The 72,089-nt window shown below is 36.8% G+C and overlaps 1 protein-coding gene across 2 annotated transcripts; it reads right to left on the reverse strand.

The window, feature by feature from the left end:
* Positions 1-6,126: 6,126 nt before the first annotated feature.
* Positions 6,127-53,113, reverse strand: LOC306884603 (fibroblast growth factor receptor 2-like). Of its 2 annotated transcripts, none has more exons than XM_079440602.1 (18): positions 52,576-53,113; positions 50,060-50,319; positions 42,857-43,123; positions 42,168-42,242; positions 38,427-38,596; positions 36,839-36,962; positions 32,224-32,414; positions 31,036-31,180; positions 28,978-29,174; positions 27,758-27,897; positions 23,716-23,837; positions 20,161-20,271; positions 19,639-19,829; positions 18,612-18,734; positions 16,298-16,368; positions 11,629-11,766; positions 9,921-10,026; positions 6,127-7,918 (listed from the first exon to the last, which is right to left on the reverse strand). In XM_079440602.1, exons 2-18 carry the CDS (start codon positions 50,241-50,243, stop codon positions 7,754-7,756), a joined length of 2,520 nt encoding a protein of 839 aa, XP_079296728.1. In that variant the 5' UTR covers positions 50,244-50,319; positions 52,576-53,113; the 3' UTR covers positions 6,127-7,753. The 2 variants fall into 2 exon arrangements, with proteins under 2 accessions (XP_079296728.1, XP_079296729.1); XM_079440603.1 differs by lacking the exon at positions 31,036-31,180 and adding an exon at positions 31,811-31,949.
* Positions 53,114-72,089: the final 18,976 nt, after the last annotated feature.

The following is a 72,089-nucleotide window of genomic DNA, read 5'->3' on the forward strand; positions in this document are numbered from 1 at the left end:
TTTCTTTCTGTGGAACACACACAAAAAAATTAAATGCAAATCTTAATGCATCTCTTTTCTATACAAAGCTAATTTACAGTGACTACATCTATCAAGTTTTAATTTAACTAACACACATACATTTTCTCAAACTATATTTATTTTATTTTATTATTTAGTTTTATATATATATATATATATATATATATATATATATATATATATATATATATGTATATATATATGTATATATAAATTATATATATAATTTTAGTTCTTTAACTAATTTTATTTCAGTTTGTCATCAAGATCAGTAGAGGATATAGTGGTTTGGAGGAGCCTATATAGTTGCTAAGTGTTTTACGTTTTTTATATATATATATATATATATATATATATATATATATATATATATATATATATATATATATATATATATTTTTTTTTTTTTTTACATTTAATTTAATTTACATTTCAGCTCTAAATTAAATGGGTTTCAACCATTTTAGTTAGTTAACAACACCTATTTGTAGCAGACAAAACGATAGACTTTGTGTGTTTCCTTAGTTTTAAACTTTTTTTTTCCATGAAACTTTTCTTAGCCTATTCCAATTCCTGTGTAAATATTATTTATTTATTTTTTTATTTTATTTTTTTTTTATTATTTTTTTTTTTTTCATGAACTATTCCTTAAATGCCTTTTAGGAGAACTTTTTAAAATGTTTCAATAACAGAACAAACTACTGTAAACAACTTTTTTCTTTCTTTTTTTTCCTTTTTTGGCTATACTCTGTTTTGGGCAAGGGCACTTGAACAATAACAAGCAATAGAAAGATGCAAAGAAAGTTAGGGGGTGATGATAGTTGGAAACTGGAATTAGCGTTTCTTGCCAGGACAAGATGGGAGAAGTACTTGTCCTCACAGGTAGTTGGCATTGAGTCACAGCCAGGAAGAAAACTGATTTAATTACATTCTAACCCAAAACAAGCACAGACATTCCTGAGCGTTTGGAAGGGCAGCTCCTTCAACCTGCAGCCGGCAAGCTAATTATCCACACAATAGACACTGTGTCCAGGTAAATGACTTTGGATATTGAGAATTAGCTGAGGGAAAAATTGCAGGGAACGGGAGCGGGAAGGAGGTCATCCTTCTCTTATATAGTGTTGGATTCACCTTATGTTGTGTGCTTTGGATTCTTTGGCTCCTCTGTTTTCCCGCTCAAATGAGCAGCTGTCTCTGATCCGCGAGCTACAGACTAATTAAGTCATGCTAACACTGCCAGGAAATATCACTCAAAACATTATAAGAAAGATAGAAATCATGTACCAATTTTAATTTAAAACTTATAGAAAGGGATTTTCATGATTTACGGTTTTGGAAAATTGGTACGACAAGAAGACAAGAAATGTTTACAAATTGTTTGTTCAGAGTTAGCAGTTAATGTTCTTTAAACACAAGCACAAAATGATATTATACGATATTTTAGTTCTAAAACATTAGTTGGACGTTTTACATCTTTTAAATGTTACTACTTGTTCGGCGAACATTTCAAAGTTTTGTTCCCATAATGTTCACAAATTTATAAAATGGAATGTGAAAAAAAGTTGCTAAATCTTTTCAAATCTGGATCGTTTTGCATTTCCAGAGAACATTCAGAAATAATGTTTTTATAGCAGTATGTTCTCAGAATTTAGCAGGGTTTGACTCTTTGTATTCATATGTGAATGACTCTTCTGAGTCAGTTATTTTTTATTATTATTGTGAATTATTGGTGCTCGCAGCAGATTTTAAATTGCTGACTGCAGTCATAGCTTTCACGATGTCCGAAATGAGCTAAAAACTGATTAATTTCATGTTTTGTTACAATAAATATGGCACTTTAATTAAACAGCAATTAGACACACACTCTCTCTCTCTCTCACACACACACAAACATTTCTACACTATCTCTAATGTCAAAGAAAATAGTTTAATATAAAACAATTGCTAAGAGAATTGCTCAAGAACCAGAATAACTCACTGGAATCAGAGGCGATAAATTCCTTACTGTTGATGCACTATTCTGGATTATTAATGTTCAAAGCATCACGTTCCACCTCAAGATATGGGGAAAACACCAGCAGGCCAACAGCATCAGAGCTCTGATGAACTGCTCATCTGCTCATTTTCAATTAAACCTCATTTATGAGGCTGCGCTTCTTTATTGCTGTTTTTATTGGCTGACTTTATGACAGTAGCTGCACATCTGCTAACCCTCTTAAACTTCAGAATCTCTATTGACAAGTTAAGCCCTGTGGAGATACACAAGCTTTAGTTTCGAACTTCAACAGTTTTAATAAACCTTTGAGGTGAATCTGAGGATGAGCTTGTACCTACCTCAACCTCAAGCTTTCACGTTTCTCTTGTGTAGACGATCTCTGCACTGAAGAAACTATAAACAAGGTGCAACTTATGAGCAACTGAGACAAGAAACTTCAGTTACTGGCTTGAAAAGTGTATAATTTTTGTCACACCAAACAGAACTGCTAAAACAATCATTGCTTTCAAACCCACTTACTAACCACTTCTCTTATTGGTCAGGAAACTGATAGTCCCGCCCCCAACCTCATACTATTGGCTGAATGTTCTTCTAGCTGCAATATCCACATTTTTCTTCCCGTAAGATCGGACATGGCCATTTGTAAATTCTATGGGTCCAGCTTCAAAACAGCTCGTTTTACTGCTTAATATTGAAAATTGGTGTATCTTACCGTATTATTTTAAAGGGGTCATCGGATGCGACATGCACTTTTACAAGTTGTTTGAACTGAAATATGTCTTGGCAGTGTGTGTACACAACCACCCTATAATGATAAAGATCCACCCAGTGGTTTTTTTTTTAAATCTCGTTAAACCATTTCCCCTTTCTCAAAATGAGCCGATCTCAGATGCCTGTCAGTGTGACATCACACAAGACCCAGACCCAGCCCCCTCCACCCCCTGAGTGAGCTGTCATCAGTCCACAATTGTTTCGACGCTGGAGCAGATGTAGACAAGAATGCCTCCTTAAGCGGTTGAAGTGTTTTGTTGTTGATGTAATAATGAATATAGCAGTCATCTTTTACTCCCGACATCTGAGCTGCTGAAGATGCAGAGGATTACCTTTGTTTTTGAAGGGAATGCATCTGCCTAAATGTGTTTATGTTCGCGCAAATCATTCGTGATCCAGCCTACCTACAGAAGAAGTGAGTATAAGGTTCTTTTATGAATCTTTGCAAGTCGCCTTTCCTAATAACGTGCTAGTTAGCGAGTTCCGAGACAAATGCATCAAAAGTTTACTCTCTCTCAGATAATGGCTTACCATGGAAGAGAGGGGCGGGGTGAGCAGAGCTCATTAGCATTTAAAGGAACATAGACTAAAACGGCTTCCTGAAAACAGCTGGTTTTTGACAGGGTAAAAGGGTGTTGTTTTGCACTACAATTGAGAAATTCTAAACAAAGTATGTTATAGACTTTTCATGAAGACCCTAAAGAATCATATCAACTTGTGGAAAATGGACATCCGATGACCCCTTTAATGTATTATCTTAATTATGAACACACTGGTTTGTAGTGCAAACATTTTTACCGTTTACTGCACGTTGTTATTCTTCTCGTTAATTCCCTATAGTGGCTAATGAACCAGAAGTCTCGCACATAGGTTTACTTTCGCGTTGAAGAAAAAGGTAGATAAAGATATCTGCATTTTTCTGTTGTTTTTTTTTTTTCATAAAATATAATGTTTGCATAAGTCCACAGAGATACGGTAGTAGTAGAATTCGGAAAAATTTATAGATATCACCTGCTTTCCCCAGGTGATTAATGGCAATACATTAAGACAATTGTTTTACAAGTATTCTGAAATGTTATGTTTAAATATGCAAATGTTGCATATATCATATTAAATATGTGACCCTGGACCACAAAACCAGTCATAAGGGTCAGTTTTTTTTAAACTGAGATTTATACATCATCTGAAATCTGAATAAATAGCTTTCCGTTGATGTATGATTTGTTAGGATCGGACAATATTTGGCTGGGATACAATTATTTGAAAATCTGGAATCTGAGGGGGGAAAAAAAAAAACAATATTGAGAAAATCTCCTTTAAAGTTGTCCAAATTAAGTTCTTAGCAATGCATATTACTAATCAAAAATTACGTTTTTATATATTTACGGTAGGAAATTTACAAAATATCTTCATGGAACATGATCTTTGATTAATATCCTAATGATTTTTGGAATAAAAGAAACATTGATCATTTTGACCCATGTATTTTTGACTTTTGCTACAAATGCTACTTTTGTGAGATTGGTTTTGTGGTCCAGGGTCACGTATATGCTAACTTGCATACATTTCCACAACAGAAATGTAAGCTAGTGCTACAGAAGTGGAGATTTCCGTCTCGGTTAATGGGAAATAACTCACGTTGAGAAAATAGCCTTTAAATTTGTAACTGAAATCTACAGATGTAAATAGATAAAGTGCACTAAAATAAACACTTAAATGTGTATTTTGGATGTTTTCTTTCCATTAGTCTTGGAGGTTATGGAAGCAAAACAGCACAAAATCTCAAAATTCATTATAATAATAATTTGTTACATTTATATAGCTCTTTACTGGGTACTCAAAGCGCTTTACATAGATGGACGGAATCTCCTCAACCACCACCAATGTGCAGCATCCACCTGGATGATGCGACGGCAGCCATATTGCGCCAGAACGCCCACCACACACCAGCTTATTGGTGGAGAGGAGACAGAGCGATGAAGCCAATCAGTGTATGGGGATGATTAGGAGGCTATGATGGTCAGAGGCCAATGGGGACATTTAGTGTTTGAATGAACAATTTCCCTTTAAGATTATACTAATGCACCAATTTAGGTTGTGGGAGATGAACCTCAACAGATCACGCTCTGAAAATGACCTCTAGAAATGTCTCTAAAGAAGCTGACTCTTCTTAAAGAGAGTGCAAAACTATGAAAGCGTCTGAAGCACTGGATGTGGTTTATGTTACTGATTAACTCTCTCCCAGTGTCACCCGTGTGTTATCTGCGAGCGTGGGTCTGTCTCGCCCGCTCACGCCCGACTCATGTTGACATTCCAGAGGACTGGACCTTATGCAAACAGCATCTGACAGATGGAGGCTACGAGAACCAGTAGTTTGAGATGGCAGTCAGCGCTCTGATGGGCCTCCTCATGTATTTCAACAGCTCTGAGCTCTTATGTGGTAGATGCTCATGGCAGTCTCTCGTTTAGAGGATCATACAGGATGGTGGAGAGCAGTAATGAGGTCTGAATGCTGCTGTCAGTGAAAGGCATGACAGGTTTCAGTCACCATAGTTTTTGTGATTTTTCCACATGAGGAGAAGGTTTTGCTTTCTTGAGTGGCGCCGTTGAGCTTTCAACTGTCTTACACAGAATAAAGAAGAAAATGACTTGTAACCAACATCATTTTTAGGGAACACTGGTTTTGACAGAAATAAAAAGGGTTTGATTTGTTTGGTTGAAATGGAGATCAAATAGATGTTAGCATCTGCTTCTCAGAAGTAAAACACCCCAGTAATATCACATGTCTACCGTGATGTCTTAAAGATCTCAACAAGGTCTCAGACTGCTCACATATGCATAAACAAAATACCAAATCTTTAAAATCTCAATAATAATTTATCAACTTTTTTATATAAAGACTAAAACTACCATGAAGTCGTGAGTTTACGGGCTTGCAATTTTCATATTAAAACACCCAATTTAATTTTTTCTGCAAAACATAACTATTATCACCCAGCCCAGTATATATAGTTGCATATTTAAATATGTACAACTTTATCTGCATATTGCACAAGGCAAAAGATACTATATAGCAAATCTCAACTGCTTGATTGCTTGTATTATTGCTAAATGTATACTGTATTATCACACAACTCTAATCTGCAAAATGTTACTATAACACATGAAAATATTAAGATATTATAATCATTAACATGATTTTCTGCTTTGAAACTGTATTGCAAAAAGCGCACTATATAAATTTGACTTGAATATGTGCAAAGACACCAGAAAGGGATTTACTTGGAAAAGCGTGAACAGAGTATAAAAACAAAGCACACAAATCCTTTTTTCGACTTTAATTTTACAAATCTGTCAGGAACACTTGTTGAGAACAACTTCAGCTCATTTGTCTGGAAGAAAATTAAACACTTGAACGATTCGTAATACTTTCGAGTTGATGTGGGTAAAACTGCACAAAATATACTGCAACCTTTTTTCCAGTATTTCGTCAAATTCAAATGCAAACTTCAGTGTGAGTAAAACAGCCGGATAAAAACCACATCCTCTACTATAGAAAAGGGATTAGCGGACTATAAAAATGTACGTTATTTTTGCATTTTAACTTACCATTCACATTTGTATATATATATAAAAAAGACGTAAGAAATGCAAATCTTTCGATACCAGCAACAAATAATTCTTTGTACCACTGAAATGTCATTTTAAATTACAAAACAAACATTATGATTCATTATTGTTTCTACAGTCATCATTAATATTATTATCTCTTTATTATTTTGATCTTTTTATCCTTTTGATTATTTTTTAACATAAGTCAATAAATTAACGTACTATCTCTTTCCCTGAAAGCCAATACGTGACTGTGTCAGCAAGTGAGAGTTGCGCAGGACCCGACATTAACCTTTTCGGATTCGAACCAGCACCACAGCTCAACGTGCCTGGAGCATACGCATGAAAACTGAGAGTTTTGTGGCTTTTAATCCATGTTTGTTAGTTTTGAGGTCATCTAAACGCTAGTGCACTCCCAAAAGATGACAAAGAAAAGAGACTTCCTGTTTTAACAGGAAACACAAAAGAGAAAACTGCACTCGTCAAGCCATGTCGTGGAGTTTTGAATGTCGAGTCCTGCTATATATGTGCGAATGTATGTCTGGGAATGTAATAGAAACTAGATGTGTCTACATCGATTTCTCACTCTGTGGGAAAAGGGAGGAATTGTTCCATACAAAAAATAATTCATTGTAAATATATAATATATATATTTTTACATATTTGAATATATTTACAAATATACCCAGCACTATATACCATGTATTATTTAATTTTTTTTACCATTAAGGATAACTGCTTGGGATTTTTGTATGATAACTGTGTTATCATGTTAAAAACGGAGCATTTAAAAAAAAAAAAAATCAACTGGAGGCAGTGTTATGTTTTCTTCTACTTCTTCTTCTTCTGTTAGTTGTGTGTTTCCTTATTGTACTCGTATCCTATTCTCTCCTTTTTGTCTCTTAAGAGTTCTGTCCATGTGCTCCATTCATTTCTCTTGGGAACACAGAATCCTGGAATGATGGCAAGAAAGTAATAGAATTCCAACACAAATGGGAAAAAAATCAAACAAACAAAAAAAGCAAGAGGTGGGTTCTTGGAAACGGTCACTTTTCTTCAATCCTCATCCTCTTTTTAAGAGCTTGGTCATGTGTTTTTGTGCGCGCATGTGTGCGTTTCCACAAAAAGGCAAATGCGCTTCACACACTTCAGTTTCTTTCCGGAAAAGCAGCACTGCTGGCGTCTCAGCCTCCTTTTGGCGTGCTCCGAAAGTCCAGCGGGAGCTTCGCGAGGAGTCTAGAGGCAGCATACGGTTCTGGATGGGGACAAGGGAACTGTGGGTAAAAGCCTCAGTCTTTTTGAGAACTGCAGGCGTTGCTTGGATGTGGTGGGTCTGGAGAAGGCTGAAGAGGCTCATGTTTTTATGCCTCCGTTGATGTGCTGGTACTTGGGAAGGCAGGGCTCGTCGGCCAAGGGGTCGTGGGAGAAGACTGAATCGTCTCCAGAGGAGCAGGAGCTGCGTGTGTCGGGGAAGCTGGGAGAGTACTGCTCCACTGGGGCGCACAGGTCCAGATACTCCTATAGACACAAAGATGAAGCTGTCAGTATAAACATGACCAGAACTAGAGCTGCCACATTTACAAGGGAAAAATTATAGCTCAAATAGTCAACTGAAAGAGAACCTATTCCATGGAGAGAAAAAAAATGCATTTAAACCAGTGTTATTTTAATAAATTGTATAAACTATTATAATTTTTAAATTAAAAATTTGAAATGGATTTTTCCCCAAAATTTAACTTGGTATAGTTATAGAAATGAGTCACTTTTATTAATTTTCTTTTTTATATGTCTATATATATTTTTTTTAGTTTATTTAGTTGAAATTTAGCTGAATTTTGTTGTTGCAGCCTGATACTAGAATTGTTTAAATTCTTTTTTTTCTTATTAATCTACACTCCGTACTTCATAATGGCAAAGTGAAAACAGAATTTTAGAAATGTCTGTAAATTTATTGAAAAGAAAAAAACTGAAATATCACATTTACATAAGTATTCAGACCCTTTGCAACAACACTTGAAATTTAGCTCAGGTGCCTCCCATTTCTCTTGATCATTGCTGAGATGTTTCTACACCTTGATTGGAGTCCACCTGTGGTAAATTAAATTGATTGGACATGATTTGGAAAGGCATACACCATTTATTTGGTGAAAAGTATTTATTTGGAAAAATCTTTTGTAACATTATAAATGGCTTTAAATGCATCCTTGCTGGAGAAAAAAAGGGATTAATTTAATTATTAAAAAAAAAAAATTGGAACGGTAGCATATATAATCAAATAATTATTTATTGGATTATAATGATTATTTTAAACAATACTTTCTGCTGTTGCTTTGGAATAAGTTTATATTTTTGTTATTTTTTTACTTTTTTTTTTTTTTTTAGTTTTAACAATTTTTCTGTTAGTTTTCAGGAGTCTGTGATGAATAGAGAGTTGAAAAGAACAGCATTTATTTTAAACAGAAATTGTGACATTTAAAATGGCTTTACTGTCACTTTTGATCAATTTAATGTGTCCTTGCTGAATAAAAGTAATAATGTCTTTTCTTCAAAAACAAAAAATACTGAACCCAAATGCTTGAATGGTAGTGTATATAATAAAATAATTATTTATAACTCAAATAATACTTTCCGCTGTGGCTCACCAGCAATAACACTGATCTACTAGCTGCTTCCTTAAAAATGAAGTGCGCTCAATCCGAGTTTAACCATGCTGGAAACCACCACGCCAGATTCCACGTCTGAACAATTTCCTTCAGAATGTCAAGTCTAACCAATATTTGCTTATCGAATTTCAGTGACTCAGTAACAGAACAGACCACACCTGAAGACTACTATATATTTCTGAAATGCGTATCTAAACATCCAATGCACATACATATATATGACCAAAAAGGATGTTTTTTTCCTGGTTCATTCCTCAGACAAAATTGGAGCCATTTTATCTTTGTGGCTGGTATTGAACTATTTGATGAGAGGAAGAGGGGGGTTTTAGGTTGCTGAAAATGAGTGTTGGATTGAACTCTCGCTGCTCAACACAAGGCAGCTCACATTACTAAAGACCTTCACATCTGTGAGCAGTTTAAGACGGGGGGAAGAAAGCAGAGGCACTTTATTACATTTCTAAAGTTCAAGACGGCGAGCGAGAGCGGGGCTTTTGGCATCATCTCTCTTCCACGGCTCAATCTCCCCCTTCGACAAGTTCTGACAGATTTCCATCCCTCAGTCCGCCGCACGGATATCACGGATGACAGCTAGGGAACGGAAATAATCGTCTAGTAGGGATCCATCTGACAATTGAGCAACGTTAGCACGAGGGCCACTCTTGAAAACCCAAGCATGGATGAAATCAAGCGACCTGTACGCTGACCATAAAAACCGTTTCCTTTCCCTCGTGGATCTTGCGAAATCTTGTGAGCTGGAGCCAGAGTTGGCACGGGTTTGATGGATCCCAGAACTATAGAGAAAGCGTGAATGGTTTCGAGTGTGTTTATGCATGCGTGTAAACATGTGCACGCCTCACCTCGTTGGTTGCCAAAGTAAGAATGCGGTCCAAGTCTTCGACCAACTGTTTGAATGTGGGCCTGTGGGAGGAGATCGCATGCCAACAGTCCTTCATCATCATGTACCTGAGAAAAGACAACGTGACATCATTTATTTATTTCTAAGCTCGGTTTTGGAAATCAACCATTTGTGTAATCAAGACATGCTCAGGCAAGTACACGTGCGCTAAATAGCAGGTTCAATGAAAGGGTAACCATAATTTTGCTGCCCACGTACCATCTCAAAACTAATGCAAAAGTCTTGTTTTGGCAGCAAGTCAACTTGAAAGTCTGTTAGGTCATCGACACATTGGCTTATAGGTACATTTTTTGTAAATTTAGGATGGGAAGGAGCTCATTAGTCACTGCGAAGGCCATGAGAGCACGATTAAAAACTTCCACAGTGAAATTACAATCTGTTGGATTCTATGAGAAAATCAAAAGCGTCTTGGTAGAGCTATTATTCTCGCTGTAGTATTGTTGCTGCCGCCGGCGCCATGTCCTGGAGACACTGTGCTTCATTGTGAAAGCGAAAGTACTTGTGTTTGGGATTCCAAAATAGCACACAACTAGAAATCAGTGGTTAAGTTGTATTTACAACAGTTGTATTCCAGAACAGTTCAGCCCAAATATTCAAGTGTGTGTAGCGCATTTTACAGAGGACTATTTCCTGAACCTGGGAGTAGCCTGCTGTTTCTATAAAGTTGGGCAATTCCAACTTTGCAAGGACAGTCTGGCGCTTCTGACTCACAGCCTGTAAGTACGTTTTCTTATTTAAAGATTTGCCACTAACGATTCAAACGCGAGTTTTGAGCAGTGTAGAGTAGTACTTGTTGTTTGTCGTTTCTTTGATCACAAATGCAGACATGATAATGCTTAAAGACAGTATAAGTCATTATAATCAGTAATTATGTCCCCACTGGATGCAACAAATGCCTCGTTTATGAGTTTTATTGTTTTTGTGTCATCGCGCCAGAACACGGCATCACAATACGGTAAGGGGCGTAACATTTCCATCTCACGCTTGAGGTATTCAGCCAATCACAAAGCACCGGATAGCTGGCCAATCAGAGCACGACTTGTTTCTCAGAACGATGAGCTTTGTAAAAATCAACGCATTTCAGAAAGGCGGAGCATAGAGGAGCAACAATAATGTACAGTATGTGGAAAATAATGTGTTTTTTAACCTTAAACTGCATAAACGCATTGCATTACACCAAATACACAAAATAATGTTCTTTTTAGCAACGTCATATGACCCCTTTAATTAGCTTAACATGTACAGAATACCTGCAAGTGAAAAATATGATTAAAACTGTCACTGTAAATACAACACGGTAAAAATTGGTAGAAAAAAAATGTGTGCAACATCTGAACTAATACAAGGACATACTATATGCAAGCTACAATACGGCAAAAAAAAGGGGGCGCTAGCTTGACATAATAAATTTAAGTGAAAAAAATAGTAGAAAACATTTTTAGTGGAGCTCACTGACTGTGAAACAATTATAGAAAATGGTAGCAGCAGGAACTAGTCCTGAAATGCAACTGAAATGACACAAAAAAAAATTAGGATGCCACCTTAATGAACACTAAATTATGTCAAATGCAAAGAGATTTTATTGATCAGAAAAAGATTCCTATTACAAACAATGCAACAGAAACCTTTGAGAAAACATCAACACTTACAATTCGTTGGTACAGTTAGCAGGCATGTCCATGCGATGACCCTCTTTTAGTAGCTTAAAGAGCTCCTCGACAGGTATTCCTGGATACGGAGAACCGCCGAGCGTGAAGATCTCCCACATTAAAACCCCGAACGACCAGCTGGAAGAGACAGACACACATTCATCAGATCACTTTACCAGTACAACACACAACAAACACGGTCCTCTCGTGGTTCATATTACACTTTCAATCAGTGTTTTGACTATAAATACAGTGAGAGTATATTGGCATTCGACAATCAGCATTTTGTTCAGATATTCTCGATTATTATCAACAATTCCAGCCTTTTCTGTGGTACCATTACTTCACTATCCCCAAAATTTGGATGAGGAACGCTCTGTGAAATGAAGCCTTTCCAAAAATCCCAATTTGATCCATTTACAGTAGTGATATTTGTTGGCGCTAACAACGCAGTAGCTGTTGAGGTCTCAATGCAGTCTTTCTGCCAGCGTCCCAGACTGTGGGACCACTTTTACACGACTCAAATGGCTCTGGGCTCAAAGCTGGCTTTTGTCCTCTATGGAACGCCACAATGACACATATTGTCCATCCAAACTAAACATTAGTGAGACCCACAGGAAACAAACGTCCAGAGGGCGGAAGATTGTAGCGGGGAATGATTTTTCAACACGTGCCAATTACGTGTTGCTTCATCTAAGACGAGGAGGGAAAATAAAATACACAAAAGATAAGAGTTTCCACAGAGGGTTTCTGACCTTTGACTCATATGTGAGCTTTCATAAGAGTCTCATAAGCTTCCCAAAATAGGCCAGCGACCATGCAGAGCCAGAAACCCTTATCATCTGCATAAGCTTTTATTTATCCTGCTGAGATAACAAAGGCATTTCACAATCACAAGATATAATGGTTTGAAATCAATGCGTTACACAACGTGCTTGAGAAATCTCTACAACTATACACACAGGTAAGTAGAAAAGAGGTGAGGTTTCTTTAACATCTCAACTGCTTCTCATAAATAGCAATGAGAATCAGTGGAGAGAATATTTGGGACTTTGGTGTAATCTCCTGCTTCTCAGATGTTTCTCCTGAGAAAAAGACTCTAAAATGGTCTCAGATACCAACATTTGCACTCAATGAGATCTCGATATGAACTCCAACATTTCTCAAAGATTACGTGGAGGGCAAATTCGAAACTTTGCTTTGGTCTCCTCCTCAGATGTTTCTCCTGAGACAAAGACTCAAAACGTGCTCAGATACCAAAATTCGCAATCAATGAGATCTCGATATGAACTCCAATATGTCTCGCAAAGATTCAGTAGAGAGAAAATTAGAAATTTGTCTTAAATGTCTCAAAATGTGATCAGATATCAAAGTTTGTGATCAAAATATCAATATGAATTCCAATATTTCTTATAAATTCAGAGGAGAGCAAATTTGAGACTTTTCTTTGGTCTCATGCCTATTTAGATGATTCTCCTGAGGAAAAAGACTCATGCCTCAAAACGATCTCAGACACAAACGTTTGCGATCAATGAGATCTCAAAATGAACTGTTTCTCAAAGATTGAGTGGAGAGAAAATTTAGACTTCACCGTAGTCTCCTGCTTCTCGAATGGTTCTCCTGAGAAAAAGTATGTGCTCAGATACCAATGTTTTCAATCAGAATTCATTACGAACTCTAATGTTTCTCATAAAGATCACAGTCATTTTAATACCTCTAGTGTAAACAACTATTGTCTCATTTATGTCTATTTCTATTTCTCCTAAGGTATTTTAGTGTCATCAAGTCTCATTAGCTATAAACACAATTTTCCTCTGGTTGTACTCTTTTCTGTTGACCCACAGCAGTCACAACACTCAAAGCAAAGCACAAAGGCTCTCTGCTTTCGTTTACTCCTGCGGTTATCAGTCCATGTGTTTGTTTATTCAATCAGTTACCCTGTTTGTTGTCTTCTCGTTTTTATCTGGCGCTGCATCTTCTCTGACATGTTTGCCAAATTCATCATCTCTATTCAGTCACCCCATGTAACCGTGGCTTACCTCCCCATGATCAATCACTCACACTGAGAGAACAAAAAGGGTCACTGCAATGTCCTCTTGAACCCTTGAGCTTCAATGCAATAGGCTACAAATGGCTTGTGTGCAAAGGATACAGCTGTATGCTAGACCTTGCTTGCTAATTAGCAATGAATGAAAGACACATTTCACTTGAAAATTAAGTAAAATTTAATTTTGCATAAAGAAAATGTTCATGGAAATAATTCCATAATGCATAAAATCTTAGTCTATTTAAAAAAAAATAATAATAATGAAACAATTAATTAGTTGTTTTTTTATTTGATTTGATTTATTTTTTAGGGTGAAATTTAAACCCAGACAAATTTCTTAAGAAGAACTTTAAATGCTAACCAGGCAATAAAGGCAAAAAGTAACCCAATTTTATGGGTTTTTTCACCTTTCTTTAATTCTAATTTAGCTGACCTTGCATGAGGCCGGGTGAACCTCAACCATAAAAGCCATCAATTTAACATCCTGAACAAACAGGAAATTCACGCACATGCATCCATATTTCCATTTTTGCAAGCTCTGCAGCTTACATCCCATTCCCCAGGGGTCTTGTTTGTCAAAACATGCCAATTTTTATTATAATTTATGTATTAATTTAATATGATGTCATGTATGGATCGTGTCTGCCTCTGAGCCAATCAGAAAGCTCAGGACCTTAGCGACTGATGATGCATAATTAGCGTTGAGCCCCGAGACAAAAGATTCAAGCGTTTGCCATCAATAAGGGTCTCTTTGCTATTGATTTGATTTTACTGCACAGACCACACAAAGAGCAGACAAAGATAATGAGCTGCAAGAGATTACACAACATATATCATTAAGGGTGGACAGTATGATATCTGTTTTTGTACATTCCAATGCCATTCCATTAAATATTTCACAAATTAGTAATTTGGAGCTTGATGGATGCAAACCAAAAGATCAGAATATTAATAACAAATGAATGTAGAAATGACTTCAGCCTGTGCATGCAGCCAAAACTTCAAAACATCCCACAGAGGTTGCATGAAAAATCCAACATGCACCAAAGCGTAACTTCCATTTCGTTTCATCTCTTTAAGAGATGAAAAAAAAATATGTGAGCTTAAAATGAAAGGGAACAAGCATGCACTAGCGGATGAACGCAAACACAAATGACAGGATTATTTCACTCAATGGAAAATAAAAAGAAGGAAAGAGACTTTCAAGTGTTCAAAAAAAAAAAAAAAAAAGCTGGATGGAGGAGTGTGATGGGACGGAGTGAAGGGAAGATAGAGGGCATTTCCATCCGGGCTCGGGGAGGTGAGAGTCTGGCCCGTCTGAAGGGCTTTGAAGCTGTGCAGATTAGTAACACGGCACTGGTCGCAAGTCGAGCATGAAATCTCTCGCTTTTCGGTGTAGCGCTGGCCGCGAACAACCCTTCTTCTTTCTCTGCCTGACAAAAACACTTCCTTAACTTTCCATCACTCGTGCTCCTTTTTTTCACAAGGGAAACAATTCTTGTACCCCTGAACTCACCTGCCAGCAGTTCCTATTCTTTCTCAAACTTTACACAGCCACTCCAATCACAGTAGAACGGTTTTCCAGCGCTCTCCAAACCACTTCAGACAACTTTTTCAATTTGTAGAAAGAAAAACAGCCCTAACAGTATCATTTAGACTTGGATCCATAACAGCTTGTGCAGAACCAACCAGAACCATCCAAAATCAATGAGCAGAAATAACAAGCTATCAACACTATATGCAAATTATCTGTTATAATTGGCCACACAGTTACACTGATGTGTAAATATGTATTCAGAAGGTTTAATGTATTTGTTATTGCTTAGATTGCTTAGAATAATAATCTTGTCTGGACAGCTTGAATCCCAGACAATATTCAAGAAATGGCCAAAATCTCTTCTCTTTTACGTATCTCTGTTCTTCTCTTTCACTGCATTGTGTGGAAGCCTGTTTCCGCCACTGAATAAAAAGTAAAAAAAAAAAAAAAAACGGTAACTGCGACTATTTATCTCATAATTCTGACTTTTTTCTCACAATCGTGAGTTTACATCTTGCAACTTTTTTTTCTCAGAATACTGATATAGACTTGTAATTAAGACTTCTTTTCTCAGAATTGTGAGACACTCACAATTACGAGTTATAAAGTCAGCATTACATGATATAAAGTCACAACTGCATGGTATAAAGGCATAATTGCAAGACATAAAATCACAATTGCAAGAAAAAAGTTGCAATAACTTTTTTACTCAGTGGCAGAAAGACTTCCATAACATCTTGCTGCAATTTTTTCTTTTTCTATTCTTTCACTCTTAATCCCTCTCTGTTCAACTTTTTACTATTTTAGACAACGTTTGAAACTTTATGCTGCAAGCACTTCTATAATTCTATAATGCTTTTGCATCATTGCGATGAATTGCTTGTGTATTCCTCATTTGTGAGTCACTTTGGATAAAAACGTTTGATAAATGAATAAATGTAAATGTGCATGGACTAGGGAGGGAGATTAGGTTGTAAACATCAGCGAAAGAGCAATAAAATCTTGTTTTTCACGACATGTCCCCTATAAAATAAATTTAAAAAAACAATCAAACAAACAATGAAGAACATAAACGTCTGACTTACACATCGCTCTGGTGCGTATAGACTCGGTCGAACAGCGCCTCTGGAGCCATCCATTTCACCGGCAGACGACCCTACAGACATCAATAGGAGAAAAGGTCAAAGACTGGCAACACAACATCCAGACACTGCGACACTCACATCTTCATCTGTACCAGACCCTTGTTAGCCTGGAATTTCATTAAGCCCCAAGCAGCCAATAATGTTTGGCAATTAAATCTTGTTGGGACGTATCGCCAAACTCTAATTTCCCTCAGGAGTCATTGTGGGGTTATAAATTGAAGCTAGTGGAGAAGATACAAGAGTCAATGGCATTTGGAGTGCTAGATCCAATAAGAAGGGCCCCCGAGTTCACAATCTCCTGGCTCACAGTGTTTTATTTATACGGCGTTGAACTAGTGTAATTGAATCTAACCCCAGCCATTAATCAGTCATCAGTATCTCTCAATCTGGGCTTTGCTCATTGTTTTAATAATGGCAAACTATGTTTAAAATATTCATTGCCAGATCTTGGTGACCTTGATAAGAACAGAGAAATAAATCAGCCGTACTGATGAATAACGTATGGAAAAGTCGAAGCTTACATTTATTTAGCCCTGTTGTAAAATCCAGGTTCTACCAGTTAAAGGTTGGCAAGCTGGGGTTTTTTTGGACATGGTTGCTGATTTACTGGTCCAACTAACTCTAACCAGCATGACCTAGAAGACTGATGGGTCTGAAGGTCTGGAACTCCAACTGATCAACCTTCTAAGCCAACTAACACCCATAAATATGCAACTAGAATCATGTGCAATAAGACAAGGTATGTTTATTAAGTAATAAAATAGGATTGATTTTGATTTCAATCCAACTAATCAACCATAAATGGCCAACTAGAATGATGCACAACAAGACTACCAATGTTTATTATAGGGCCAATTTTGATTTAAATCCAATGGATCAACCATGTATGCCATCTACAAAACCATAAACAACCAACTAGAATCATGGACAATAAGATAAGGGATGTTTATTAAATAATAAAATTGGATCAATTTTAATTTCAATCCAACTAATCAACCATAAATGACCAACTAAAATCATGCACATTAAGACTGGAAATGTTTAATAATTAAATAGGACCAATTTTGATTTAAATCCAACTCATCAACCATGTATGCCATCTAACAACCATAAACTCCAACTAAAATCATGCACTATAAGACTATAATGTTCAAGGAATTAAATAGGGTCAATTTTGATTTCATGTTGATGTTTCGTGAACATTGACCCAAACATAATGATAATAATGATGGTATCAATATTCACACACTCTGTCTCTGCCACGTCTGATGACCTAAACTCTCAGATGAGTGAATTACAGCCTAAACAAGCATCTGAGACGGGCTAGACACTGGTATAATGGTGGGAATGCGAGTTAAAGCTATGCTAATGTGTTTAGGTTTGTCACTAACATTTCATTCTCATGAGCTTGAACAACAAGCTTTGGAATAAGAGAAGAGGGCAGGTCCAAATAAGCAAAGAGCTGAAATCACTTTACACGCCGACTGCCTGGGAATCTGCAAATCATGCCAAGACTGGCAAGAGGAGGGGGGGGGTATGTGGCAGATAAACAGACGAGGAAAAAAGAGAAATGAAAGAGAGAAAAGGTAAGAACAAAGAAAGTGATGGCAGGAGGCTAAAAGGAGTCGAGCGTGAATATGTCCAAAAGTAATGAGGACTTACTATTCAAACTAGTGTCCAATCAATTTTTTAAAAAAATTAATATTTTATTCAACAAGGACACATTAAATTGATCAAAAATTACATTTATAATGTTGCAAAACATTTCTAGTTCAAATAAATCGTTCTTTTGTACTTTCTATTAATCAAAAATCTTGAAAAAAAGTATCTCGGTTTCCTTAAAAATAATAAACAGCACAGCTGTTTTTATCATTAATAATAAGAAGAAATGGAGCATATCAAAAAGATTTCTGAAGGATAATGTGATAGTGTAGACTGGAGTAACGGCTAGAAATTCAGGTTTGCATCCCAGAAACAAATTATATTTTCAAACTGAAAACATTTTAAACTGGAATAATATTTCATAATTTTACGGTTTTTACTGTATTTTTAGATCAAATAAACACAGCCTTGGTGAGCTGAAGAGACTTCTTTCAAAAACACGTGTATGTCTTGTTTCAACTGAAACATCAACTAATGAAGTGCCATTACGTGCATCTATAAATATCGACAAATGAATGCACAGCGAGATGAAAATCAACAAGAAATGTGTGTTACGGTAAAGAGGAGTGTCTCCTGACGAAATGAAACTCACATTTGTGGTCTTTTTATAGTAATCTATGTTGTGGACGTCTCTGGCCAGGCCAAAGTCTGCAATCTTCATAACGTTGCTTTCCGTGACCAACACATTCCTGGCAGCCAGATCCCTGTGTATACACTGCAATAGAGATGAAGAAAGATAGAACAAACATAAATCACCACGACTTCATCTTGGAAACACAGACAAAAATCACACACGCAGACACAAACAACACAAAGGTTTTAGGTGCTTTGGGGATAAACCGCAGGGCGGATCCGCATGTGAGAGCGTCTGAGGCACGATAAGGCTCTCTGTGCATTCCAGACGGGAAGAGGAGCGTGATGACAGTGTTTAGTTAGCATGCTCGCAGTGAGAGCGAAGTGACCGGCTAACAGATATCGTGCACATCTGCCGTGATTCATTCAATGACTGCCTGAAAAATGCTGCATGAATCTAATTGGACGGCTGAATGCTCTTTAAAAAAATGTGCATGTCAGAATAAACTGCCTTAAAAATGCTTGTTAGATTTAATTGAATTCAATTGATATTCTTTAAATAGCTTAGCAAAGCCATCAGCATGAAATCTGGTCCATTTCTGTTTATAACAGCCAAGATTTAGCCGCTTGTTAACTTTTTAGGGACGATGTGAAATCAGATACTCTGAGAATGAAACAGAATATACAGGTGTGCGCAAACAAAACCCTTGAATAGATTTCATGGCGTGAACCTTGCAAACTATGCAACAACTTGTTTCTTTTTGCTACTGCTTATTTTAGATCATCGACACAGTTACTGAACTAAATTAAATCAACACTGAACTGAATTGAGCTGTCTTATGTATACTTTGCTTGATAATTGATTTTTTTTATTCTTCCTGTTTATTACATGAAGCTTCTTTGAAACAATCTGCGCTGTATAAATAAACGTGACTTGATTAGAAAAATCAGATCTGAGCCCAGCACCATTTAAAGTCTATTTAAGTGACATTTATAAAGCATTAAGTGCGGTAAATGATATTTATATGGAGTGCATGTCCAGATACCTTCTGTGAGGCTAAATACTCCATGCCACGGGCTACTTGATAAGTGCAGGACACCAGGTCTTTGAAGGTGAGAGGCTCATCTGATACTCGGGCTATATCGTATGAGTACTCCATTCCCGGGGGCCGGCGGGCCCTCAAATACTCCCGAAGGTTTCCCTTAGATGCATACTCTACTATGACATATAACGGACCTGTGAAAGAGAGAGAGACAGACTGTCATCCCACTGCCATTTATACAGATGAAAGCTTATCTTATTCCAAACCTGTATGCACTTCTTTCTTAGGTGCAGCACAAAAGAATATATTTTGAAGAATGTTGGTAACCAAATGGTTTCTGGTAGCCATGGACTTCCATAGTATTTTTTTTCTCCATACTATGGAAGTCAATGGCTGCCAGCAACTTTTTGCTCACCAACTTTCTTTAAAATATATTTTGTGTTCAACGGAAAAAACATACAGGTTTGGAACAACTTGAACGATGACGGAATTGTATTCTTTGAAATGAATGAGATTTCCACTTACCGTCCTGTGTGCACGCTCCCAACAGATTGATGATGTTCTTGTGCCGGCCAATCATCTTCATCATCTCCATCTCTGACACCAGGTCAGAAAGATCTTTCTCTGTTGCATCATCTAGAAAGGTTAAAAATAACAGTGTTTATTCATAAAATTTCAGCTTTTTTAGGAAAACTCCTAAATAAATCCTGTAGAGTCCTGCTCACTACATTGTAAAAAATGCTTTTTTTGGATATAACAAAAACTACTGGAGTACAAATCCTACATCAGTCTTTCTACTCTGTAATTTCACGTTTAATTCATTGTGTTTTTTGACATTTCTTTGTAATTATTTGTGAAATTTGTTAACAGACGAGACTGTCTGGCTGTGTTCCGATCGCAATACTTAAAAGTTAATACTGTATTCTGCATACTATATTTAAATAAATAGTATGCAAAGCAGAGAAATTATAAATGTTTTCAAATGTTTCTTAATATTGGGCAGTTCACATTGGGACACATTGGAAATGAAAGGTCAAGGTGTATTGTGGGATACACTTCTTCTCAGTGTTTTGTTTATATACGTACTGTAGATTTTGTAGCATAGTTTTCATATATATTCTATGTAATGCAATAGTAGTATGAGTAGTACGTTAGTACGCCATACATGCCAACGCATCCTATATGAGTCGATTGGCTGGATTGGCCGGACTGTCTGTCTGTGTCCCAGTGTAACTGTCTGTGTGGTTTAGTGTTACACTGAAGAGCCGCCACACAGCTCTCCTTTCATTGCCTCACAATTAAATAGCGTTTCTTCCATTTAGAGTAATTACCTTAGAGACAGTCGCCTTTTCATTATCTGCCTGCTGATCACTGGAGCGAACCTGACACAATCCACTGACCGCCATTCCTGTCTTATCTTACTCTGGTTTCTTCTGCTAAGAATGCTGTGCACTCTTCCTTCCATACCAGATTCATCAACGTTTCAAGACCGTCTCTAAAAATGGGGTTTTTGTAAACTAAGATTGTGTTCGATACTTTACAGTGGCCTAAAAATGTGTTAATTTAGTATGATATATATATGCTTTTATATCATTTTTTCATATTTTAGACTAGCTAATATTTTAAACTATTTTATTCTCATTTTTCTTTTTTAATTTTAGTTTATATTTTAGTCGTTTGGTTATGTGCTTTTGTCATTTTTATTAATTTATTATATTTCTATAAATCTCTACTTTTTTATTATAAACTTCAGATTTAATTTTAATTTCAGTTTGAGCCTTAGTTGTTTTGTTATGCGCTGCTGTAATTTACATATATATATATATATATAATGTCTTTCATATATAATTTCAGTTTCCAAAAAAGATTTTTCATAGTTTTCCAACACTGTCGCTTAAAAGGATATTCCATCTAAAAATAACAATTCGGAGATTTATGAAAATATTCTGAACAACCACACAACTGTCCACACAATGAAAATCAGTAGGGTCCAAAACAACACCGGACCTGATTTACTTTCACTGTATGGACAAAAAAACACCGTTATATTCTTAAAATTATCTTCATGTTCCACAGAAAGAAATTCAAATGGATTTGGAACAGCATCGGTAAATAATGTCAAAGCGTTCATTTTTGGGTGAACTTAAATGCTTTTTTGTCTTGGGCCAGTAATTAAGCCAGGTGTAAGCGGTGAACGTGCTCTTGTTTCAAGTGTTTTCTCCGCTGCAGCCCTGCCCCCTCGGCCCTCTCAACATCCTTTAAAACTTCTTTTGAGCTGCAGGCTCCCTCCCCCACTCTCTTCTCTTTCTTTCAGTGTGAGGGTCTTTCTTTGTGCAGGTGAAGAGCGAAAGCCATGCAGCTGGTGAGCACCGGGTCAGCTATGCGGCCTCTTGACCCGAGCTCTACCAACTTCACTCAGCACCAACAAATAACCCCGCGCAGGCCTCTACAGTCAAGACCTCCTCTCCTACTTTCTCCCTTTCTAAACATATGCACATTCTCAGATCATAACAATACCTTCACTAAAATTTGCACCCAACTGAAACACTCTTAGCTTATGTGAAGTTTTTTTTGTTTTTGCAACTGGGCTGATTAGGGAGAGGCCATTATATTATAATATTATATTATTATTATTATTATTATTTATATATTATATTTACTTTATATTTATATTATATATATATATATATATATATATATATATATATATATATATATATATATATATATGCATATATATATATATATATATATATATATATATATATATATAATATAATATTATAATATATATGAAGAGTTTATTTGCAAAAACAGATAACTCAGATAAAAACAGATCATGTTTTTTATTATGTTATCATGTTTTTATTGTGTTTTATTGTGTTAATTAGCTGTATTTTTTTGTTATATTTTTACCTAACCAAAATAACCCGACTGCAGTTTGATTGAGATTAATTGGACACAATGAAAAAATATTATTTTTGAAAATTGTTAAAAACAGAGTTATCTGCTTTTGCAAATGAACTCATCATTTACACACACACACACACACACACACACACACACACACACACACACACACACAAGATAAATAAATAACTGTAAAATTGTCAAATAAAATTATTTATAATACAGATAAAAATTCATATAAATAACAATCCATATAAATTAAATTTATGCAATACAAATGTAAAGTAATACATTTATGCAAATTAATATATTGATGTATGTGCATAAATTATAGATATAAATATTGATATATTATTTTAATTAATTAATTATATTATATTATATTATATTATATTATATTATATTATATTATATTATATTATATTATATTATATTAGTGTGGTGAGGTGAGGTGTCAGTGTATTGCTGGGATCATAACACTGCTGTTTTTGTTGAAAATGTTCCATCTTTTCACAGATATTATAGCCTCATAGGGTCCATATCACAATATTATTCTGTCTACATTATGCTTTGCCTGTCCGTCTGTTGTTTTTGCAAGATTTTTTTTGCTGTTTTAGCAACTGCCTTGTCTGGGAAGGTAGACATTATTAGAGCTTTCTTGACATGTTTGATCCCTTCATCTCGAACTCTGCTTTTCTTCAAACACTCCACTCTGTCTTCTGCATAAAACCTCCAATCTGTATTTCTGTAGAATATCGCGTGTGAATTGTATCTGTCTGCTGAGCTGGTGTGATTTGTAGCTTGTATCTGCCAGGCTTTGATCTTTCACTCGAGTACCATCCGTATATGAACCAGTAGTTTTGTGATTCACTACATCAGAGAAGTAAAAAGCAATTCGAACCATTTGAAAGGTGACGCCCACAACAATTTATGAGCTGATGAGGTTAAATGTCAAGTAATTCCCACCATCCTACATCTGATGAAGCCATTAGTGGTGAAATGTTTCAAATAAATGCAAAAATGGACCAGTTACATAGAGCTGCAAAGACCTACATGATTAAAACCCTTCAGATCCTGTTAACATGTAAGTAAACTAAGGCTAAATGTTGATTTAGGACATGCACCAGAGTACAGTTTGACTCACATGGAAACTAATCCATAAATATTTACCTTTCAGCATCTTGACAGCCACCGTCACGGCCTCTTTAGGTTTGTCCTTGTCGATGCCCAGCGCTTCAGCCATCACAACCTGCCCAAAGCAGCCCTCGCCAAGCGGTTTACCCAGAGTTAACCTGCACCAACAAACACCAAAAAACACAAACATTACAGAGAAACCCAAAGCTCTTGACTGAAGTTATCTATGCACATTTGCATGAGCATTTTAATCCATCCAGATGGACTTTTTCAGTCTCCAGATGCGATTATGATGCCAAAAAATGCTGTCTAGTTTGGAAACTTGTTGTATTAGCGACATTTAACCGAGTATATCAGAGTTGCAAGTGCGTGTGTTGTGTTTACTTAACTCGTAGGTGTTAAGTGGATGCCCTTTGCCTTCCATTGCAAAGCTTACATTAGACATTAGAGAGTGTGACAGCCGAATGTCTGGCTGGGAGATCTAGAGTTACGGTCCTCTGGGGTGAGCAACAATATGCCTTTGGGGATTTAGAGACGTTCTTAAAGTGTGCAAGAGAAGGCCAGATACCAGGGTTAACGCTTGACTAGCGTGCTCTGGTCAAGTGCAAAAAAGATTAGAGCATGTTTCAGGAGAGTGTTGTAACGTATACATCAGTTAAGAGACTCCCACCTTTTTTGAAGGGGTAAAGTGTGTTATTTCTGTGCAGAATGATGAAATGATAATGATAAAGCCTATGTTGAGTGACTAAAAACACTGCAATTCGTTCTGGTGTCAAGTCAAACACATTTGCCTAGCAAATTTTGACTTAACACTCCCTACAGAAATGCAATATATGACATATTGCCCTATGTGTGTGTGTGCGTGTATATATATATATGTATGTATGTATGTGTGTGTGTGTGTGTGTGTGTATTATATATATATATATATGTATATATATATATATATATATACACACACACACACACACACACACACATATATATATATATATATATAAGCAATATATAATTTTCACATATGTTTATTCTCTGGGTAGATGAAGATATAAATTTATAACATGTATATAATTTCCACAGTATTATATTACAGAGCATACAACAAAATTAAAATAATTTATTTTTATTTATGAACCAACTCTCCTTTTGAGAACAGTTCAAAAATTATCTTAATTTCATCAAATGAACTTTTGGGGACATTTTTCATCTAATTTGCCACTTAATTAGCTCTAGTTTGGAAACAAACACACCCTCACACATTAAAACACAATCACACACGCTTCATCTTCATCCCTCACGGTAACTGTGACATTTGACCTCTTGCCCTGCCAGTGGCCTTAAGTCAGCCTTTGATTGGCAGGAGCTGGGGTCTGTCCCCGGCCCCCTGCAGCACTGGGCTATGTAAACATTGACACCCGCACCGGGACCCGGGGCCGATCTGAGGCTGTGATAACACAATCCCCCTCTGTGCCGTACGGTCAATGGCGGCCTCTGTCTACTCCAGCCCACCACAGATAATCAATGTTATGTTTATCCTCCATGCCGACCACAAACGTTAACATTCCACAGTTTTCAGCCCGACATGCGCCCTGGGGCACGTCATGCGGGGATGAAGACAGCAGTCCCCAAAAAAAAAATAATAATTAAAAAAAAAACTTTATAGCTTAAACTTTGTGCTAATAGTGTATTGTAGGAATGCACAAAATAGAAAGTTTTATTAAATAATTTTAATAAAATTATATATATATATAATCATTTTATTTTATAATAACATTTTTAACTGTACATGACAGCACTGTTAAAAAAATTGTTAGAAATTTATTTTGAAAAAACTAGAATTTATATTTTTCCAGTAAAACTCAAAATAGTATGTACAGTAAAAAGACATTATTATTATTATTATTATTATTATTATATTTTATACAATGTATCATAAAAATAATTAAAAAAATGTACAAATTAATTAAAAAAATTCACAAATGTATATACTTCCAGTAAAATCAGTTATCAAAATATTGTGTACAGTAAAAATACAGTTATGTATAATATATAACATTTTATATATATAATAAAAAATATTTTAAAATGTTCATAAAGGACGTTACAAATTTCAAAACATCTTTAATTAGAATTAATATGCTTCCAGTTAAATCAGTTATGATTTAGCATTGTGCATGGTAAAAAAAAAAAATAACTATAGTATTTTTGAAACAATAACAATTTACTGTTTACTGCTATGAATTGAAAAATGTAGGCCCTGAATATTATCTACTTTCAATATTAGAAATAAAAAAAGAGAGAGAGACAATATCGGGCAATATTGATATGGTTACTGATTGAATACATGGCTTCTAACAAAATCTTTCCTTCCATAAGTCTTGCGTTCCTCACAAAAACACGTCTTAACTTGTCTGCCCAAAGGCAACAATTCCTTTAGTGGGTGTGAAGTCAAAAAATAAAATGGTTCACCATTCACCTATAGAATGAACATTACTGGCCATTAGTGGTGAACATGTAAGGACTGTTATCCACTAAATCACGAACAGCTTAATCCTGCAAAAACTGAGCAACTCCACCTGCACTTGTTGGGTTTCCACCATTAATTTAATAAATAACACTTACTTAGAGTTTGGAGTTGAATAATAGCATGTTAAACTGCTTACAAATCATCCTTGAGACAATCAAAGTATAAACAGACTCCTATTTAACCACCATTTTTGTTACAGATTGCTTAAACAGGCCTACTTAGTAATTAATTAGGAATCTGTACGGTTTTGGCAACACCACGATAGTGGATCCATTGTAAACCTCCAAATGATACCAGAAGCATTCTGTAAATATTAAGCAAGACAATTAAACATTAATCTGAGAGTCTGAGTTTCTCTCATTAGTCACATGATCAATAGAGGTCACAGTGTCAGAAGAGAACATGTGATCCTAACAGAAAGTTATCTGGTAGCCACTTGTATATTCCATTATATAATAAGAAAAATGTGTGTTTGGTAGAATAATAATGGCTAACGAACAGAGGCCTGTGTTGTGTTATGAATGATTGATTGTACATTGCACCTGCATAAGTCACAGGTTAATAATTAGACATAATGGGATTGTAAGCGTATAAGAAGATTAGCTTCACATCACAATGATTTACAAGCGAAAAAGATGCAAGATTATGCTTTGAAATGACAAACGCGAAACACGACTCACTCTAGAAACTGCGATGATCGACACCATGGTAACAATAGCAGCGTTTTACCGTCTCGCATGTTTAGTATCCACTATTTATAACCAATGAAATATTACAGCAACCAAAGACTAGTTATGTTCAGTGATTTTAACTAAACCATCTTATATTTGGAAGGTTGAAGGGTTGCCATGTCCACATATTATTAAGCATCTATGGGCTTGTTGTTTGGGCTCGGCTCATTAAGCAATCCAGTTTATGGAGTTAATAAAGTAGTCAAATCACTATTTTACACGTATGTGGCTTATTCCTAATATAACGCATTTGGATTTTAGTTAATATGGGCTTGTTTTTATTTGCCGCTTTTTTCTAGTAAGATCTGGCAACACTAATGAATCAAAACATACACTGTATTTATTTCACCTCAAATACTGAAAAAACACAACTCTGAAACGCATTTAAATACAATATTAAACAACCAGTTGTTTGGTTTGGTTTCATACACACTGTAGAATTTCCATAAATTCAGCTGTCACTACCTAAATTTTCTTCGGGAGTCAATTCGGTTGGAGAATGCGGTTGTCACTCCCGTAAAATGGTTAAGGCCAGATGGTATACAGATTTTTCTTCCAGGTATGCACACATCAATATAGCGTAATTTTTTTCACTCATAATTACTGTTTTTGCATTATTGTAAGGGGTAGGTTTAGGGTTAGGGTAGGTGTAGACGTTAATAAAACACAATCTAATAGGTAGAAAATTCAATTTATTGTTAGCTTCCAGTTTTAGCTGTATCCCTTCTAGGTATACAGCTAAATTCAGTTGGTCTGACCAGTTCAGTTGGTCAGTGTCTTCTTGTGAATGTTTAAAGAAGTGAAACACAAGGATGCTCACTTGTCTCTGGAGAACTCCCATCGAGGGTCCTCAGGGAGGTCGTACTCTGGGATGGGGTCGTCGTGGGCGGAGCTACGGCGAGTGGTGATCCTGACCAATGGTGTGCTAGAGCTCATGGAGGAGCTGGAGTCAGACGACACCTGTAAGGGGAAAGACGGATGGCTGATCACCGGAGTCTTGAAGACAGCACCGAACACTATTAACACCTACATGTGTGTTTGTGATTGTGTGCATTTAACAGCTCAACATTATCAATATAGTAAGCTGTGACTTATATGATACAAATAATAGCACAAAATCTAGGGTAAGGTATCAGGCTTAATTGAAGTTACCTAAACCTATAAGCCGTGCATTTTCATTATTTATTTATTTTTTATAATGCGTCATACATTTGCTCAAAATTTAATGGTTTGAAAGAATGTTTCCAACTTACCACCATATAGCATACCTCCAACTTCTCAACAAAAAACTTGACATGTTATTCAAAAATTTACAACAAAGGCACTGCTGTACAAAACTTTTAAAATATTTGATCTAGAATAATATATTCACTTTTTATAAACATTCATAAAAATGTAGATTATGTAAAAATATATTTTTATATATAAAATTATAATAAAAAATATATATAAATCATATTCATATAAATCATAAATTATAAATATAAATTAAATAATTATCTTCTCCATTATCTAAGTCTCAATTATCTTTATATAATACATGATAAACATCTTAATCATCTAAAAGTCAACATGTTCTACCAATAATTGAGATTATATTTAAAGATATATTTATATACAACATAAAATCACTAAAAATCATTAGAAATAAAATGTATACAATAAAAGATGTCATCATATATAAAATATAAATATAAAAGGTCACATTATATTATGTAATTATCTTCTCAATTATCTCAGGTTCAATTATCTTCATACAAAAAAATTACATTAAAATATTATGATTTATTACATCTAAAAAGACATTTAAATATTACATTAAAAAAAACATGATTGCATGATTTGAAGAATTATTTATATCTGTAGCACAAATGTCCAAAACATGTTAGATGCCTAAATGCTATACTTCAAAATAAGACGCTGGTTTGAATAAATTTGCCCCACTAATTGCATAATTCAAAGACAAATCATTCTTATATTAGTGTGTGTGTGTGTAGGTGTGTATAAGATCTCTAGAACTCTTTATCTACTTTCTGTTACCTGGCGGCGCAGAGGGATCTGTTTGGTCAGCTTGTGCACTGCCGGCTGACTCCCGAAATCAGGCTTCTTAGCCGACGTCCTCATTCGACAAACCACCACGATCACCACCATGCAGGCGATGAGAAAGACACCTATGCAGTATATGGCGATCTCCACATAGTCCGGAGGATAGTCTGTCTCGATGGCATCTGGCTCGACTGTAGAGCAGCGAGAAGGATCGCAAAGAAGTGAGGCAAACAAGTAGGATTTAAAACACTCCTCAAGTCATACAGCCAAGGAACACTGCACCAGAAACCTTAAGATGGTTATGAAGGACATTAAGGTTTCAGAGCAAGATGTTCTGCCAGTGATAACAAAACAGGAGAGGAAAAGATGAAGGTGACTAAAGAATAACAAGATGAACCAACACACACACACCTGACATACTGATCAATATCAAACTAAATGTTCTACAAAGTACTTTTCTTGACCTGTAGCTCAGGAAACTTTTCATTTAAGTCATCAGCTTAAGTAAGAGCTATAAAATGAATTTGAAGAGCAGTTCAACATTTAGAGTTCATATTAAGACACATGAGATTTCTGGTGTCTTAGAAGAAAAATCTGAGACGTAAGCCTCAATTTGATCTCCATTTAATAACAAGATATTGAAGAGACCTCCTTGGTGATCTGTCTTTCCCATCATAGCATATTTCCTGATATTCAATGGCCCCTGCAAACATACACACGCTCACAAAATGGTTTACATATGACCACAGTATTGAAGTACTTCCTGACACTTGAGGTCCTTCAGAAATGCACACTTCATGGATACGATCGCACACACACACACACACACAGTGACTTCCATCTGTCTGACCGCAGAGCAGTAAGTGGTGCCATTTGTGGTCAAAGATTTGGTCTGTTTCCTGATCAGGAAATGGACTCTTATTAAAATGCAGTGAGGTGCACGCTGTTGCATTATGCATGTTAGCATGCACACAGGATGCTGTCTTGTGTTCGTAAAACTATGTTGAACTCACTAATATTCAGTTAAACCTGTCCAGAATTAAAAAAATGTACAAAAAGGTCTAAATCTAGTCCTAAATCCCACTCAAAAACACACACAGGAACAGACACAGGTTGTGAAGTGGCTCTAATAACTAAGAAAGTCCAGCATGTGAGAGGGTGAGCAAACCTTGAGACTTTCTTTAGAGAACAAAGCCGTTATTAGAGCTGAAATGGAAAAAGACTTTGAAACATATAGGAAAAGTTCAGCAAAAAAAAACATTTTATCATCATTAATACCCTCATGTCATTTTAAACCCATCTGACTTTTGTTCATCAGCAAAACATTGTTCGTTTTTGTAGAATAGGACCATACTGTGACCAGCGTCAAACTTCAAAACCAATATGAAGTAATGAATCTCTCTCATTCGCAATTTCACAAATTCTTTGATATATCTGGACATTTTTTCATTTGGTGTTATACAGAAAGTCAGTCAAACTTTAAAACAACATGAAGGTGAGTAAATAATGACAGAATTGCAATTTTAGACTAACTATTCCATCAAAACACATCTTTCCAAACATGCAACCACTAAAATGTTAGTTGGGAAGAGAAAATCGAAAATAAAAGGGATCTCGAGACACTTGGGTGCAGTTTTAGAAAATGTCATAACACTTACATTTAAGGAACAAAATCAAAGGATTTAATATATATTTAAACTGCGTAGACATTTCAAAATGACAAAAACACAATAAAATACTAAATAATAAAATTACTAAAACAAACTAAAAATAAATGGAAAACAGAAAATATAAAAATTAAATGTAATTCAAAATATTAAATATATTATTAAATAAATGATTAATGTGCAGTGAACTCTATGTGCAGTTTTCTTTTTTAAATATTGCCAACTATAATAGCATATCTAGTATAATGCTACTAAAACAAGCACTGTTGAGCACCGTCCCAAGTGCCTCTTGTTCCCACTCAAAGACCAGTGGTGCGATATCAACCAACATGGCTTCAACATAAAGGAGGTGTAGGTACAGAAGCAGTAGAGGACAAGTGTATACCTGGAAGCACCGTCAACCAAGCAGTGTGATAGGAGATCCCAATAGAGTTACCCGCCAAGCACGTATACTCGCCCGCATCCTCGAAAGTTACATTAGGCAGGTAGAGCAACTCGATCTCTTTGTCCGTAGTGTTCACACCTGCCGTCTGAGAGAAACAAAGGAGGAAAAGCAGGAGAAGAGGAAGATGGAAGGGAGGTACAAGAATGGATGGAAGAAAGAAAAGAAAAGAAACAAATCAGACCCATAATACCAAGAAGAGAAAAGGAGATGTTCAATATTGTACTTCCCATCTACGCATTACAGAGATGGTAGATGTTCCACTTCGGGAGAGAAGAAGATCGTCACATAGGAAGGGCAGGATAAAATCACCATAAACGTAGATCTAAATGAAGGCTGAAACCTCTGTACCCAACACAGGTGAACCCACCGCATCCTCAAGGGTTCATGCAAACACAAGTGAAGAAACATGGAAAACAAGCCGCTGTCTTTTTGCCAAGAAAGTACTGAAGAAAAGCGATAACTCAAAGGGGGAAAAGTAGGAGGGAAACTTGACACAGAACAGAACAGGAAGGCAGTGGCAATGACAGACCAAAGGCTTGTTTCCATGGCTGATTGGGCACCAGGAAAGATCCACCAAAAATAAGAAAAACACCAGACCACACCACAACGGCTCAGCGAAAATCCCAGGATCACCACGAGGACAAAAAAAACAACCCAAAACACCAGCAGGGGGGAAGGAGACGCCGGGGGGTTGACATCTCGTTCTTGTTTTTACCTGGTAGGACAATGAGCCAACCGGACTGGCTGACCTGACCGATATAATTGGACACTTGGCACGTATATTCACCAGAGTCCTCTTCTGTGACGTTGGTGAGCATGAGCACTTCCACGTCCGAGCTGTTTATGCCCGAACGCTAGGGGGCGCCGCAACGAGGGACAAAAACACACACATGGGAACCTGTTATAATCTCACTTATTCTTTAGGAGAGCAGAAAAGGAAGGAGCACCACCCGTTACATGGAATAAGATATACGAGAAAATCTCCTGCAAGAATAAAGTGATTTTTGCATCTTCTCATTCTTTCCAAAAGAAATCAGCTGCATCAAAACATTCATGTTCCCCAAAATGCAAGGATAAAATGCATGGAAAAAAAGAGGCCTATACAGCCAAAATGAAAACCAAGCCTACCTTCAACACCCGGACGTAAGGGAGTCCATCAGGACCGTAACGGCTGCCGTTCTTCACAATGTGCTGCAGCCACTGGATGTGAGGTTGAGCGTCACTGTATACTTTGCAGACGAACTTAGCGTCCTCTCCGACTTGCACAGTGACGTTGGCTGGAAGGCCTGCCTGAAGAATGGGCCGGTGAGGAGAGCGTTCTGATAGAAAGGAAGTAATTAACATTATCATATTAATATTTACCAAGGACACTACAGTTTTGGTTGGTAAGGTTTTTTTGAATGAAGTTTTATGCTCACCAAAGCTGCATTTATGTGCTCAAAATGACAGAAAAATCAAGAATATTATGAAATATTATTGCAATTTAAAATAACTGTTTTATATTTTAAAATGCTATTTATTTCTGCGATGCAAAGCTGAATTTTCAGCATCATTACTCCAGTTCATTGACACATGATCCTTCGGAAATCACTCTAATATGTTGATTCGCTGCTCGTTTCTTATTATTATCAATGTTGAAAATGCTTAATATTTTTTGTAATTTGTGGAAACTAGCCCAATCTGCATAGTAAGACAGTGAAACTATACGTGAACATACGGTGTTCAGATCACCACACCTACCATCCTGCTGTTAAGACTTCACAAAACAGAGGCTGTTGCATTATCTCTGCTGATAAGGACTGAACAAACACAGATGAAGGAAGCCAAAGTAGGGGGAAAAATAAGACAGATGTACAGTGTCCACCATATATCAGCTGCGGTTCCTGCAGCGTTGGCGTATCAGAAACCTTCATTTCATTTCCTTTTTCCCCTTAGAAATGATCGTACAAAATAAGAATGCTGTGATTTTTGGTTTCCAAAAGCCACAATAATGAGTAAACTCGTTTTGTTTAGTTAGTGAGCAGCTAAGTTTCCTATTATTTGAAAAAACTGTTTATAAGGACACAATTTTCAGTGTTATTTTAGTGTCATTTTATTTTTTTATGAAGAGTTAGATTTTTATGATAATATTTCATTTTTAATTTTAGTACAAATTTGAGTAATTTTTATTAGTTTTTGTTTTTAAAATATGCCTATATAATTTTTTTACAGTATTTTTTATTACAGTTTTAGCTTTTGATATTTTGGTACATTAAGTTAAACCTGGCAACTAAATAAAATAAATTATAAATTATAAAAATAATAAATAAATAAATAAATAATAAAAAAAAAATTATATATATTTTTTTAATTCAGGAAATTATTTTATTTACATACAACAAATTTATTTATATACAACAAATATTTCGTTTTATTCATTTTTTTTTAATGGTTGTAGTTCTAAGTTAACTATAATAACCCTGCTTTGGATACAGTTAGAACTACTGCATCAAGTTTTCCAAAGAGGGGGGGGGGGGGGTCACAAACTAAACAGACTAAACCACGCTACAAACACACACCTCATTGTCTTCACAACACAACATTACTCTTGCCCTGTAATTGTGACACGTCTCCTGGTTACCCCGAAATACATAGACACACAGGCATGATGTCACACAGGAGATTTGGAGAGGTCAACCTTCACAGACATGCAGCAAAGGTTTGTGGGGGAAGTAAGAGGATTTAGGACTGAGGGGCACAAGAGGGGGCACAAGAAAAGCTCAAAACAATGGTGCAAAGCAGAAACAGAGAGCAAAAGAAAGAGGGGTTGGGGTCAAGGGATGCAGAGGATAAAGGATGCCCAACAGATGGGCAGTGAAAAGAAAAGACAGACAGATGAAGAAACAAAAAGGTGTAGAGACAAACTTTGCTGACACCTTACAAAATCTTCAAGTCTGGCAGAAAGTCTTCCTTTGGAGATGCTATCAAGTATTTTAAATTGATTGTGTTAAGGGTTGGCTATCGAGAACTGGTTCCAAATTTCCAAGACTGGAGGATTTGATAGGACAAGCAATTACAATTCTGCTTATCGATTCATGTGTGTGCAATTTATTGGGATTTTTAACCATTTAAGCACAAGACGATGCAAAAGGAAAACTCAATTTGACACAATTTTCTCCAAAGTAACAAAAAGCAGCTTCATATAGTGTGTGAATTCTGAACTGAGCTTTAGGCAAATACACAGAATTACATTAAAATATCCTTGTAAACACAGTAGGTTTTGTCTTAAGTGAACGCAAGCAGCATTTAAACTGAAAATTCATGTGTAGAAATATATTGGATCTGTGCATTAGGTCTTAAAGTGACAGCAGCCTAATATTCCTGCAGTTGTTTGTGCCATTAATGTTTCTCAAAGAACAAAAGAAAAAGAACTCACTGATCTTGACTGAATAACCGTTATAACTTCAATAGGGATAAATCTAGATTTCATTCATAAAAAAAAACTATGCAGTGTTATTTTAAATTTGATTTGTATACTTCTGTACCTGAACTTTGTTCAGTAGCATTTATTTGTGCTGTTGCTAATTTGTTTATTTGCTCTTATTTTGTTGCTGCCTGTTTACTTGTATTTAATGATGTTTAAAATCTATATTAGTTAGTCTAGTTGTTTTTGGTAAAACAATAGGCAAAAGTTAATTGTGTATGTATTCTTTAGGCTGTTGATTTTTGTTCATGGTATTCAGCTGCAACAGAATGTTTTGCAAAACAAAAAAGACAGACTAAATATGTTTGATATCTAAATGTTTAACTTCATTTTCTATACCTGGTGAAGAATCAGAATCGCTAAAATACAAACCCAACCATAAGTGTGTCACGTAATCGCTTAATATTGCTTACTCACATTTGCTAGACACTACCCTTACCAAACAACTTTCCAAAAACCCAACTAAAACCAGGTTGAAGGTCAGATCCTTCTCTAAAAAAATCCATCAAGTCAGCCATAAGTTAAGCCAAGTGCCAGTCGCTCTCCCGCATTCTCCACCAAATCACAATCGATCAATTACATCATTAGCCAGGCATTCAGAGGCTGATCTGGCATCCCGAAGCAAGACTGTTGAACTCTGGATAACCTGCTGACTTAGCATACGTGGACCAAAAACAGTCAGGGGGGGCTTGTTTGGGCTGTAGCACGAGAAATCAGGGTGGAGATGAACTAAGTTACTGTTCCAATAGGTCTGGGTGGTTTGAAGTGTCGATCAGTAGAGATATTGCTGTATGGTTTATTATGCAGAAGATGTGTTTATATGGCTATCAGTGCAGAGAACTAATTTAAATTATTTACACATGAACAAGATTGAGGTAAAAGCATGAAGTAATGCAAGTCAAGATTAGGAAGAATTTATTAACTTCATAATTTGTCATTGCAATTTCAGCTAAAACAACTATATTGTTATAAGTATACACTTAGTATGACTTAAATTATTGTGATTTATCTCCAAACTCTTGTGCCAGTGGTAGTGGATGGTGAACGGGCGTCCTAAACTCAAATATGTATATAATGTGTGCACAAATTGGTAGAAGAGGCTATTGTTGGAAGAGAACTACAGTAGAAGTTTCTGGAATCTGGCCAACGTCCACAATAAACAGCGATAATTAGAGTCTTTTTGGCTCTTTTAAGTGTCAGCGCTTTGTACTTTGTCCAGCTCAGAAATGCAGGCCAGTTCAGACTGGCGCAACTTTCATTGACCTGTTTGAAGGGTCAGCGAGACTCCCATTCCGGCACAGGGAAAATGTTTTCTCTCTCCCGACCTTCTTTTTCTCATTTTGTCATTTACATAGACTTCCCAGGTAGGTTAGTCTGACATTAAAGTGAAAAACAACAGCATTATCCTCTGCCTCTTTTCTCTCCTGCTTTCTCTGTAATGAGAGTATTAGACTGAGCCAGACACAAAAGGGCTTTACAGCCATGCAATAAAACAGAAAAGAAAAACAGAGACCTTCTGAAAGACTGCTTTTACTTAACCCAGAACAGGGGCCCTAAATAGGGAGCATGTACATGTGAGCGTGAGCCTGGCGTGTCTGCGTTTTGTACGTGTGTGCATGTTCTTGGGCATGTGGATGCAAAAATATAGCTTGTTTCTGAGGTTTAGATGGGGCAGTTCTACTCAAACAATAAACTAGTGCAGACAGCTGCGAGTTAAAAGGGCACTTCACCCCAAAAAATTAAAATTAAGCTTTCCAAGCTGCATTTGCACAATACATATAAGAACACCGTGTATGGCTTTAGAAGACTAGATATATATAAGCGCAACTACTTTCAACATTGACAATAATTAGAAATGTTTCTTGAGCAGCATATTAGAATGATTTCTAAAGGATCATGTGACACTGGAGACTGGAGTAATGATGCGGAAAATTCAGCTTTTCGTCACAGGAATAATTAATATTTTAAAATATATTCAAATAGAAAATTAATCATAATATTTCATATTATTCCATGCATAATTTCCATGTTAACGCTTAAGCCAGTCTGCAAATCAGGTATGGCAAGCAAATCAGCTGATATATATTGGCAAAATATCATCTGTCTAATCAGCCTGACCAACATATAGATCTACCACCTCATTTTTGGGAGGACTATCCCTGCTCCTTCTTCTTTTTTTAATACAAACTCACACTTTATTTGCTCTGATGTCCTCTCAAATGTCCTGTTTACCAGTGTCCGAATCAAACAAGTATCTAAACACATGTAAACAGCACTCACCTACTACATCCAGCGTGTAGGTGTGATTGATGGATCCGTAAGCGTTCTCCACCACGCAGGTGTAGTTTCCTTTATCAGAGGGAACGACGCTCTCCATGATTAGAGTCCAGTGCTGGAGTCGGAGCTGAACAGGACAAATAAAAACAAGCTTACTACAACAGAACACATTCAGAATAGTTTAGTCACTTGTTTGTGCAATGTTCCCAGTTAACATAACCAAACACAGGTGGTTGTTTTTGTTATTCTCGATTTCATCTCAAACAAAACTCCAGATTTAGTCAAGCATCTATTATCCTCAATTTCACACCGGTGTGTGACGTCTTACTAAATGAAGGGCAAATCTGACAGCAGCACTGACAGAACAAACAAGAGAGAGAGAAATTGGCCGAAGACGAGGGTTTTTCGAGCAAGAGCACCATGGGAAAAGTAATATCGCCGTGCCGACAGACGAGCGAGCTCCCGCCCCCACCCCAGGAATGCAGCTCTCGTGACTGCAGGCCACAAAATCCAGCGTCTCTTCCATGGAGACTTTCACTCCACAAGCTTTGGCCTTCCGAGACCCTTCAAATGACGACAACATAAGGGTTCATCCACCTGAGGCACATGTTATCCATAAACCATAATCTCACTTATTTTATTAAACATTTTTGACTTATTCTGACTAAATGCTGCAGTCTTGGTAAGGGGTGGAGGTTTGTATTGTATATTCTAAAATGGAACAATAATCAGGGTTATTATAGTTAGGCTTAACTAAAACTAAAATCATAAAAATACACTTTCGTTAAAATATAAAACAGGAAATACGTGTTAATTGAAATAAAATAAAACAAAACTAGTTTTCAAGGCAACAATTATAATTTTCGATATGTTTATCTTCAAACTAAAACTGAAATAAAATGAATAAAACTATATAGATAAATTTATAAGCTAAAACTAATAAAATGATTGAAAACAATGATGAAAGCAGAAACTATAAAAATCAAATCTAATTCAAAATATTAACATAAACTATAAAAGTACCTCAATAAATCTAAAATAACAGGTCATATCTTTCATGACATATTCATTTTTTATGTTTAAAAGGCATATATTTTAAAAGTTATTATTGTTACTATTAAAATATAATCAAAATTAAATCAAGTTTTATCATTAAGTTGTCATTAGTTTTATTAATGACAATTAAGGTTCTTCAGAAAACATTAATAATAATAAATGGCCATTTAAACCAGTTCATGGTCCTATAGTCAGACACTGACTCATATGTGAGTCTTCAGATCAATCGAGCGTGAGCAGCTCAATCATTAGTGACCTTCTGTGTGGATCAGCTGTGTTTTCAGAGAAGGAAGTGCAAACAGACACTGATCGGGGTACATCGACCATTCGCCCCGCACATCTATTACACTTTAACCAAGAGCCAGTGCTTCACCAGCTGTTTCATGCCTACAATTCTGACTCGTGTAAAAAAAACAATACTTAAATGTAACCATTTTGCTTTCTAAAAAGCTTGCTTTCGCTCTAGTTTTGAAGCATTAATACATTTACCACGATGAGTTCCATATCTTATACAGCACTAGTGAAGATCCCTTACCTTGTAACCACCCATGCGATCCTCCTGTTTGAAGGTTTTTCCGTTTTTTTGCCAGCGCATTTCAGGCTTGGGATTTCCCCCCGCCGCGCACCGAAACTTCACAGTGTTGGCCGCGGGGACGGCGTGCAGCTTCTTCTCCATCTTCTCCGGCGAAGTCCAATATGGTGCCACTGCAGGAAAGAAGAAGCAATTACAAACATTTGCATCATCCACATATCACTTGCAGTGCACTATATATATTTGATGTGTCGAAGCCTTTAAGGTTACATGCAGCTTTGATATGCATCACATAAAACCTCCATGCAAACTGGAGATTTTTTTTTATCTACGCCTCCTCTCTTATCTGCTTTCAGCCGTTCATAGATCAGCCCCCTGACATCTACAGTGTGTATTCTATATCTATGTTTATGGAAAAACTTACGATCAAAGCCAGAAACAGTAGCTTTTGGATTGTACAGTAGATGAATCAGCTTGGATTGTAGATTACTCTGAAGATGAATCACTAAACGTGTTTTAATCAAAGTTGCAATATGACCTTGAGCGACAGCTAAATGAAACAGCGATTAAAAAAAAATTGCAATTTATTTAAATAAATATTACAACTATTGCATTATAAAAAGTTCATTTTGGCCTTGTGTGCCTGTGCAGTAAATGCAGTGCTGTTATTGTTATTGTAAAACTATTAAAATTTGTTTTTATTAATTAAAATGGCATTCAATTAAAACTTTTAATTAAATAACTGGATGAAAAACTCTGAAATTCAAAAAAGGCTTGAAACAAAAATCGAATTAAAAAATATAATATATACTTGTCAAGTAAAAGAGGTACTAAAATTAAAACTGAAAAAAAACATTAACGCTATATAGAAATATTTATAGAAATACTTCAATTAAAATTAAAACTGAATACACACATAAAAAATGTCAAAGGACACTGATTCAATGACACAAAGAAATTCAACAAATGGCAAATCTATCTGAGGTCCATTTTGATTCTATCCCAAAAGAAATGCTTTATTGCCAAGAAGGAAAGCAGGAGCCCGTCTGAAACTCAGCAAGGGGAAACAGGAAGGCATGACCACGGATGCAAATCGAAACAGTTATTCACACTCGCAGCACTGCATGACTGCACCGCCCATCTGCTTAATGGAACCCTGCAACTCACAGTGAGCGGCTTAAATAAAAACATATTCCCATTTGCTCTGAAACACACAAGAGAAAAGGAGGATAAAACAAGTCGGTCCAAAAGCACAGCGGCTTGCCAAGAAGGAACTGGACCATCACATCCAATTTCTTTTGTTCGAAAGACATGCTAACCGGAAGGTTGCAAACGACTTGATATCAGACGTGTAAACAGACGTCTTCCCTTCAGCGTGAAGGCATGATAATTGGTTTTCAACTCAACCCTTTTCTTCGACGTCTATCTGTCTGTCTGTTTTCTTTCCTCACCACCCAACTTTTTCATCTCACCTCGTGGGAATTCTTTCGTAACGGTCGTTCTCTTTGACCTCAGCGCCCTGATGGACAGCAGACTACATGTCTGTAAGCCCGACTCCTTTTAACTTTGTTAACGGTTCAGGTTTTCATTGAGAAAACGAAGATGTGAATGACCCTCAGATGTTGGGGCAGTAGAGTCAGATGTCCTGGGAAACCCCAAAACAGGTGACCTCCAGTGAAAGATGGACTGACCATTGAACCTTTATTGACATTTTTCTTCAAAAACTCTGGGACTATCAACAAATACCACCGGTATCTGCAAAAATCTTTCAGTAAACAGAAACACTGACATATCCCAGCAGCCAATTCCATCAAATTATACAGAGATAAAAAAAAAAAACATGCAAACCAGACCTTTAGACTTTAAACAATCCCAGTGTTGTCTACTCCAGCACACCTCATACAAGGCAAAACATCTCACAAATAAATGAAACTTTCTTGTGAGAGGGGGGAAAAAAAATTTGTGTTTTTGAGACTGCTGTTGTTGAGGCCCCTTTGCACAGAAATATCAAAGAGTTCTGAGTGGTTCAGCTGGGCAGAAATCCAACCCACTGAGCCCGAAACCGCCCCAAGCACAATGCTAAACACCCCTCCATCCCAACCCCAATCCCCCCACACCCGCCTCAGCTCCACTCGAACGCGGCCAAAGGCCAGACCTCCAAAGCATACACAGAAAAGTGTTGGTGCAGATCCAAACCAGAGCCCATTAGCTGGAAGACCTCGCTCCACCCCTCTTTCCAACAACTCTCTTTAATATTTAGTTTTGCACAACTCAAAACAGATTCTGGTGGGTATGGCGCTCGTTTCAACAGAGGAAATGCAGTCAATATCCTTTCCTCACCTGTCACGGCTTCTCTTTCGCATAAAGTTCTCAAAAATGTGAAGAGATTAAAGGGAAGGGAAGTGGTATGTGGCGACCCATACTCAGAATTTGTGCTCTGCATTTAACCCATCCAAGTGTACACACAGTAGTGAACATACACCTAGAGCAGTGGGCAGCCATTTATGCTGTGGCACCCAGGGAGCAGTTGGGGGTTCGGTGCCTTGCTCAAGGGTCTCACCTCAGTCGTATTGAGGGTGGAGAGAGTCTTGGTTATTCACTCCCCCACCTACAATCCCTGCCAGACCTAAGACTCGAACCCACGACTTTCAGGTTACAAGTCCAACTCTCTATCCATTAGGCCACGACTGCCCATGATTAGTGTTAACCATGACAAAATAAAAACATAGATTGCTCGGCATTTTTGTCCCAAAGTCAATGGGTTTTTGGCCTGAAATAAGGTCTGTGGTTAATACAAGCTCGAGATATTGTCCTATGACAAAAAAATATATACATCGGTAATACCCCAATCACGATTTTTTTATGTTTTTATGCGTCTTGAAAAAGGTGAACAAGTGGCTACATGGGACTACAGAAGTTACTGGATACATTATTATGTTGAACAGGAAAACTCATGGACTCACTAGTCGCTTTTACAGCTTTGTTGTGTTTATAATCACGCTCTTGCAAACCCTTCTAATTCAAACTTCCCAACTAGTAGATTTTAAAGGACTACTGGTGTAGTTTGTTTATAGAGTAACTTTAGCTTTTTACTTCTGGCCATTGTATTTAGGCTTCAAAATTCATATGAGTTGTGTTCATTTGTGACGGAAAAACATGGAAGAATTATAAACTTTTGTTGGTCACAGTTTATTTTCTGCAATAATCCAAAAGCTACTGGAAAACTCCTTGGCTTTTTGTGGAGGGACCAGTTTACTTCCAGGTTTGCCTACAAAAATATGTCACCATTGCAGTACTCTGTTTATTAACAAGATTATTAATGCCCTTGGAATTTCTCCTTTTTCTGTTTCGTTAATATTTTCACCTCAGGTCTTTCCATTCTCAGAGCGAAGCCCAATTCAAAACACATCTTTTAGCAGGTGAATTACAAACAGGCCCCTCATGGACCAGAGAAATGGAGAGCACAAAGGGCTCAAAAGAAGAAGGAAAGAGAAGGCCTGGAATTCTGGGAATGTGTCTGTGCTGGAATTGCTTGGTGACATAGTTAACATCAGACTCTGCTGCAGGCTTGTCCTGTCACCAGAATGTGGTGTCAGTAGCAAAAACTGCAAAAAAACAATACCTATGCTAATATAAAAACAGTATGCTAACCGTGTTGCATCTCAATTCAACATCAGAAATACAAGTGCATTTCACATGGTCCTCTGTGGCAACTGGTGTTCGGCCCCCGGTCCCGCTACTCACGCATTTGCTCGCCGTCCACCCCGACATCGTCCAATCGCTCCGTGTCGTCCTCATCGTCACCGGATGAGATGGCATCTGCAGAGAGTACCGGGAATACTGTAACCGTTTCTCCTGCCGTCACAACACCCACACGTCTATCACTAATCAACTATTTGCTCTTTTTAACACATTAATATAGCAATAACAGTGCTATAAATATATATGTGTATATTTTTAAATAAATGTATATTTCGGAAAAATAACTGTAATGTGTCATTTAATGTTACTGTAAGATAAGATTGCGTCCAATAGCCCAGAGCAACTATGAATGCTAGCTATAAAAGTTGTCAAAAAGATGATGTGACGTGTTAAATCAGACAAAATGTCTGTATAACACAATGACAAAAATTGTAAAACATAAGCTAACAACAGGCATATGAACTAGCCTAAACTAATCTTAATACTCAATTTACAGAGCCAACGACAAATACAAACAAATCTCAAACTCAGGACGTAAATCCGAATGCTGCATGCAAAGTCATTTTAAAGACCACATCTTCCATTTCATTGCATTGCAAACTGTAAAAATGCAATGAGAACAGACAAACAGAACCATTCAGTTCAGGCAGATACGGCGTGCGAAGGCTCATCTACGAATATCAAAGTCTCGTTCAGTAGATGGAGCCACCTGTGGTAGACAAGAGTCTCACCTGTAACGTTTACGATGAAGCAAAGCGTGTCGCCGGCCCGGGAGCCCGCGACACTGCATGCATACAGGCCCGAGTCCTTAGGGGTGGCGTCGCGGATCTGTAGCCACTCCTGATCTATGAGCGTGCGGTTGTCAGGGCCCAGCGAGGAGCCGTCTTTGGTCCAGACGATGGCGGCCGCCTCAGGCAGCGGGCAGTTGAGCTTGAGCAGTTCACCCGGGTGCACCGAGCACAGAGTGGGCTTAGAGTTTTGGTTTTTGGTTGGAGGCTCTGCAGAGCGGAGGGGAAAAGAGAGGAGGGCAGGAGGAAAGGGGTGACAGGGTGCACAGAGAAAGAGAAAGAGTGTAAGACGAAAAACACTGCACCAAAATAACATCCCTAGAGTGACTAGTGTGGAGAAGAGGCTTCAATTAAATGAATAGTTCACCCAAAAGTAAAAAAAAAATCCCAAATACAGACACCTCAGAGCGTCCCATTAGCTGTGAATTGTGTATACAGAGCATTTCTGGAAGCATGCAGCTGTACCAGCGGGAAAAACGTGCGTTAGAAGTGCGTTGACATGAAAGAGGTGCCAGTCGAGAAACAGAGCTCAATATTTGTTCATTTCATAAACAGAGCCTTCGGTTTTCCTTGTCATTTCAACCTCGACCTCACGCATTAGAATTAAGCCCGTTATTGCCGGTTTATTCCATTATCTTTAATTATACTCTACAATGACTATATTGGCTAGCCAAACGTTCATAAGGAATGCCAACAGGCCTCAAAATGAGGCACCTAAAAAAGAAAAATCAAAGGCTTGATTACAGATTGAAATAAGGTTGTATGAGCATTAAGGAGGGGAAAAATCCAGTGTAACATGCAGGAGTGCACAACAATGACGCTTTCCATATAGTGTCAGTACAAATATTTAGTTAATTTTGCATAATATTCTATAAAATCATGTTTTATATATTCAATTATACATATAACATATATGTAATTGAAAACATTGTTTACATATGGATATACTTAGCTGACTACTAGTCATGTGACGCAAAACATACCAACTATATCCATTTCAATTCACCTGAGATTGCATTGAGCAAAGCCAAGATGAACAGGAATCAAACACCCCAATCAGGTCAGAATGAGAAGTAGAGAGACAGGAATTCAAGTTATTCTATCCGTTTAATTCACTTAATCTTATGGGTAGAATGATAAACAACAACTAACACAGCACTGCATAGAAACCACATCGGTGCCTTGACGCTGACACACAATGAGTCAAATGAGGTCGAAACTGCCTTCAGAAAAAAAGCCATCAACACTTGCTAATACAGATGGAAACTGTACAATCTGTATGATACAGTCTGAGCAACGCCAGCACAGATATTACATTTCTGTGCAATTAACATAGCTGGATGATTAAACCCAGACCACAGAAATGCAGCCCAAACCACAACAACGTTCAGCAAAACCCCGGACTAATTGTTCAGTAATTTGGCCGGAACACCGTAATCCACTTCTGTGATAACAAAAAGCGAATGCAAAATGCAAATGCGTGAAGTTTAAGGACCACTAATAAACTTCCGGCACTGTAGAAGATCCCATGATTCTACAGTACTAACAATAACCTACTGCATCTAGACGGAAACTATGAATTAAGGCAGACTAAACAGCTTTCTAAGCATACAAAAAGACATAAACTTTAAAAGCGAGAGGTATGGAAAAACATGGTCGGACTTGTCAGAAATAATCAGCGGCGCAGAGACACTCCCAACCTTTCTCGTAGTAACAAACCTATCTTTCTGCACATTCATGTCCTTTTGTGAATGCGTATGGCAGATTGAACTACACACCACAGGAAGGGAAAGTCATATGACTTGCGTTCAGTCCTCAAGGGGTTTTGGAGTGTGCTTGAAGGTCTAAACTCTCTCCCCAGGCACGTTGCCCTACACACGTTTAGTTCCCGTATTGTTCCTTTTTTCGCTACTCCGGAAACAATTACCTTTTCCTTTATGCCTTTCACGACGGTGCAGCCTTAGAACAAACTCTGCTGTTGATTGGCTTGCTCTTCCGGAGGCCTCTGTTTGTCCAACTGTTATTTAACTGTAATTGGTTGCGTATTTCCCTCTATTGTACGATTAAAGACGAACTTTAAAAAAACAGACCTGCTCCCACTCAAGTCCTGTTAGAAAGCCAACACGTGGATAATTTTTTAATTTTTTTTTTACATACACATTTAGGAAACTCTATAGCAGTGGACGATCGAGTCTCACTAAACTTGTAGTATATAAATAACAAAGAGATAAAATGCTAAGGGGAACTGAAATAAGCAGAGCAAAAGATTAAGCTGTGCATGCTGAAAGCAGGAAGAGCCATGCAAAAAATGCAGAAAAAAGGAGTCAGAAGAGCTCTCCAACTAAATAATCCAAATTAGTATGGTTTTTATACATGTATGCATTTGGAAGACAATTGTATTTAGAGTAACTTCCAGTGCATTCAAGCTCATTTTGATTATCCTTTTGTCCTTTTAATTAATTTTTTAATCTACCGTCATGTTTTACCAGCAGTGCTACGAAGAAAAGACAAACCAGCCAGTTTCAATCATTTTTAGCTGATCGAATGACTTTGTCGACATTTAAAATCAGCTTCATGATTCAAAGGTTAAGAAAGCTTTTCTCACGGCACTATGATCAATTTTGTCTGTTCTGGCAGTGAGGAACTTGATGCAAGCTCAACCCTCTTTAAACATTTAGCATGCTTTCATTCTCTTTTCTCTTCAGGTCCAATACATCTGTTCTTTACCATCAACACCACCTCCTGCTCCTCTGATTTGCTCTTTGACCTTTCACCCCTCACCCTGCCAACCGGCCCCCTGCCATCCACAAGTCATCGACCCTCCACAAATCCACAACCTGTTGACATCCTGCAAATTCCAGATTTTTCGTCTTGGGAAAGGTCAGAGCAGCATCCTACTCTGGCACAATAAACGTAGTCTTTTCCTCATGTGCTTAAAGTAGAATAATATATGAAACACATGCAGGGGAAAAAAAACCCTCAAACTCCATTTCTCGAGGTGTGACTGTATCTGTTCTCCTGTGTTTTGATGGGAAGGCTATTGAAAAGCGTGCTGTGAGTGGCGGTTATTATCAAACGTCCTGTCAGGAGTGACGGATACGGACTGTCTCGCACTTCCCGTCCGCTCCACCAAGTCTCATTTGCGCCTCCGCTAGAACAGATAATTAGGCTCTCGACCAAACTGTGACAGGATCCAGTCTGTCCAATTCTCACACTATCATCCTTCTGTCTCCGCCCGCTTGGCGACATGGAATCGAGACCGCTGTGCGCTTCACTGAGTGCTCGGGGTCAGTCGGATGAGATGTGTCTGCGACGACGAGACAATGATGAAATGGCTCTCTGATAACAGACATATACACCCTATTTCCACTTGTCCAGCATTTCCCAACCAGGGAGTTGTAAACCCCCAAGTGTTCATAAAGGTACTAGTATATTTGTTAATGCCAAATGCAGTTTCATAAAAATTAAATGATTATCAAAAATCTCATCTAATTTTCTTAAGAAGAGTTTTTGCTCACGCACACGTTGTAGTTGATGCCAAATCTTGAAAAATTACATAAATCACTTTTAGGCATTTTTGCTTTTTTTCAGTTTTTCCTCATGTTAAAGTCTTCATTGATACCAAATGTAATAAATAATAAATAAAAATGCAAAATTACTCATTTTATTAAATTAAAATTTAAAACATTACTTGAAATCACAGAACATGATTCATTTAAAAAATGCATTTTTGCATCTCACGCAAAATTTAGCATGGATGCCAAATGTAATTTTATAAAAGTATCAAATTGTAATTCTGCAAGCTTTATTGTCATGACAATGGCATGCCCAGCCAAAAGCACGGGCCTCTCAGGGGCGCCCACGGCAACACAAGCATCCGGGCAAATCTCATTGGCCAACTTTCCCTCCAAAACCTCTGGAGTCACATATAAACACAGGAATTTGGTAGGGGATTTGAGCAAATTGCGAACTTTAAAATTTAGCACGTAACCTGCTCTGTGCCATTTGTGCTACAGGCATGAATTATGCATCAAATCATGCGCCTTCTTGAGGAGAGGTGTGCTAGTTAGTTTCTAAGTGATTTAAGTGAAAAAAATGGGGAGGAAAAAAATTTTACTGACTTAAAAGTAGCCTTTTATGACTTGAAACCACCTAGCAAGCACCCAAAATACTCAGGCAACCACCTAATACTGTTCTAAAAAAAAATATATATATATATATACACACACACACACACATACTTTTATATATTTTACATATATAGAGAATTCAAATAATTACACATCAAATCCATTTGTGTTTCCTAATATACAGCATATACAGCACTAACAAAGAACACTGCAAAGCTTGACAACAGCAACATAAACATTTTCTGGAGGAAAAAAAAAATTTTGTTTGTTTAGTGGGAGAATGAGGCTTTATTCACCCGAGAAAACACAATAAACAAAGGGTGTGAGCTGACACTTTTATTACAGGGACTTACTATCATGATTTAGGACGTTTGGTATAAACAGAAAATGGTTCGCCCAGGAAACCCCCTACTGTATGCAGGTGGTCACTTTAAGGCACGCTTATCAAGAGGCTGAGCATCTCTCACAGTTCTGCTGTTTCTGCTTCGGGTATTGTCACTGTCATGAACAGGAACGTCTGGGTTGTGAGAACAAAGCCCTCGGGCTAAAAAGGCAGAGAGCAAAGAATTGGGGACGATTCCGATTCCGGAAAAAAAAGTGATGGCAGGAAAGACAGCGAGAGATTCGCTTGGATCTCCAGCCAATGTTTTAAACATCATCAAAGCTCTGTTTGACTGTGTCTAATTCTGTCCAAACCAACAGGGCACACACGCACACTAAAACACCAGCAGAACCACTCCAATGACAATAAATAAATCACACAATCCAAATAATAAAGATCCGAACAAGCTTGTGCGATTCCACATTTTCCACCATTGGGTCAGCCTGGCCATACCTCTGGTTCCAACCACAAACCTTATGGGGCGGCAGGGAATGAGAGAATAAAGGGCGAAGATCTTCAACTCTATTGTGCTCTAAGCCCTGTCAGATTACATTTGATCCAAGTTTGCTTTCCCACACTTTCACAATGTGTTGTTTTCCAACCTCTGAGAAGATTTCGACCGCTCTCCCAGCCTTTATCACGTCTACAGAGAAGCCTGTTCCAAATAAAACTCATTTAAGTTAGCAACGCTGCTGATTCAGGAAGGTAATGGAATATTTCTATCATATAACTCTCACAGACAAACCATCTCACGTGAAACTCTGTAGGAATTCTAAACTGATATGCTATCTTAAACAATTACCCCTCCCAGAAACACAACCGAGCCCTTGGTGGGCTTTGCATGCATCAGGTGGGGGGTTTTGTAGTTTCCCTCCAGGGGTGGGCGTTTTTTGTTGAACTGATACATATAGTGTTCTTTGGTACAAAAAGTAAACAAGTTTAGCACAACCATTCAACTATTTGAGTTGCATCTGTACCACAAGAAACTGGTGTGGTTAGTGCTCTCCACCTTTCACCAAAACCTCCCAACCTATCTGCATCACATGACACCACTTCAGCCACTTAATCCTCCGTCACATGACCTCTCGTAATCTTCAATCATATGATAGGAGAGAAAAGCGCAAATCGTCTTACAAAGTTCCACAACATACACCACTTAGCATTAGAAGATGAAAAGTTAAGCATCTGACTTTGGACAAAAGATAACCAGTAGAACAATGCAACGCGATATTGCACAATCTTTTGTATTTGAGACGTTAAGCGAGGCTTTGCTCTTAAAGAAACAGTTCATCACGAAAAGCAGAATCTTTCATTTACTCACACTTGTGTCGTTCTAAACAAGTGTAAATATCTTTATTTTGCGGAGAGTAAGATATTTTAAAATATTTTTCAGAATTTTATTTTAGTTTGAACTTTCCCTTTAACCCTACTATGGACCTCCTTTAACCCTGAGGTCAAAGGGCATCTGGAAAGTGTTGGTTGGGGGTGGGGTAGCCGCTTCCAGTGATTGTGTTTGACAACCCTTTAATTAACATAATGATTAAAGCCAGAGGAACAAAAGCAGACTTATCCAACACAACAGTTCTCATTACCTGCTGCCCCAAACGAAATGGAAAAATCACATCAATAATCGCACTACTAATGGTAGAATGTGGCAAAACTGGGCCAGGACACGCCACTGGGAATTTACCACTTCAGAAAGTGCCAAAGAAGCAAATAAAATGAATGTTTTTACTTAGAGTTGGAAATGAAGACAATGACAAACCACATCCCATTAAAAGGAAGTCAGGAAACCTCCGAACAGAGCGGAGAATCTCTTGTTTCATTTTAGTTCAAATCTGAAAGCATATAGGGTTTATTTTCTTCCCAAACAAACTAATACGGGTTGGTTTGCATCTACATGCCAAGCTGGCAGGTATGTGTGTGGTCCTCAACTCTGAACAACATTAAACTCAGACAGATGGAGAGGGAGAAAATATGGGGGGAGAAAGGAAAAGAGACGTTAGGAGTGGAACCACAAAAATCCTAAAAGCGACTCTTTTGAAACAAGCTGCTGTGAGTATATAGCATACGAAAAATAATTCCATACATTATAAAACCTCAGGGTTCGCAGTTCAAAGATGCCAGATATACGCTTAAACCGCTTTCTCCACATAATTATCGGAGTTTCAAAGACGTGCTCCATGCAGAAGAAGTACTTCCTAGGGTTTGCATACAGCAACTCATAAAACCTCCAAACCACACATCATTGCAAACCAGCACCTCCTCAGAACTTTCCTGGCTGTCTTGAAGGGCTGAACACAACCGTTTATGAAAAGTTTAATCCCATAAATCTGCACTAACTAATGATGTATGAAGCCATGAGAAATCCTACCTACACCACGAGAAATTCCGTGCAGCAATGTTTTGTTTCACCCAAATTCCTTATTTTCCCCAAGACTTCCCCCAATAAAAACGAAATATTTTCACACATAGGTGCAGCTGCGTAGGAGAAGGTTGTTTTTATAGCGAATTAAGCAGTAAAGAAGCATCTGTTTTCTTGTCACCACTGAAGAATCAAGAATTCCTAACAAGATCCTGCTGTAAATACTAGGAATGTTCCTTGAACGATATTCCATCGCTCTTATTCCTTACCTTCACGTTCACTCGCAGTCTCCACCTTTTCAGCAATCTTTGACGACGGCCTTGCCACGGACGCCGTTGCCAGGGTCAAAAGCAGGAGCGCACCCAGAAGCCACCCTCGGGCGGACATCCCGTCAGCAGCGGCCGTGTCTCCCCATCCCCCCCTCCTCGGCCTCCCCCTGGACATAGATCCCATCTGAGGGGCTCCACCCAACCATGAACTGCAGGCTGGACGGTCGATCACTCACTGGAATTCCCACCGATCACCTGGGCTGAGGAGGGCAGCAGAGAGGACAGTGATTGGGCAGGGGATCCCCAAAATAAAAACAAGAGGAGAAACAATTAGAAAAAAGTATTTTTGCCATACACAATCCATAAAACACTCCCTAGCATGGGCCCTACATATCTAGTGTGAATATTTTAAATCAGTTAGTTGACACTAAAGCACAACTATCTTGCAGAGAGTGCATGGGTTATGAAAGAGACAGATAGAAACTAAAGGCCCACTTGTCAAAATGCTGCTAAACGAGACTTGCCGCTTTAGACCTACATACTGTCTGACACCTACACAAAACACCTTCATCAGCCACTGCCTCAAAAGCTACCTGCAACTTTGGCTAACTTTCTACAGACCTGACAGACTAATAATGTAGAAGACAATTTTCCAACATCACTATTAAACAGCAGTGATTTATTTTATCAGGACTGTAATTCATCTAGCAATCAAACTATGTATGTTCCCATGCATTCGTTTAAATGCATTGAGACACTTTTATCCCACGCATTAAGACATAGGCATTGATTTATCGTGCTTTACATTTATTTTATCACTTCTATCACATGACTTGCATTTCATTGTTATTCTAAACTCTAACTCATTTGCACAAACAAAAATGTGATTTCAAACATTCAAAACAAGACCACTGGAAATGAATTGAAAACGAGATCTGGCGCGTAAATGCGGTATTGATCTGTGCATTTATAGCAGGCTTTAATGCTTGTGAGATGATTGACAGCTGGTGGGGTTCCTCCTCTGCAGAGGGTTTTTTTTATTCCGTGAGACGTGAGCAATGCAGGATTTTGATGCTGTAACACGAGTTCAAACACAGTTTATTCTCATCTCTAATCACGCGCTATTCAATTAACTTCATAGGTTTGATACCTAATGCACTGCCTAATGCAAGATGCATTATTGCTCATGGGGTGCTGGATAGAAAGAGCGAGCAAACCACCGTCAGTGGCAGTGCTTCCCGGGTTTGCTGCATGAGCAGGATTTTGAAAAAGATTTCCTATTGCAATACATGACGTCACCTTTCGAGACCTTTTCTCGCGAACGCGTTGTTTTAGTAGACCTCTGTCTGCCTCGTGCACAAGCAATCCGAAGGCGTTATTCACTTTCAAATCAGAATACACAAAGGATTTAATGCCAGTGCAAAGAAAAACACTCATGTTCCACTGTTTTTGATTACATTTGAACCTAATGGTCGTTCTTTATCGAGGCCTATTATAAAAAAGCAACCCTACTGAGTTTATCATGATTTGATTACTGAAGACTAACTCAATCACTTTGTGAATGGACAGATTTTATCATTAGGTAAACTCTAATTAGTATCTAAATTATGATTAGAGCTAATTATTGGTTGATTTTTGCAAATAACACAGAGGCTATTGACTAAGGAAATCCAAAACCCAATCATTAATAATAATGGCAAAGTAAACTTTCTAAAGCAAACTCATGTCAGTCTGTTTCATTTTTATAAGATCAGTGTCCACAGATTTCAGGGCAGGAAGCCTGAGGATACTTTAATTGCCACTATAATGATTAAAGGGCACTTTTAAAAAAGAAGGGAAAAAGGAAAAAGAAACAACAGGTAGGCCAGACTGTTCCAGAAAAACACACAAAAAGGTAGCTTTTTATAAATCTGAATCCAGATTGGATGATTGCCCTATTTAATGCATTACTTTTCAAAATCATGACGCTTGAGGAGGAAATTGACTTCTTTTTGACTTTATGCAATACTTCGCAACAACAAAAAACGTTCATATAACAGATTTTTATGAAAGTTGACTTTTATGATTTTTATATCACGTAAGGCATTAGCATTGGCTTGCAGCTTTCATTTAAGACGACATTTTTTTCATACAGTGTTTTGATGTTTCATCAAAAAATCATACATTCATAATTTTACACTTTGCAAGCGGTCTTTATCTTTAAAACTAAAGCAAGCAAGAAAGTGCGCATGCATTTAGATAAACTAAATAAAAATATTTTGCAAGATAACCTCTGACAAGGCCATCGCTGATCATAAGTTATGACATTTTCAGTGAACTCCACGTAACTTTAGATATATCCAAATTTGTGCGCATTTAATGTAATATAACCATATTTTATAGTTAAGATACATTCGCGTATTTAAAAACCGAAGGTAGTGCGTGCGTAAAGCCGCAACAAATGACAAAAAGTTGCATTTCCATAAAAGACAAGCAAACCTCCGCTTAAAATATAACCAGAAACACTGAGAACTTACAGAGAAGGAGCTGATAGTGAAGTTCAGGATCCGCATATAAACAGGGAGCTCATGGGCCGAATCCAGTCAGGAATGCGACCAAAACTATTCCCAAATCCAACGGGGCACCAACGACAGGATCGCATGCCACTAGCGACCCATCGATAGTATCCGTGCGTGTTTGTGTAAATCCTTCCAGAAGAGGACAAAAAAAAAGAAATTACGCGTCCCAGAAACTTTTTTTCGTCCGTAAACCAAGTAGTTGTTGCTTCACCAGACGGCTCGTGCAAAACGCGCATCAGCCTTCAGCTACAAGAGATGCAACACTGCAACAAACACCGAATAAAACATCCATCCCAAAATACACATCCAGTGACATGAGCGCAGTCTCTGAGGATACTGGCTGTTCTCAGAGGCTTTGTCAGGTTTACACAGATTTTTTTCTCTCTCCTTCCAACCCCCTGAAGAAGTGTTACTCCCCCCTGAAACCCGAGACGTTTCCTGGCTGATAGTTTTTGGACTCGGTCTTTCTCCTCCAATCACAGACCTGGGAGCTGGAGCTCCCTCCGAGCAGTTCTGCGCAATCCTGCAAAGTTTGTCGGGAACTGGGGGTCTCCCTCCTCCCCTGCACGAGCTCCAGTGCTGCAGAATGCTATTCATTCACTGCAACAGCGCCACCTTGTGGCAGATCTGTCGGATTATCAACCCTTTGGGGGCCCCCAGAGACCCCAGGGCCTTTTAAATTGCATACATACTTGGGTCATGACACTTTCCATTTCATGGATTTGACATTTTAAAACATTCTGTCAGACAAAATGTCTGTAAAATAAATTGCATTGTGACGTCTTAAAGATTCATTACATGTCGAGATTATAAATCTCAGATGTATATATTGAGATTATTTAATGCAATAACAGGTCGAGAATTTAATGTTGATATTTTCACAAACATCCCGTTTTTAAAATCAGCGTAATCTGACCATTTAAGATCATCCACTGTGGACAAATCTAGCAAAACAGACATTAAAAATGTAGTCAAAAACAAATAATTCAGATTTTTAAAAAATGTTTTTGAAATAATTGTTACCAAGGCTGCATTTATTTGATCACAAATGCAGTAAAAAAAAAAAAAGTAAATATTATTTGAAATATAATCAGCGTATTAGAATGATTTCTGAAGGATCATGTGACACTGAAGACTGGAGTAATTATGCTGAAAATTCAGCTTTGATCACAGGAATAAATTACATTTATATTAAACAAATATTCAAATATAAAACAGTTATTTTAAACTGTAATAATATTTCACAATATTATTGTGTTATGAATTTTTAAAAAAATAAATGTCGCTTTTGTGAGCATAAGAGACTTCATTCAAAAACATTTTAAAAAAAATCTTAATTATCCCAAACTTTTGACCAGTAGTGTATACTTTTTACATTATCAGAAAAAAAAGTCTAAATGCCTCTAAACAAAGTCTAAAAAACTTCTGCGTGAAAAATAATTAAGTGGTTATTTTTTAAGTGGAATATTTGTACGATATTGTTAAAAAAAATGTCATATTTTTGTCTTGCTTTAAGCAGTGTAGCTATTTTTATTTTACTTAATTTTTTTATTTTATTGGATCCTGAAAGAAATAGGCACTATAAACTGTCTTTCATATGCAAAAGAGCAGTGTAAAGTTTGGTAAAAGGTGTGGAAAGACACGAGGGTGAGTAAATAATGACGGATTTGTAATTTCCTTTCATTTCTGTGTAAACTGCACTACATATCATCCATACTGTTGCATACGGAGCCCGTCATTTTCCCAGCATTACTAGCTGTGCCTGATAGACTCCCTCACGCAGCTCCCCCGTGGAGCCCTCTCTGTCCCAGCGCTCACACAGGGAGGCTCCCTAATCAATGACCCCTACATGTCAGAGACTGAGGGGCCCCCCTGCCGCGCTCCATACTCCCCTTCCAAACTGTCTTCTCCATTGGACAGGCTCTTTCACCGATCCGAAGGAGAAAGCTAAAGAGTTGCGGAGGAGAGCGGGATTAGGAGAGGAGGAGGGAACTGTGGCGAATATGCCTTTCCCTCTTGTTTTTCCTCTCTCCTCTCCACAAGGCTGCCCGAGCCTCCTGCTTTTTTTCCCCCTTCCTCATAAAAGAAACGTTCCCATTCACTCCGAACGAGCCAACTAATAAGGTTGTTAAAGAAAGCGGTGAATGGGGCCTTCGATCACGGCTTTTCTTTCTTTAGCCCAGATTCTCTCGCTCACTCATACACAGTGAAGCCATCACACACTCCCATAAAAGGTGACAGTTTGGATCGCAATGAGAGGGAAGCGGGGAAAGGAGGGGACAGGCCACAGGTTTAGGGGTGTGAAATAAAAGATGGACTATACAGTCTTTCACGCGCTTCCCCATCGCCTGTCCCGGCCAGATTTACATTGTTTTTATGGCTGTCTTACAGGCCTGCCACATTTAGCAAACACAATAGGACAGCTAGTGAGAGTCAGAGAGAAAAAGGCAGAACTGAAAGAGGTGGGTCACGTCACGCTGTTCTTCACTTTTCCTCCTCGTCCAGCTGAAGATGTCAGGATCTAACCAATGGTATAAATCACAAACAATATCCGATGAATTAAAATCTTAATAACTGGACTAACTCGTCTGCAAAAAGAGAAAAGATGCAAACAGTGTGGAAAAATATAGAGTAAGAACATGGCTGCATCCCAGAATTGAATACTAGTTTGCTACACATTAATGCAGCATGTTGTCACAAATCACCACATCATGTCGCACGCTACTGGAATCCTGTCATAAAACTATATTTGCATACTATGTACTGCTAATCCAAACACAGCCAATGTGTCTCAAATCGAAGAACATTTTAAATGCTATGCTATCGATGCAAACACACATGCTTTTTCAGCTTATAGGCTATTGGCCACAACCCTTGAACCAGGGTTATTATAATTAACTGAAATTAAAATTAAAACCATAAAAAATAATTTTTGTCATTTGAAATAAACATTAACTGAAATAAAATACAAAAACCTTTTTCTGCTAGTTGCCAAAGAAATATTTGTCATTTTCATTTAACTTGATTTCATTAAACTAAAACTGAAATAAAATAGTAAAAAAAAAGCTAGTAAAAAAAAAAAAAAAAATTTACTAAAACTTTAAACATGGCAAATACAAGAATTAAAAACTAATTCAAATTTTTAAATGTTTGAAACCTGTTCACAAACTGACATCTATCTCAGCAATTAAAGGGATAGTTCACCCAAAACTGAAAATTCTGTCATCAATTACTCACCCTCATGTCGTTCCAAACCCGTAACACCTTTGTTCATCTTCGGAATTTTTGATAAAATCCGAGAGCTCTCTGCCCTTCCATAGACAACAAGGTCCTACCATGATCTATGATCATAATGGTGGAGGACTGTCCCCAAAGAGAAGAAATCATTGAATAAAGTTGTTATTTTTGTTTTCTTTGTGCACAAAAAGTATTCTCGTAGCTTCGTAAAATTACGGTTGATGTCACATGGACCATTTTAACGATGTCCTTACTACGTTTCTGTGCATTGAACGTTGTAGGACCCTTGCTGTGTATGGAGGGGCAGAGAGCTCTCGGATTTCATCAAAAATATCTTAATTTGTGTTCTGAAGATGAAAGAAGGACTTACGGGTTTGGAACGACATGAGGGTGAGTAATTAATTTTCTGAGAAATTAATATATGCAGATTTGACAGAATTTTCAGAGTTTGGAGAGATATTTGATGACATAAAATCATAATATTTGTACACTGTAAAAAAAAAAAAATTGTTACCCCCGCTGGCTTAAAATTTTTAGTTTAGTCAACTAAAATATTCCAGTTGTCCCTTAAATTAACACTGAGTAACTTAAAATTTCAAGTTGACTAAACTAAAAATTTTAAGTCAGCGGGGGTAACAAATTATTTTAAGTTGAAATAACTATTTGAAATTTTTTTTTTTACAGTGTTAATAAAGAAGGTAATTGCAACTTCAAACTTTTTTCCAAATTTTCAGAATTGCGAGATGTAAACTCTAATTGATAGTGTTACGTCCGAGGACGTATTTAATGTGTTTTGTAATTGTGTATATGTGTGTGTTGATGTGGTTGTGTTTACTTTCTTTCTATCTATCCCGGACGAGCCCCCAGGAGGAGTTGAGAAAGAGACCAGGACCACTCTTCCTCTTCCTCCTGGTTGCCCAGACTCATTTGCTGTTCGATTTTGGTTGATTTAATTCTGAGTATGTGAACTCAGGACTTTGTTGTATTCTTAAGCAGAAAGAGAACTAAGGTTGTTTAAAACTATTTGATTATTATTGCTTTATGTTAACTGGGTTTAATAGTTTCTTCTTATGTTTTGCTTTATTTAAGGGAACATAAGGGGAGGGTGCCATTTTTGTTTGTACTTCTCTTTTCTCCTGGTTATGGGTAGATAGGAAGAATGTTTTATGTATTTTATTTTTGGTTTATCTCTTTCTAGGAAACTTATAAATATCTTCGGGTTAGTTAGTTTGGTTTTGTTTGTTATTTTGGCCTAGCTCTCCCCTGAAGTTTTAGAAGATAACGTTTTCTGTGAGATTATTTCTGTTTATTTTTTCTTTAAAGATATTAATTTGAATTGGTGTTTGTGTTGATTTGATTCTGGGACAGGAGGTTGGATGCCCTGGTTCTCTCTCCAAGGTTTTTTTTTTAATACAAGTTGATATCTCACAATTCTGAAAACTTGGGGAAAAACTGTGAGATATAAATTCCGAATTGTGGCAAAAAAGTCCAACTTGTGAGATAAAATGTTGCAACTGCCTTTTTTCTTTTTTATTCCCAAGCGGAAACAGGCTTCCAAACAATACTGACTACACGAATAGAATGAATTTCAGTGTGAATCATCCTTAAAACCCTATGATGTCAATTGTTCAATTGAATACAACTATTTACAAAGAACTGTTTAACAAACAGTTCTGTTCATGATCCATGAATACAGTTAGTACAAGTATGCAATTTGGAAAGCAGCTCATGACGTAGCAGTGTAAACACACAGTCACAAACACTGGTCATTTATTTAGTCAATCAGAACACAGCTAATGGACTTGAGTATGAGAACAGCCTCCTAACGGATGCTTAACGTTCATTACAGCTCAGTCCTGCTGTTATGCTAATGTTGAGTGATTTCAGCGAGGCCGTCGACACTACGCTGTTATTTTACCTCCAAAGGGAGTCACGTGACCAGCCTGCTGTGTGCTGCCCTTCTGTCTATTGACAGCAAGTTATGATTTATGCCAGACAATTGTTTGGTCAGCTTTTGGTTTATAAACAATCTTACCAAAATGCAGAGTTTGTTTTACTCGGAGAGGAGACGAAAAGAAAAACTATTCACATGGGGAACAAACACTCACTCCCCACGTCACTAATGGCAAGAATAGGGCAAGAATTCTTAGAAAAACATGATGTCACGTATCATCTCCCTGGCAACCTGCATGAGAATAAATATTCATTATGAACATTAAGAAAACACTTTAAACAGCGTTTAGTGCAATTTGACTTCAGGTGTGCCAAATACTTTAACTACTCCTAAATTATAGAGAACTAAATAATTGTAGGATAATGTCTGCGTAGGTGTTCTTTGCCATGCATTAACATGTTTGTGTAATAATCCACTTGTAATGACACATACGAAAGTCAACCATGCACAAGTACTATAGTTAGTCCTGATCCTTACTTAGTATAGAAGACCTCAATAAGAACAGAAAAGCTTTTAAACTAGATAAAGGTAATGTGAGTGATTCTTACACATGCAAAACTCACTGCCATGATGCTATTTACTATGTGGTTGTTTACTGGCCCACAAGCAGATAGTGTCATTATTACTTGGTAACAAACCTGCAAGTAATTTTTGGAAGAATACCAAAAAATGTATGATTATGACAGGTTGTAAAAAATATTAATTATAAAAAATTTAGGGATGCTTCTCACAATAAGTAAAATAAAATAAACAAACATAAAAAATCCTTTTGATTGGATTTTATTTATTTTATTTTATTGCAATGTGTGGAATTTAATTTAATTTAATTTAATTTAATTTAATTTAATTTAATTTAATTTAATTTAATTTAATTTAATTTAATTTAATTTAATTTAATTTAATTTAATTTAATTTAATTTAATTTAATTTAATTTAATTTTACATTTTACTTAATTAAATCTCAAACCTACAAAGAATTTTGAGAGCATCTGCAATGTTTGGAAACTACTGAATACCAAACAGTATGATTATAGCAGATTTCAAAAACATTAAATTATTATCTTTATGGATGTGTCTTAAAAGGAAAAGGAAAGAAAGAAAGAAAGAAAGAAAGAAAGAAAGAAAGAAAGAAAGAAAGAAAGAAAGAAAGAAAGAAAGAAAGAAAGAAAGAAATCTTATCAAACTCTCTTTTCTTAAATTCTTACAAAACTCCCAGGCATGCTGTTTTTTGCTGTGGCTGCTCACTGGCCTGAAAATGGTCCTGCATCAAGCCTTTAATATCTTGATAGTGCCATTAGCTGAATGGCTTGGGATCAAACCTACAAGGAAAACTATATTTTTAAATGGTTGTGGTTCACCAGTGTCACTTACTGTAAGTAAGAGGTGGAAAACTGTGTGAATATGAATTTTGGTCTTTTATATGTATATGAATGATAAAGCCAGTTAAGGAGCTTGTGGTGCTCCTGACTGTGAGATTGGCACTTTTGGACAGCAAGCGTTAGCAGTAAATGTCCCTGTGGTGCAGCTTTAGTGATGCCATTAATGGTTGTGGTGACGATCTCAAACTGTGGTCTATCAAGCGTTATATGCCGCTTCCTTGTGGATACAGTAGGCAGAACAAAACCAGAGTTTAGAGTTTAACTACCAGTTAGGAACCAAAAAACACAGTCATTTAAGAAGTACAATAAATTAGAGCGCAAAGATAATGTAACAGACTTTAATAAGCTACAGATTACAAAGATCACACAGGTTCTCAGAGGAAGTAACAATGCTTTTCTAAAATATAAATATAACTGCAGAACAACTATAACTACTAGAAATTTTTTTTAAATCATGGCGTTTCTTTTCCTTTCAAACACCTTTAAAGGAATAAACAGAGATCTCATCATGATTTTTCCAATCAAATGCATTGAGCTGTTTGATTCGGATCACCAGCCAAGACTATACTAACAGCGATGAGTTGAGAAACCAACCCTGTTCATTCCAGGAATGATCTGTGGTTTACAATGCAATGCAAGATCTTGGTTTGCCCATAAATCTAAAAACTGAACTAGACTCAGGTGAACCTTTGCATTTCAGTATTTTTGTCTTTCAAGTATCAATTACCACTAGTTTGTTTTGTAAACAGTGATATATATGCAGAATATAGTTGCACAATGCTGCATTAATGCAACAAAATAAAATAATTTTAAAATGTACTAAATTAAAGATATTCCGTTTGGTTTTTATATTTTCTGAAGAAAATGTGAATTTGAGTTGTCACATACAGCACAGATCAGTGCAAAATATGTACAATTCTTCTAGTTTTTGCATAAAAGGTTTCGAAAAGGTACTTATAATACATTAATATAGTCCCTAATAATATATGCAGATTTTTAGGCTGATCAGGGCCCAAATGAGAAATCAAACACTTACACTCGTTGCAGAAGTCTAGTGACAGGCATGCAAAATATTCCAGGCACTCCAGAGAGCAGCGGCCCAGACATCTGAAGAATCTGGACACTTCACCAACACACACACAGAGAGAGAGAGTTCTAGGGCTGGATGAGAAGACTGCAGGGAAGAGACACACTGGGTGGAAGGATGAGGGACTGTTAATGCACGGAGATGACAGGAAAGGCCAGGGGTTAAGAACCCTCATCGCTACAAATCACCGAAGACTGACATTTATGAGCCATTTAAGACAAAGACTTAATTATCATGACTCATTATCATGCTATTCTAAAGAATACACTGTCCCACGGTTTTATGATTGTAGGTGTAAGTTACCGCAAAAAGATTTCTTTAATCGGTGTGATGAAAATGTATGATTCTGCTAATTTATAACACTCAAAACATGACACGGCTTCAAACAGTCTCTTAATTATGGTTGCTGAAGTTGCTAAAAGTTTTCACAGTCTGATCCGACAGGACAACCACAAAAACTGTTTGTACTCTTGTTCTTGAAGGAATAGTTCTCTCCTAAAAATGAAAATTATGTCTTTGTTTACTCTGTCATGTCTGTCCAAACCCATATGCTGTTGTTTTAATCTGTGGAGCACAAAAGGACAATTCTGAAGTTATTTTCTATGCGACAGTTCATAGTGACCACAATTGTCAAACAAAACACATCATAAAATAAGTCCATATGCCTTCTGAAGTCATAAATTAGCGTGTGTGAGAAACAGATTGAAATTTGGGTCATTGCTCTTTAAAATCCTCCCGCTGAAGCTTTGAAATGTCATTTGCATTCGCATTTGGGCTTGTTAAGACTTGTCTTCTTAGTTCATTCATGTTATAAAAAGTACAGTAAAAATTTGAAATATTTGTACAATTTAAAATAGCTGCTTCCTATTAGAATATAATGTAAAATGTCATTTATTCCTGTGATGCAAAGCTGAATTTTCAGCATCATTATTTCAATCTTCAGTGTCAAATCATCCTTCAGAAATCATTCTAATATGCTAATTTGCTGCGCAAGAAATATGATGCATTTTTAAAGGATTCTTTGATGAATTCAAAAGAATGGCATTTATTGGAAATTGAAATCTTTTGTAATGTTATGTGTCTTTTCTGTCACCGTTGATTAATCTAATGCATCCTTGATGAATAAAAGTATGCATTTACCACTGACTCCAAAACTTTGGATGGTAGTGTATATATATGAAACCAGAAACCCATAATGGACTTCAGAAAGTTTTTGGTGCATCTCCAAAGAACCATGACAAACTCAAAAACCATATCAAATGAAACTGACTCTTATAGGAAGGGGTTTTTTTTTTTAGAGCTGTGGAGGTGATTATCTTAGACCTCGGAAGATTCAGACTGAGAAGGAATCTGGATAAATTCACAGTGGCTGTTCCTCCAGTCTATCACTGCATCCTCTCTTCATACAAACCAACATGTTTCCACAGTCAACTTATATGGTTCATATTAAGACCCAGGGCGTATGTGCACGCACACACACATCTTTTCACATTTGTTTCATATTCCACTCAGGATATGAGTCATCTACCTCTGATCTTTTAATTATAACATGGCAAAAATACATCGCAAGAAAAAGAAAATCCCCCCGGACTTTTAGGAAGTCTGGGGCCTCGAAAGTGCTGAAATGATGACAATTAAACTCAAAGGCTGATGAAGCTGTGCTATCAAGGTGTTGAAGTGCATTTTAACAATCTAGCCGTACTGAAATCTTCACATGTGGGAGAAGTAGTGGCCAAGACAAGCTAATTACTACAACAACAACAACAGTGAAGAAAGTGACTGGACATTTATACAGCTGCTTTTATTCAAAATGAAGCTATTAAAAGAATAGTTCACCCAAACATGAACATTTGCTGATAATTTACTCATTCTCAGGCCATCCAAGATGTAGATGAGTTTGTTTCTTCATCAGATTTGGAGAAATGTAGCATCACTTGCTCACCGATAGATCCTCAGCAGTGAATGGGTGCCGTCAGAATGGGAGTCCAAACAGCTGATAAAAACATAATAATTCAAGTAGTGGCTGGAGTGGTGTGGACTACTTGTGGATAATTGTGATGTTTTTATCAGCTGTTTGGACTCTCATTCTGACGGCACCCATTCACTGCAAAGGATCCATTGCTGAGCAAGTGATGGAATGCTTAAATTTCTCTAAATCTGGTTTGATGAAGAAACAAACTCATCTTGGTTATCCTGAGGTTGAGTACATTTTCAGCGAATTTTCATTTTTGGATGAACGCTTCCTGAAATATGTATGACTAATCATAGTTTTTGTATATTTAAAAAACCGACAGTCCATCATAATGCAAATAAAATCTTATTGAGGTAGAAACACACAGCTATGTCTGCTAATGTCTGTGTATGTGTTGACCACAGGTTAAGCATTTGTGCTGACCGAGCGACTCCATGAACTCATTCCGTCTGGACAAGCAGGAAACGTGGTTAAACTTTAGCACTAAAACTGTCACAAACAGGCCTCGACACAAACCCCAAACACTCCCCATGTGTCATTAGCAGGATAATTATTCAGTGGAGACACAAACTGTTTTTATAGCATTTATTTAGTTACATTGTGACGATCCGAAACAAAGTCAAACGCAACATGTACTGTTCCTCAGTGACAAAAACACCGACAAATGAATCCTGACAGCGAAAGATATCAAAGGACATAGTGTTGCTAAATATGCATGCTTTGCTGGAAAAAGTCCTCAACCTCAAATATAAGACTCTTACGGTACTTGGGTTTGGTAAGATTTGTATTGTTTTAGAAAGAAGTCATTTATTTATTCTCACCAAAATGGTCAATTTATTTAATAAAAAAAAAGAGTAAAATGGTGAAATATAATTATCAATTTAAATGACCATTTTCTATTTGAATATATTTTAAGATGTAATTTATTCCTGTGATGAAAAGCTGAGTTTTCAGCATCATTACTCCAGTCTCTAGTGTCACATGATCCTTCAGAAATCATTCTAATATTCTGCTTCTAATCTGCTGCATAAGAAACATTTCTTATAACTATTAAAGTTAAAACAGTGCTGCTTCATATTTTTTGGAAACCATGATCATTTTTTTCAGGATATTGAGAATAGAAAATTTGGTCACACATTATTTTACGGTACAATTAGGCATTAATATGTGTTTTATAAGTACTAATAAACAGCCAATATGCTAGTAATATGTATGCAGTGTATGAGTTAATATTGGTCTTTGTTCCCGTTATATTCTACCAGTCGCTCTTATCTTTCATGATGTTCACACTCATCTCTCTTCTGTCTAAACGCGGCCCTCTTCAGTCGTCTTTCATCTGGAGATGCATAAAGGCTTGGAGAAGTCTCGGCGAGACACTAGAGAATGTGAAGTAGTGGAAAACAGGAGAAGTAGGAGGGAAGACTAAAGAAAGAGGTTTATGATGAACCTCTTGAGTTGTGTGTTGACAAAGCCATGGATTGTATTGTGACAGCACCTGGCTGCACCTCAGTGAGGAGACAAACGACTAGACACAAGATACTGCTGCTGTTACCTCATTAAAACACAGTGAAGAGAGTCCCAGAACAGAGAACCTGGATTCCCTCTGCTGTAGATACAGGGAGAGTTCATTCTGTCATCATTTATTCACCCTCATGTGGTTCCAAAACTGCCCGACTTTCTTCCTTCTGTGGAACAGAAAAGCAAATATTTAGTAGAATGTTCAAGATGCTGTTTATTAAACAAAAGCAGAAAGTGACAAGGTGTTGTGAAGCCCATGTAACCTAAAATATTTACTTGAAATACCTCCAGAGATTATAATATTTTAGTGATAATTAGTTAATATTAGTTCATATCAGTTAATATATCAGTAATTTAACAGCATGTTTTGCCATGTTCAGCACGGTTCACTGATGTCAGTTAATGGTCACATCACATGCAGGTAAACAAATAAAATACATTTTTATTTAATTTATGATATAATTATTAGCTTTTCATCGACTGAAAAACCTAATGCAGTTCCATAAATGTACCTTAAATGAATAGTGCACTATTTCTATAGTCTTCTGAAATCATAATTGCTTCTATGAGAAATGAAATACAATTTAAAACAATCTTTACTAAATTTCAATGACATTTTTTCCCATTTGTTAGAAAGAAGAAAGGTTTGCTTGTTTTCTTTCTTATACATTACTACTCAAAAGTTTGGACACACTTGATTATAGGGGCCAAGGCGTATCCGTTGGTGATCTTTTTCTTCTTCCGCTCTTGAGTCTATGGCAGCCCATGGAACCGCTTGCGGGAAAGTTTTGAAATTTGGCACACTGATAGAAGACTGTCTCAACATTAACCATAGCAAATTTGGAGTCTCTAACTCAAACTCTCTAGCATCACCACTTGTCCAAAATTTCACACGCATTTATGCTGATAAATGTATGTTTTAAATGTGAAAAAGTATAAAAGTTTTATGAGAGTATCAGCAGGTACCTTCTTGAGCCACGGCACAACATTCAGGTAAAATGGACCAATATCAAAAGAGAACACCACAGATAAATTGACACTATTGTCTTTAGTGTGCCATAGCAACACCATAAATGTATTTCATTAAATAGAAAGTTGAATCAATATTTACAGCTGTATATATAGAGTAAATGAGGCACAAATCTGTAAATAAATCTTCTGTTCCAGAGTCTTACACATTATTAATATTGTTATTATTGTTAAGTCTTATTTAAATGTTTCTGTTCTCGTGTCAGATATGTATGCATGTATGTACCAAGAGCTTCTTAAAAACCACAACAAATTCCTCGTGTGTTTGCGCACACTTGGCGAATAAAGCTGATTCTGATTCTGATTAAAAATGAACTGATCATGCTGTATAGATGTGTGTTTCTGTGCATTGGTGTCTTTTGTGTGCCATGTACTGTATGTGTGTATGCTTGTATTTTTTTGCATGGATACATATCTACAGTAGGCCTATAAGCCTATTTTCACCCTCAATTTCTGTGTAAAATTGTGTGTGTATGCAGCCCATTTTACTGATATCGTTCTTACCCTTTCTCTTCTCGTCTCTCTGTTTCCTTTATTTGCCTATCCTCCTGCCATTAAAGACTGTAAAGATGTTGCATGGATATATATCTATGCCTATAAACCTGTTTCTGTCTAAAAGTGTTTGTGTATGTGTGTGTGTGTGTGTGTGTGTGTGCAGCGCATTTTAGCTGAAAATTGTGGCCCATTTTAGCTTAACCAGCCATTTCCTAAAATGACCTTTTTCACAAAAATCTATGTTTCTTTTATAAATTAAGTTTATTTTAATTAATTTGAAAGAGCATGTCAAAACATTGTTCATAAACCTTTGCTTTGTTGGTAAGCTTACTTATAATTGCTTTAATACCCTTATTATTATGATTAATGAAATGTTCTATGTCAGGCTCAATTACCTTACAATTTCTCTGACAAGCTTCATGTAACACTCTACCCTGCCCGCCTTAAAAACTCAGACCAGTAAAAATCATTGTTACGTGTCAACAAGTGTTGAAGCAACAATGCAAGATCAGTTATTGTGATTTTCTGTAAAAATGTAAAGAGATATGATGCTACAACTATATTTAGCCCATTTTAGCTGACTTCACCCTACATTTCAAAATGAATATTGCTACCCATATGCTTCCATAGTTTCGTGATATAAGAGTGTCACATTTTTGGTAACTACAAATTTCCATTCTTAAATGTGCTCTTCCATAGTATTGATGAGTTAATGTAAAATGTGGAAAGTAGTTATAAAAATGAGAACATTTGTCTAGACAATTGACTAACCATGTACTCAGAAAGTATCCAATATCCATGTTGTTTACACACGCTCCAGTTTTCTTTGAGAAACAGTTTTTACAGACGTTCCTCAAATTTTCCACTTCCATTTGTGCCTAAGTTTGAGTCAAACAAAACACCCCCATGTCAGGTAACTTCAGAAGCAGAGCACCAGCGATCACTTAATCTGGATTAAGAGGAGATTTCTCCTTCTCGTCGGAGGAGTGGAAAGAGGAGGTGGAAAAATGAGGGCTTTGGAAGATTTATTGGCAGTGTTTGCTCATTTCATGCTCGCCACGCTCAGAGGAGGGAGGTGTGGAGAGATGCGCACTAGTTTGTTTTCACACACATGCTCGTACGCATCAGTCCCAGCCTATTTCACACAACCTCCCTGTACAAAGGCCAGGAATTTCAGTTAATGCTCGCTACTGTATCTGACGGGGCCGCCTCCACCCTTTGATTAAAGCACGGGTTGGGTTTGAGTCGGACGTCAGGTCACGGCATGCAAGTCTGCAGGTGAACGAATGACAGATTTACATTGTTGTCTTCCCCTCTGCTCTACTTTCTGCCCGCCTAATGACTCGATTATGCAATGCCAGCTTCACCTGCGGCGAGTGGAAGCGTGTTCAAACGTCTGCAGTGATGTTGTTGGCACACAATGATCCCCCCTCTGGTCTTCACTAAATTTATGCCAGCTTGTTTGAAAACACTGTGGGTAAAGTTATACTTAATGACTTTATCAGCAAGTAAGAACGAAAGGAGGATTTGCACACTAAAGTTCCTTGGAGAAAGAATCACCGTGTGACCATTAATTGACATGAAAGTGCAGACGAGGAGGAAATTGACAACACAAACCCTGTAGCCTACAAATAAAGCCATCAAACTCGGACTGCAACACATATTAGCAAAAAACAGCACCGTCATTGCATACAATTTCAGGCAGACTGATGAAAGCAGAAGCCGGTCAAACCAGATTTCACACCTGTATATTCCAGAAATATAGTAAGTGTAAATAAATTAAAAATATCTGCACTACTGCTCAAAGATCTTTTTAAAGGAAATTAATACTTTTATTCAGAAAGAATGCAATTCATTTAAAAGTGACAGAAAAGACTATTCAATTTTTTTTAACATTATATTCATGTATCATGGTTTCCACAAAACAGTTTTTAAAATGGTTAATAATAAAAAATTTAGTAGAAGGATCATTTGACACTGAAGACTGGAGTAATGATGCTGAAAATGCAGCTTTGCATCACAGAAATAAATTATAGTTTTAAATAAATTCACATAGAAAACAGTTCTATAATAATATTTCAGAATTTTACTATTTGTTTTATATTTCCGAACAAATAAATGCAGCATTGATGAGCATAAGAGATTTCTTTCAAAAACATAAAAAATCTTACCAATCTCAAACTTTTTTACAGTAGTATATATATATATTTTTTAATAAATTCATTAAATGATGCCTAATTGGTAAATTCAGACAGGCTGTAATTTCTGGAAAACATCAGCATCAATTTATGATGGAAAAATCAAGATCTAATTGTGCTCGATCTAAAGAAACAAACTCCTGCAGAGTCCAGATGGGATGTTGGAAATGGTTGCCTTGTGCCGAAGGCCAGAATCAAACCCAACACTCTCTCACACACACACACACACACCATTCATCCCACCCAGTGAGAGCCATCACTCCTCCAGTGAGTCAGAGTAATTTACTGTGACAACACACAACTGGCCACACCAGTGGGCCACCATGAACACATTATACAGAGACGGAGAGAGTGAGAAGTGAAAACACACAGACAGAGAGATGGAGAAAAGCATTTCAGAGAGATATTGTTCAATTCTTGTGGAATGTTTTGATTTTTGGACTCAGTTAGGCCCTGTTGATATATGCCATGGTATATTAAAACACATTTTCAGTGACCCACAGTTTGCTTCAGAATATAGTTAATATATGGGACATTATTTCAATGATGTCACTCTTACAAAAATTTTAATTGCTAGATGTAAAGTTAGAACAGACTGGTGTAAATGGCCAGACTGGTATAAATATAAATTATATAGATTTTTTTTTTCAGCTTTATTATATCTGTGCGTACTCTCCTGCTTGGTTGAGAGAAATCTTCTGGCAAAGACTTGGAGCGTAGTTAAATACCATATTTGATTTTATATTTATGGTTATAAACAAACACCAATACAAGTTAGTGCTAGTTCCCATGAAGAGAAGACTCAGTATCAGGGTCTATATCGAAGTACCATGGTTCTACCATCTAATATCACTACAGTGCTTTTTTGTGAGGGGTGTGAGGAAAAGATAGAGGTGGAAGTTTATAGTAGAATGACGAACATGTGACTGTAACTCAGAATGTAAACAGCTATCAATCAAAGCCTCCGCTTCCACAAATGGAGACGCCGAACTGAAGCGTCTGATATTCCAGAAGCAAATAATCAGTTTGTTTTCCATTAGTCTTCAGAATTAAGGCTGTAAAAGTGTCAAGTTTTCTCACCTCAGGAGCCAGAGGAGGGTTGAAAATTCACACATGGATGCTTGGGAAACTCGTCCTGTAATTTTCTCCATCAACCCCCACAGCCTCAAATAAAAAATTATTATTTTTTTTTTTTAAAAGACAAACCCTCACTACATATTCTCACAACTAAATGCTAGCTGTGTAAATATCCTGAAACTTGTTTTTTTTTTTTTTTCATATTTTTACAGTAAAATTTCAATTTGAAACAGTTAATAATAATAATAATAATACTGAAAATATTTGTAATATTTTTATACCAAAAAATCTTTTTGAAGTGTATAAAAAGTCAAACATTTGTGAACATTACAGCAATCAGAACTGAATTGAATTTAAAAATGTAATGATGAAAAATCCTGACTGGTTCAACAAATAGGATTTCTATTTACAATATAATTTTCAGGATTTCTTTGCCTTTGTTGTAAACATGTTTTTCTAAGATTCACTCAGTTTGATCATTTTAATAGGACAAACCTGTAAAAAAAAATAACCGCAATCTCTATACATTTTGCTTTTTTTAACTACTCACACACCATTGAGTCAAAATCATGTTTACTTCTAACTCCTCATTTCCTAAACATTCTGGCACCATCCAATCAGATCTGGAATTGCTCTCTAAAGTGAAAAAAAATCCTGATTACAAGATCATCACAATCTGTCATTGTAACAGAGTAGATTAGGATGAACTCCATCGACTCTCTTTGCCTTTTACTCGTTGCTGTTGCTAAAACACAAGACTTTGACTAACGTATGAGCTCTGTGTCCCTTTGAGAGTTTCGAAAACATTTGACCCCCAAAAGTTCAGCAGAATTTCCCAACTCTGCACCTGGATACCCAAAGAGTTGTGGGAATGTCTCAGCAAGTGCGTCCTTACGAGAAGAAAACTAAAAATGCTTTATGTTGACAGGGACAGATAATGCAATTGTTCAAGTAAAAATTATTCCACAAACATGTAATGGAACAAAGTGGTCATACTTCAATTGCACTTTCCTAGCATTCTAATAAATGACTCCATGATCTTATCTTAGTTTTTTCTGCTTTAGCACACGTCGATTTCACAATAGCACCGGGCATGACCCCATCACGATAATGTGGGATTGTGTTTTTTGTGTGTATTTCGGTGAGCCATCCATCTGTGTGCCAGCTTGTCTGGTCCGTGGGTGATGTGCTCCTGCAGAGCCAGTTTCTGCTGGGAGTGTTGGACCATGTGGTTTGGTCTCAAAAGGGAAGGCTGGAGTCTTGGTGAGACCACCAAGCCGTGAACATCAGGACTGTCACACCAAGTCTATCCGATGGACATCCATACATTTAACAGTTTAGAATAGATAAAAAAAAGAAAGATACATTAATAGACAAACACACATACTACCGGTCAAAAGTTTGGAATAATTATTGTTTAATGTTTTTGACAGAGGTCTGCTATCTTCACCAAAGCTGCATTTATTTAATTAAAAAGTGAAAACAGCAATGTTGGGAAATATTTTATATTTTTTAAAATGTAATTTATTCCTGTGGTGCCAAACTGAATTTTCAGCCTCATTACTCCAGTCTTCGGTGTCACATGATCCTTCAGAAATCATGCTGATTTGCTGCTCAGTTAATGAAAACATTCAATACAACTGCTTAATATTTTGGCTATTTTCTTCAGTATCCTTTGATGAATTAAGGTTCAAAGGAGCAGCATTTATTTGAAATAGAAATCATTTGTAGCATCATAAAAATCTATAAGGCCTGGGGGACACTTTAGCAGTCACTGGATATTGATAAGGACATGTCCCTAGCATCCCTACTAAATTATTCAACCTTTGTATCTTTACTGTCACTTGTGATCAATTTAATTTGTCTTTGCTATAATGTTAATTTCTCCAAAATAATAATAATAATATTTTTTTCCCCAAACTTTTGAATGGTAGTGTTATTAGTATATCATGGTTCTCACTAAAATATTAAGCAGCAAAAACAATGTGACTCAGTAATCAACTTCAAACATAAAAATATTGCAACCTTTAACTATATTTTCAAATCTTTATGTTTAGAGTTCAAACTATATATTCAGGATTTACATTTATATATTAAGAGTTACAACTATAGTTTTACTTATTCGGGATTTATAACCATATATTCAGATGATTAGTTCCTGTTAAAGACGTTTCTTCTGCTCATCAATGCTGTATCTATTTGATCAAAAATACAGAAAAAAATGTTATTTTGTGAAATATTATTGCAATTTAAAATAACAGTTTTCTATTTTAATATACTTTGAAATGGAATTTATTTCTGTGATGCAGCGCTGAATTTTCAGCATCATTACTCCAGTCTTCAGTGTCACATGATCCTTCAGAAATCATTCTAAGATGCTGATTTATAATCAGTGTTGGAAACTGTTGTGCTGCTTCATATTTTTTTTCGGGGACCTGTGATATATATATATATTTTTAGGATTCTCTGATTAATAAAAAAGTTAAAAAGAACAGCATTTATTTAAAAAAATAAATGTTGTGTTACAATATACAATGCTATTCAAAAGTTTGGGGTCAGTGCATTTTTTCTTTTTTAAATAAATTAATACTTTTATTCAGGAGGGATGTGTTAAATTAAAAGTCACAGTAAAGACTTTTATTGTTAGAAAAGATTTCTATTTTGAACAAATGCTGTTCTTTTTAACTTTGTATTCATCAAAGACTCAAAGGAAAAGTGTCACAGGTTCCAAAAAAAACAATATGAAGCAGCACAACAGTTTCAGCACTGATAATAAATCAGCATCTTAGAATGATTTCTGAAGGATCATGTGACACTGAAGACTGGAGTAATGATACTGAAAATTCAGCGCTGCATCACAGAAATAAATTACATTTTAAAGTATATTAAAATAGGAAACCAATATTAGAAATTGCAATAAGATTTCACAATATTACTGTTTTTTTGTATTTGATTGAATAAATACAGCCTTGATGAGCAGAAGAGACTCCCTTAAAAAAACATTAAGAATCTTACTGATCTCAAACTTTTGAGCGGCAGTGTATACAGTATATACATACATGCATACATATACATACACTGATAAATAAAATGTGCCATTGTTTAAATTCTTTTCCCAGGAGAAACACTAGAGAAGCAGGAAACTTTACTGAAAGTCTCCTTTTGCTTCTTCATTTAATTCCTCTAGGAGAAACAATTGAGACCATATTTGTGGTTTTTCCTTTATTATAGTTTTGCCATTATGGTGCCACATTCTGGGTCAATGATGATATGATTTAGTGTATATAATAAAACTCATGGGACAGATGTAGCACCTCACTTCCTGTTTCAAAAGCCCATATGGTAGATCTCAATAAGAGAGTATTCACTTACTCTCGTCTTAAACTCTCCTCACATCAGGCACGGGGGAAATGAAATCCGGATCTCTACGGCTGCTGTTTGAGCGTAGTTAAGCCGTGGCGGATTAAAGGCCGGGGGGCATCTGAGGGGCAACAATGAGGCAAAGATCCGGGAGTCAGTGGATAAA

The sequence above is a fragment of the Barbus barbus genome (genome assembly GCF_936440315.1).
Source record: "Barbus barbus genome assembly, chromosome: 18".
Lineage (NCBI taxonomy): Eukaryota > Metazoa > Chordata > Actinopteri > Cypriniformes > Cyprinidae > Barbus > Barbus barbus.

Excerpts from the sequence above, each read along its gene's own strand:
- LOC306884603 (XM_079440602.1), bottom strand. The coding sequence starts at position 50,243 with ATGGGATCTATGTCCAGGGGGAGGCCGAGGAGGGGGGGATGGGGAGAC. Across the intron at positions 27,898-28,977 it reads AGATCCCTCTGCGCCGCCAG|GTGTCGTCTGACTCCAGCTC; the intron begins GTAACAGAAAGT and ends TTCCCCTTACAG. Across the intron at positions 19,830-20,160 it reads GGGAGCGTGCACACAGGACG|GTCCGTTATATGTCATAGTA; the intron begins GTAAGTGGAAAT and ends TCTCTTTCACAG.